The sequence below is a fragment of the Maylandia zebra genome, linkage group LG6, assembly GCF_041146795.1.
Source record: "Maylandia zebra isolate NMK-2024a linkage group LG6, Mzebra_GT3a, whole genome shotgun sequence".
Taxonomy (NCBI): domain Eukaryota; kingdom Metazoa; phylum Chordata; class Actinopteri; order Cichliformes; family Cichlidae; genus Maylandia; species Maylandia zebra.
This window is the reverse complement of record NC_135172.1, coordinates 35,639,747-35,699,756: the sequence shown is the minus strand read 5'-3', so window position 1 is coordinate 35,699,756 and position 60,010 is coordinate 35,639,747. Positions and strand designations below refer to the sequence as shown.

The following is a 60,010-nucleotide window of genomic DNA, read 5'->3' as shown; positions in this document are numbered from 1 at the left end:
CCAGCAGAGTGCAGTAAATATATCAAATACTCTGAAAGAACCATTAATTTTTCCTGGTTTCTTTTTTTTTAATCATTCATATTTCTTGCAGGTGACATGAATTCTGTCCCCTACAATTCAATGTTTCTTTCATCAGTTAGCACTTCGGCAATGCGACCAACGTCACAGATCCTCAACGATGTGTGAAAACAGTCAAGAGGAATCACTGATATAGTAGGAAACCAATCTTTATTTAAAAAAGAAACATAAATATACCAACAGAGGTTAGAGGTGAAGGAAAGAAAGAAGACCTTTCAGGTAAAGAAATTGCATAATTCAGATCAACTTTCAAAAATATAAGTTCAACTGTTCTGAAAGAAGAAAAGTGAGTTCAAGAGCGCATACGCATGAGACTATTCTCACTAAAGACCTTGTGTGTGCCAGAGACACAACAGCCATGATGACATTACAGCTCATTTTGTTTCATTAATAAACAGTTTTTCTTCTAAATGATAACAGCTCACGTCAAACACATTCAGGTCATTTGTTAAAATAATGGAGACGTGAGTAACAGTAGTGAGTGTTAGTATTGGCTCTCATCAAAAACAAAAATAAAAAGCTTTCCGTCACTTCAAAGCATCCTCAGCCAGCAAGTAAGTACATAAAAATACTCAAATTCAATCTTGAACATGTAGAGAATGAATTTAATACTCGCGCAACGAGCACTGATCGGAAAAGAAAAGGCTAATGCTCTAATTCAAGAGTACAGTAAGATTCACCAAACTCAAAACGGCTCAGCATCACCATCACTAATGTCGTGAAGGACAAACTGCTAAACAGATGATTCAGAAAATGTGATTAGACACCAGAGGACTGAAATACTTTGTTTTACTACCATAATCAAAACTTTTAAGTGTCAGTTAACAGTCCAGCCAATACTGCTGATTGCACGTGAGGGACCAGTGCAATATGGGCACTTCTTCAAATCAGCACGAACATGAACAAGCACAAGGAGCAAAGTCTGGAGAGTTTTCAGGCCTGTCCTTAAGGTGCATCCAGCCTTTAAGTGTCTCTGCAGGATCCCCCGATCCAGTTCACAGGACACTGAAGATGAGAAATGATTTATGGAAAGAACCATCCAGGATTGTTATCGTTTCTGTTGCATGTGTTAAACTATATTTACACATCCGTGTTGAAGGGAGTGTGGGTGTTTCTCAGGAGATGGTGGAGAACTCTTTGAGCAGGACGTCCTGACTCAGCGTGTTCAGGGAGACGTTCTTCCTCACATTCAGGCTGATGGAGCGCACCTGGGGACACGCACATTTATTACAAGGCTTTATGTTTGTGTAAAACATCTCACTCCACTCACAACAACCTCTCTTCATCAGCTATGCCTCTGTGATTTCCTGCTGAGGTTTCAACACGTTAACGACAGCGACAAATTAATTTATGGCACTGACAATAAATACATCATCCATTCATTTTCTTCCACTTATCCAATTCAGGGCTGCGTGAGGTTGGAGCCTATCCCAGCTACGATAGGGTGAGAGGCAGGCTACACCAGTCTAACACACTTATGTACTGTGCAATTTAGATTCACCAATTAACCTAACCCCACTAACTATCTTCAATAATTGGGAGGATTTTGGTACCACTCCATGGAAGGTGTGTTCTGACCACCTGCATTTGCCAGATATTTTCACACAGACCTCAACTGCTGCACAAAACAGGCATAAACTTTTCTTTCCACCCAAGTCTAACATGGAGGATTATCAGAACTGCAGTCCTCTGAAGGCTTCGCAGTTTCCAATCCCAGAAGCGGTGCACTGGGCGAGGTGAAGCAGGAGCTGTAGTATGTTTGTTTTCCCTTTAGCATGCACAAGCTGTGCACCGTGAATCTGATCAGCAAGGTAGCACTAACAATGTTAAATTATACTGCAACATCCTGAGGAATCTGAGGGACGACATTCAGTGCACGCAGATCGCTTAGCCTCCTTTTGGTATTTCCCCAAAATGAAATTAGATCCAGTGTGTGTGTCGCAGAGGCTTGCAAGAGCACAGAATGAGGCATTCACAGAGCAATATAATAACTGTACTGGAAGTGGTCAAAAGGTACGCAAGAAGATACCTTGAAGAGGAGATTGGCCCTGTTTACATCAGGCAAGATGCTTAATTTTTTGATGGGAGTCCTGAAACTTTATAATTGCCTCTTGTCTAAAAAACAGAAATTAAAACCTCACTAATAGTGCGCTGAGCAATCACCCTCTACCTTCTAGCTGTTGTGTCAATGTGCACCTTTTCTGCTACTTCTGCCTCGTGTCTTGTACTTTCTCCATTAATTTTATAATGAAACAAGCTGGCAAGTAATGGTCTTCCTTAAAAAAAACACAGTAAAATCTGAGAAAATGTTTCTAACACTCCTGAGAGACAGATTTTTGATCATTCTGAGTGAAACGCTGCTTGAGTCAAACATTAGACTGGATGCACTTGAGAAAGAGTTCAAATGGAGTGTATAAAACCCTGAACACTCAAAACAAACCACCCTCCCTCTCTCTTACCAGCTCCTTGAAGAAAGCAGCCTCTTTGGGCTGCTCAGAGTATCTCTCAAACTGGTCCAGGCCATCCTGCAGTTTGAGGGTCAGTGTGTCATAGTTGGACCGTACCACCTCCAACACCTTACAAAAAGATCAGACAAACACAAAATGAAATTAAGTCTCATGTGATTCTCTCAACTGGTTTTTGCATTGTACAGCGAACACTGGGAATGGTTACAGAGCAGTCAAAAATTAATTAGTGTTAAATACTTTATTCCCACACTTTTATTTATGAGGGATCAAGTAGTGTTTCAGAGTTGCAACGTAACATTTGGTTCCTCTCCGACTTTTTCCAGCGATAATGTGCCTCACTGTAATGAACCGTTTCACGTGTCATTTAGAAAAATGAGGTTTTATTGACGGATTTCACTTAATTTAAGTTTTATTTCTTCTGTCCCACTTTCTCAGTGCTGTCCGCGCCTTCAGTTGGGACTCTAACAGGCTTATTCAACTGCAGCTGCTTAATTACTTTGTTGTTGAGCGGACTGTTAAGACTCACGGATTAAAAGCATTTTCACAATGAAAGTTTCAGGCTACGAATAATGCAGAATCGTCACTAGTGTGTATAAACTGTGGTTACGTATGCAGAGGAAAGAGTTGCCTCAGCTAATGTCCAGCTGAGATAAGAAGACTGGCTAAAATCAGAGGTAATTATACAGAGATTCTCCACACCTTTCAGCTGTGAAATAGCCACTAAGCAGACCTTTTTCATTTTTTTTTTATTAATGCTCCAGAAAGACTCCACACGGCATGAAAAATTCACAGCAAAGAACATGAGCTGCACTTTGTCATGCTTCTCAGAAAGGCTCCACAAACATGAACACTCATACATTAAACACCCATATGTTAACTTACATTTAGGTCTTATTTCATTTATACATAACATAATTCTCTTTTAGCCATGGCAGCTTATTTACTATCCAGCTGAATCAACATTTTTAGACTTATTAAAGGCTGAGACCTGAAGAGCGTTCTCTAATAAATCTACGACTCTGCTTGTGAATAAAAAGTGCTGTTGTTTTTACTTCAACCTCTGTTGGTACACTGATGAAAAATTCATACCCATATCTCTCTCTCGCTCCCTCCCTCTCCATCTCCCTCCTCTCTGTATGAAAAAGCGGTGGAAGGTTTGAATAGTCAACCAAACTAATGCAAAAAGAAAAAGTAAAGAAGAAAAAAACCAAAAGATATAACAAACTGTTCAGAAGCAAAAATGTTGATATAAAGTAAAGGAAAAAGGGGGAATTAAAGGAAAGTGTATGAGGTTGTTAGAAGGGGTTGTTGCTTGTGCAACTGTTTCAGTGTCTAAGCAGATACGATTGTGTGCACGCAGTTGTCACTGTCTTTATCTTGATGCATGGACTAAAAAGCAGGTTTTTAATGTGTTTTAACTCTAGTATTGTAGTCCAGTTTCGTACTTTGTGTGAGGAACAGAGCGTACAGCAGCTTGTTTCAATGCTGCGTGTCTCTGGAGGCCATCCGTCTTCTGGTGTCACTGTAGAGAGTGAAGTCGCTCCAGAGGGCTGGAGAGCAGGGGGTTTGTGTGTGTTGGTGTGTGTGTATGTGTGTTTAGGACAGTATGCCAAAAGACTGAGGGATCAAAATTCAAAGTTTCTTTCAGTTCACTGAAAAACAAAGAGCAAGGGACAGAAGCAGACAAGAGAAAAGTAAAGAGCTGACTCTATAGATGTCATGTGTTCCTGCTTTCTTTATCTCTGTTCTGCTGCATATATGTGAGTCACCGGCTGCATACAGCTACTGAAATGCTGCCCTGGCTGTGGCTGATCTTGTAATTTACAACCAGAGTAATTATTCAGCCGGCATAAACACACTAACCGAAATATTAATCCCAATAGTGACCATGTTCTTTCCTCCAGATTTGAGTTACAAATTGTAATTACTTTGTGCAGAGAAAGCACAATGGGCATTAATCTTAAAACATAAAAACACATAAAATTATATTAATGGCCTTTTATAATGTTTTAAACAGTATCCTGCAGAGGTCTGCACAATGTCGTTATGACAAAGCTGAGTCAGAAGGTTTGGACAGGTCTTGGCATCTTCAGCCTCTCACTGTCAGCGCGTGTTCATGTGTTCACACTGCTCTGCAGTTCATTCATTTACAACGCAGAAACGTGTTTTGGACAGCTGAGACGTGATGTGTTGTGCTTAAGCCAAGCCAGCCACATGTGTACAAAAGCAGTTAAAGCCTAAAATTAGGAGAAGACAAGTAAAAGGGGTTTTTTCCAGCGTTACTCTAAAGAAAATCATTTTTAAACATTTCCAGCTTTCCTCTATCTGTATCAATTTAACCGTAGTGGACAGCTGGAAATTGTCAGCTCTTAAAAACAATCAACTGACTTTTCAGGTCGACAGTCCACTACAGAGCTAACAAATACAGACAGACAACCAAACACAATCACATCCACACCTATGGTCAGCTGAGAATCACTGATCTGAAATGCCTATTTTATGGACTTTAAGAAAGGCAACCGTAGGGCTGTGTGATATGACCAAAATCTCATATCCCGATATAAGAATTCTATCGTCCGATAACGATATAAATCACAAAAATGTAACATTTTCTGTAAATTCTGTGAATCTCGGCCAGCTCGACTTGCGGGAAGTGTTTCCAGCTGCGCGTCATGTAGCTGGAGTCGAGTGTTTTAACCGATGCATGAAACTACACATTTTTAGACATAAGTTGTAACGGCCGCCGTTTTCTTTGTGAGTATTTATTACACGGCGTGCTGCGGGGAAAAGCCTGTTCTAACGCTTGAGTCTAAGGTTTATTTTTTAGCACCTGGCGGCTCCTTTTTACTTCTAATCCGCAAATAATCTGCTCTTTCACGTGATTCAGTTTATTTTGAAAAGTCTCAACAGGATCTTGAGCTTTATTTTGAAAGGTTTATGTGGAACATAAACAAGCGGACACGCGATGGTGTTACCGTCGTTGTTGCTAACGACAAAGCATAAAAACAGGTGCTTGTCCGTCTGTAGTGTGGTTATATTAAATATAAAAGAAAGAGAGAACTTTAAGAAATTAATATAGCCACTACAGTGACCATCAAAACGATGAAAAAATATTACCGTAAACAGTTTATTTTGCGACACCACGAAACAAACGATAGCGTAAAATGAAACGATAGTTTTTATATCGTTATCTCGTTATATCGAACAGCCCTAGGCAACCGCAGCTTCAACCCAATCTTTGCTGTTCAACCCTTGCATCTAACGAAAAGGCTGTTAATACCAAAGGTGAAAAATAACATAAAACCAGCCGCAGCTCATTGACACCTGAGTTACCTTCTGGCTTTCCTCTTTGTTGTGAATAAATCTAGTAGATAAAAGCAGAGAGGTAATTGGAGAGAATAATGACCAAATCCATCAATTCTTATCAAGTACAAAAAAAACCAAAGTTTTTTTCCTGCTGTTTTCCATCGCGAAAGACTTCACACGAGTCTTAAATGGAACTTATAGAGCTCATATCAGTTCAGCCTCCTTCCAGTCCCGGCTCACGTATTTCCAAAAATTACTGTTTCAAAAGTCGCCCAGCGCTTCTGCTTAATGACTCGATCCACACTCTGTTTGTGTTTGCAAACTATGTGGAAAAATTGTCATTATTTCTACAAGAGCAGCTGCAGACACCAGAGAAATGGCAACATTTGCTGTATTTTATGTACAATAAAATCTCAAATGAGAATAACTCAAGCCTGCCTTTCAGTGTAATGTTTCCCTGAATCTGCCATGATGAGTCTGAAGCTCAGCGATGTGTGTGATAACAACTGCTTTTCTGTGCGTCTCATCACCATAACCAATGTTTGAGTCATTCATTTCTGCCACACTGCTGTAACTACGTCTTGATGAATAGGCTTTTTTCCCCCCAAAACAAAACTCAGTGAGCTTTTCCTCAAACACTTCAGCCTAGTTCATTGTTTACTGAGAAATTCAGAAGATTTTCTTCTGAAAGAACAAGAGTGACATGTCACTGGAGTTCAGCCCAAATGGCCCCGAGACGATATGGAAGTTCATTTTTATTCACATGCAACTTTTAGTCAGGCAAAGTGTTTACCTGCTCTTCTGACAGCTGAGATATGTGGTTCACTGCAGCGTATGACTCAATCTTGGGGTTGAAGTGGTTGATTATGGCCCTGGAAGAAAAACGCAAAAAACTTTTTAAATAAGAAATGGGAGATAAAGGGGATATCCATGCGCATGTATGTGTATGTTTGTTGAATGACTTAATAATTCAACTTCTGTCTCTAACTGTTTTATCCACCTAATACTTTGTTACAGTACATAACTGAGCTGCTCTATAGCAAGTTTCTTATCCTGCAGATTAACTCCAACTTCATCATCATGCACTGCAGCTGCTGATCTTAGCCCTTGTCTGAAGCCTTGGCGAGTTCTGTGTAGCGCCACATAAACCAGTTCTCCACCTGCTACAGCAGCTGTGAGCTTGAGTGCCAGGTGGAGATCCAGAGCTGAAGGACTAAAGAGGCAGGACTAGCACAGCAGGCAGCAATTATGAGCTACAATCAAACAAATATTCCACACTTGTTCCACTGTCTGGGACATGGGGAAAAATAAATTAGATGGTTTAATGTGGAAGAATCTTTCTAAACTAATAGTACAAAAAGTTGAAACAGAGTCGTGACCCAAAACAAAGAAACAGTGCCAGTCTAAATGTACTATGACACTGGCCACACTGCAACCCGTCCGATGTTGTCCCAGATTAAAAATGACCAATGCAAAAGAGGTTCAAAGATGGGAGAAAACAAAATGTTTTGGATGATTTAAGAGGTAACTCCTGCCACAGTCTATCTGAGTTATGTCAAGAAAAGCATGTTTGTGTGATGCATCCTCCAGATTTTATCAAGGGCAGCTCAGAATGGAAATACATAGCAGAGGAAGAACAGCTGTGCCTCTTGGCCCCAGTTCAATAGATATAATCGGCATATAGGCTACAAGGATCAAACCTGATATCCTTGACAAGTTGTCTGAAATCTGCTGAAAGCAAGGATGTCCAAATACATTTGGCTATGATATGTGGAACAACATCTTATTTAGGTTCAAATAATAATTGATAATTAAATTATATTAAAGGTTTAAATATCTGAAATTTGTATTTTTTGACAAAACGTGTCTGTTAACAGAAAAGTCACCTCTGATACATGTCACTGTCTCCTTTATATTGTTTGGATACACCAGGGAATCAAATCTAAATTCAGAGGCAATCTTCTCCATCATTAGCATTTATTTCCGAGAAATAAACTGCTTTAAAGCTCAAGTATGAGTTGATGCACTAAGCACAGCTGAGAGATTGAATGGCTTATTTTGTACTGGCTTTGGCTGCGTCATATATCAAACAGATTATAGTGACAAACATGCAGAGGATTCTCGGCAGTGGTAATTCTGCTGTCATTTATGTATGGGAAGCCAGCCTATAGTGGAAAAAACAAACTGAGTAAAATGGGTTTGGTCCTTTCATTTAAGTTCATTATAAGACCATCTTCTGTGAATCTTTAGAATTCTGTCTTCGTGTATTTATTCATCCATTCTTTCAACATTTACTCCTGTTATACTCCCAGCCTTCACTTCAGCTCTTCTGATTGCCTTTTTACACAGGGATGCTGTTCTATCAGGAGCCCACTGCATTTGCTAAATCCTCTAGGACTATCCTGTTCATACGGCTGCCCTCTGGGGCCTTCGAGCCAGGGTGACCTCAGAGGATCATCTCCCCAGAGAAGATGGAGGAGGAAAGGGAGATTACAGGGAAAAGATTTGAGGAAGAGACCAAGTACAATATCTGTGTGAGGTTGGGGTGAAGGAGATAAAAGCTTAAAAATTTATAAAATAGAGGGGCCTAGGGGACTAAAAAAAGTCAGATGGTAGAGAACCCAAATTACGGCTCTGAAGACTTCGCTCACTTTCAGCTCCCTTCAATCCAGTATGACTCATTTCTCCTTCTTAGGATACAGAAATCAGAGTAAAGAGTGTGAGTGCGGGTGTGTGGCTGTGTGATTACCGAACATTGACAAGGGCATGTGTGACTTTACTGGCTGCCTCCTTCCACTGGCCTGTGTTAGTTGAAACTCTCAAAACTGGAAAGCAGAATGACAGAAATACACAAAAATCCTTTTTAGGATTAAGGCTGTATAAAGATGGCTGTGCGTATTAAATAGTTCAGGAATGCTTTAAAAGAAATAAATTAAAAACTCAAGCATGAGGTTACATACCCATGCAGTAGAGGTTGTCGAAGACCTGATGCATTCGTACGATTTCGTAGTACAGCTCGTCGTAGCTGTTGGAGGTGGGCAGGAATGTGTCGCCGTAAGTTATGAACATGTTGAACAGGTTTACTACCTGGATAAAGTGACACACACTAGGATTAGCTGAGCATTACATTTATAGAAAGTACCCAACAAGAGAAAAATAAACCAAAAAGAGGATTTATAAAGGGAAATTACATTTACACCACATCCGTTTGGTGCTTTTAATCTCCTTGGACAAACATAAAATTTGTTTAGATTCGTGGTTGAAGCGCCACTACTAGAATCTGTCTTCTTACTAACTCTCACACATACAGCATCTCTATTAAACCAATCCTCACTGTGGTTTGTGGTCTGGTCCTGTGCCTCCATGTGTTTTTTTTTAACAGTGTATGATTCTCACCAGCAAGGCCAGATGAAAGATGTTGTGCTTGGCCAGCAGTGTGGTCTCATTTGACAGCAGGAACTTCAGCAGGTTGATGAGAGCTAATGCAGAGGGAGACATGCTTGCATTAATGAAATACAGAGGAGTGTTGCTAATCGTCTAGCAGCACAGGCATATGGCAGCAGACTGCTTTCCTTAGTGTGCAGCTTTATTAAGGTAGATAATGGAATCACAGGAGGGGGGGTCTTTCAACACCAAATCTAGCCTCTTCACGGGCTTTTATTGAGGCAAACAATCCCACGAGAAGAACCAAAATGTGCACGCACAAAAAAAGCTCCAACACGAGTTGGCACAGCAACATGCTAAAAGAAGACAAACAATCGAATTCATTTTTCTCTCCAGTGTCATTTCATGGTACGCTATTATCTCCACCAGGAAAAGAGAGTCGGGGTTATTCAGGGAATTAAGCTGATTATTGGTCTGATTAGAGGAATCTGTATTCTAATGAGACACAGCGCGATGAGGCCATTACAAGCTGAAATGTTATCCTATTGTTTGTTGACCAGGCTGAAAACAAGGCCACGAGGATGGATTGTGCTTTCTTTAGAGACTCATTATCTGGTTTCAGTGATGCAGTACATTTACAAAACAACACTTTAGAAGAAAATTGTGTTTGTTTTGCAAAAGCAGGAACTATTTGCTCAGCTCGTGAGGTGATATATATTTAGCAAATCAAACATTTTAAATTAGTCATATGTTGTCTCTCAGGTCATTTAAACCTAGGTTAAAAGTAACCTGTTGAGCATTTACTTATTTTCTGGTATATACATCAACAGTCATGTGAAAAAGAACTTTTCACAGGACTCTAAGTAAATACACCCAATGATTCAATAGCTTGTAAACCCACCTTAAGCTGCAATAACTTCAAATTTAACTTCAAATTCATTTTCAGTTTGACTTTATCCATCTCTCAAATCACTGTGGAGCAATTTTGTTGTAGATTTGCTCCTTGCTTGAGATCATTGTCCCGTTTCATGAACCAAAATGTTTAACTGTTGGGCAGAAGTCCCTACATTTGACTCTAGAGTATGAATACTGTTTTATACAAAGGAGTTTATGGTTACTCAACAACCGCAAGGTGCCCAGGTCCTGTCCCTGCAAAACAAACCAATATCATCATCCCTCCACCACCATGCTGACAGTTGGTATGAGGTATTTGTGCTGACATGCTGTGGTGTTGCGAATTACGACCAAACATCCCCACTTTAATCTGTTCTCTCCAAAGAACATTGTTCCAGAAGTCTTAAAATCTTTGTTCAGATCCAACAGACGCCACGTCACCATTTCTCCTGGCAATCCCTCTGAATAATCCATATTTGCACAGTTTTTTCCAGCTGCACTGTCATGAACATTAACATGCTACATGCTGAGGCGTGTAGAGTCTCAGATGATCTTGGGTTAAATCTACTTGAACGTTCATTCGTGGAAAGACTGCGGTATTGTGTTAACACACCTGAATGCGCCATGCAAGCAAATACCTCAAACTTCTGCTGTTATAGAGGTGGTCATGCTTGCAAATGATCAACAATCAAGTGCATTTGATTAGCAGCACCTGGGTGCTACTTACCTTCTAAACTCTAAAAGCAGTAAGGGTGTACTTATCTACTATCTAAAACGTATCTACTTATTTCTGTGAAAAGGTCATAAATTGGAAATTGTTCTTCAGAGCTTTGAGGGACTGTGCTTTGAGCTAAATGGTATTATCAGCTCACTAATTCACAAAAACTGGGATGAAAATGGAAAAGCTGAGATTGACTCTAAAATACAAGGACACTGGGATTTAAATTATGAGATAACCTGTGATATATAAAAAAACAGCAGGCATTTCATTAAATTCACCTTATTTCACCCTGAGAAATAAATCCTATCTGAATGGGGCTTTTTTTCTGATAAACAGTACATAAGCGAGAAGATGAGGTATCATTACCTGACCAAAGCTCTCTCCAGGTGTAGTGTAATCTGATTCTACATTTCTTTTGGTAACAAAGGAGTTTGTGGATGATCTGCACACAGCGCCTGCACAGGAAATAAGACAAGAAACTCTGATTGAATCGATTTGATGATGGATGAGTCATAATGATATATGTGTAATTTAATGTGTTCTCACAGGTATAAATCCATGGGGAAATCCTTCATCATGTGAGTAACAATAAACTCCACCATCAGATCTGCACAAAAGATAACTATTAAAATGCATGACCTTTGATTGCATAATAATGAGGTTTAAAACTCAGAAGTTAGGCCTTACAGCTAACAGGTATCATTGCTGATTTGAATCCATAGTAAACAAGTGTTAAAACACTCTTCTTACCTAGAACAGCGCACACCAGCGGCCGTGACGGGATGTTCTTGTCCACTGCTTTTTTCCTGTGCCTCATAGGCTGAAAAATATAGAAATAGAAAAATATGTTAATATGCACAGATACTCTGTAATTTTAATAATTACAACTGTACAAGACAAGCCTACTTTGCAGTTTTGGAAACAGTTTTTACAGCTGTATGTTATTTATTGTTAAGTGACACAGAACAGATAATCAGCAGACACTAAATAACAGTCACAGTCAGAAACTGACAGCATCTGCACGGGTATGTAATCCTTCAAAGTACAACTTTTAAGAGAGTAACTTTATTTGCAACTCTATTCCTTCCATCTTAGTGTCGGAGTTCAGTCACTGCCTATCTCATGTTTTGCCAGATATCTCACTGGCCAGGTTGCTTTTGTGCTATATGTCAATTTCATTTAGCTGTTTTCACAAAGAGGATTTGTGGGAGGTACTCCAATTCTACTGTTTTGAACTGTCAGCAGTCCTCCTTCTGGTCTGGAGATCAGTGAGCAAGAGGGCCACACTAACCAGAATCTGTAGCAGTGGGCAATTTTTCCATGCACTGCTATTCTGAGCTCACAGAGGCTGCAGAGAAGAACAAGGTCTACAGCCGCCAGCTGAAGTCCAAAATGATGGAGTCTGAGTTTAGCTACAGAACGAGATTCACTCAAGAGCTGATTATATGTTTCAGTTGACAAAACTAAAACAGTTGATACCTCCAACCAACTGCAGACACCATATACCACACCCAGTGTCCACACTTGAAATGCTCCTATCTTTCTATCTAACTATCTTTGATGCACAAGAGGAAGCAATCAGATGGAGTAATATCAGGCGAGGGAAGACAAGTAGGGAGTTAAAAATATCTTAGTAGGGGGAAACGAACCAGCGCACATTTTTAAAGCGTACAATTCACTGTGCCACTGTGTAACATTTAGATTCATCTGTGCTGCAAGATGTTATAATAGAACATGCAGTAAAAAGTCTGATCCTAGGGAATGAATTCAGTTTTCAACCCCCGGGAACAATCAAAAGAGTGATGATCACGGCCTGGGTCACCATCCTGACCTGATGTGTCCCCTTAGAGTGAAACATCTTCCACTGACAGTGCAGGTTTATTACATTAACACTGGGCTATTCACAGAGACCATACAAATGACAAATGTCCACACCTGTCTAACGCAGATCCCAGTGTTGACCGTGCACTGTCACACAAAATCCTGACTCAGGAAAGTTACTTCTCACACCTGTTCATGGAAATGACCATGATGTACGCTAATCACGCATAACAGAAACAGGCTGGACTTTCGGATCGCACCTTGTAATTACTTCTATCCTCACTGAGTGTCACTCACACGGCCATGAACTCACCATTCGATGGAGACTGACTCTGAAGTTCATATTGTCATCATGAAGAAAGGCATCAGCATACTGGTCCTATCGTACAGGGAAGGATTAAAAACAAAGATGGTCAGGTTGATGGAGAATGTGGTCGGTGGCATTTGTTGCAGGACGGTAGGTTCTCATACCTCGGCTATGCAGGTGAGAATAATCAGGCACAGTCTGGCGCTGTTGAGTCGGTGCTCATCTTTGAAAACAATAACAGATAAAAGGACTAAACATAAACAACCCACAACATGATGACAGCTATAACAGTTTAATAATTTGGGGGGGCACTTTAGGACAAAGATGAAATTAAAATTACCAGAATGAATGATTATAAGAAGGTAGAGTAGCAGAGACCAAGAGAAAGAGGATTTAAATCTTTTTGTTACCTTTTGTATCCTGCATTACAATGGAAGCATACTTGAGGAAGGTGATGAGAAGGTTGCTGGTCTGCAGGTTGGGATCCAGAGGCAGTTCTGGGTTGCTCATCACTATAATGCAAATGTAGAAATGACAGTACAGATAAACATCATCACTAGGGTAAAAAAAAAAAAAAAAAAAACACACACAGTCAAACTAATTTCCTTGTTTTCAGATTTACTCTGAATCCAGAAAACAAAAGAGTTGCAAAAAAGAAATTTTGAAGTTAGTCCCAGTCTTTAAATTATGACTCTCCATGAAACCTGAGCCCATCTTAAAGCCACCATTAACAACAGCATGACACTGAAACAACAGCTGTCTTGATGCATGCTCAATCATCCAGGTAAGTTAATCCCAAAAGGTTGATTCTGTTCATCTGGACGTAGCTGTTTGACCTCACAGCCCAACTGTTCATTCAGTGGGTTGGTTTCAGTCATTGTGCAAATGTACTGTTTATATGGTATGGGAATCCTGCAGTCAGCTGAGACTGAAGAAATCACTTGGATGAGTGACAAAACGTTTCTCCCACTGAAATTGCTACGTCCAGATGAACAGACTCAGCCTTTTGGGATAAAACAGCAGCTAACTTGTTTGGGTAAACGGAGTGTTCATTCACGCACAAAAAGTAATGTGTTTTTGCCATTACTGTAGCTACTGTATTTAACTGTGCAGTCTAGACAAGCATTTTCATCCATTTAAAAATCTCTGCTCTCTGAAACATACAGCTTGACTCATGGTTAAATGATGAGCTGGTCATGTCCCTCCACCCCACAAAACCCTCCTGTGTTTCCTTCTTCCTCAGCACACAGCAGGCATACCACCAAAAAAAACAAAAAGATTTCACACCATCTATCGTGTGAGGCTCGACTGTAGAAGGAAATGCATATTCCTGACATGTGATTACAAGGCACATGTATGTTCCACACAAAAGACCTCAGGGCTGACGCTCTCTCAACTTTTCATGATGCACACTGCATGTGAAACTCTCATTTGTATTTGAAGCTGGAGGTTAATATTTTATATAGAAAATGGCTCTTGGGTTTGAAGTTATCCAGAGATAGAAACATGTACCTTTAACAGTTACAGCACATGTGTATGCCAAATGAGCTGCTTTTCAATGTGCCAGCATCAACATACACCATCCACAAAAGCTGAAGTGGGAGCTATGAACTCCTTTTCAAAGTGAGATTAGTAAGCAGCTGAAGTAGCATTAATAATTCACTTATTAAGGTGTAATAAATCGAGTGTGTATTAGGAACTCAATTCTATCAGGTAAAGAGCACAAACTGTATTTTTTATTTCTGCCTCTTTGCTTTTGAGTGTTTAAAAGCAAACGTGAACAAAAGCTGCCAGATTCAAAGGGAGTGTTTAAAAATGCATATTAAAAGTTACGATTAAATGGACGCAAAGAAGCAGAGACCATTAACGCTCCACAGCTTTAGAGACCTTTGCAGTGCTCTCGGCCTATTCAGGTGCTTTGAAGGGTCATTTTTTGTTATATCAAAGAAGACAAGGTTACAGTTTTTTAGGTTAAAAAACCGAATCCTGTAACTGAGTCTATTCAATCAATTTTCAACCTCCAGACAATGCCTTTAAAACGGTCTGTTGACTGACTACTGCGGTCAACAAATATTCTTTCTAGAAACTTTAAAATGTGCTCCCAAACAGTGATATAAAGCCAGTGAGAGTTGCCCTCCGAAACCAATGATTAATGCCCCTGACATCATGTAAGCTTTTCTGGGTCTACACGTGTCTGAATCAAAATATTAAGTGTACGGCTTACTGTCAAGGGAGGGCGGCGTTGTGCCAAGTGGCGTCGTAGGGGTGGTTGGAGTAGTGGTGGTAGGTGTGGCGGCAATGTCGATCTCGGGATGGCTCTGTGGAAAGACATGACACACATAAAAACACCTCATTAACAGTGATTAACCTTGCCTAGAGTCTCATAATGTAAAGAAAAGCTGAGTCAGTGAGAAAACAAGAAGAGTAGTAGAGACAGATTACGTTTAGGAGAGTGAAACATCTACAGAACGATGCACTAATCATTCACCTAATCTCTTCATTTACCCTGAAATATGCAAATAAGCACAACACTGCAAAAAAGCAACACATTTGTGAGCTGGTCCTGAGGCTGCCATCTTATCCTTATTTAGGTCGTTAGCTCAAACGCTTTACTCTTATCAAGTCATTTATACTAAAAGAGCAAAACACATTAAATTGCAAGCAACTCCAATCTTTTCACTTCCGAAGCCTTTATATATGACAAATGCATGTAATTAACTCCCATAGTTAGTATTTTCTCTCTATAGTCTTTTTTTTTCTCTCTTCTGTTTCACTCACAACACATGGCTGTCCTTCCCCGGGCCTGGTTCTTTCAAAGGTCTCCTCATGATAAGACAGTTTTTCCTGTGCCCACTTATACATAAAAAGTGATGCCTGTTTCCGCTTCTACTCTTAACCACTGGTCTGCGCATCGGTCGTTATTGGCAAATCATCTCACAGATACCATGTGTAGCAGAAGATTTAAGATTAAAAAGATTTCAACCTCGAGAGGAGGTAAATGATAAGGTTTGCTAAAGATTAAATCATAAAACTCAAAGTTTTCTGAATTCTCATTGCAGTCTGAGAACCTCAGGAACTTTTGGACCTGAGGACCTTTGCTTAGCGTGAGGACCACCTGTAATATCTCTTTAAATTAAATCATAAATGAAGACAAGGTAGTTTCTTACCAACTTTCTGTGAGTTACAGTGCAGGCCAAAAGGCATCAACACACAAAATTACAGAAAAACTAAGGGGTGGAATAACTTTTACTTGACCTCTAACATCCAAAGGCTGTGAGCATAGAAGAACACAAAAAAGTGTTGTATGTTACCTGTGCCAAGACAGTGATGAAGTTGCGGTTGAGATGCACAGCCTCATAGAGTGCCAGCAGAATCGCCTCATTTGTCCTTGAAATGAAAGTTAAGTTAGAGAGAACACTTTTTTTATTGGATAAATATCCAAATTTTACAAAATAGTGGACTGAGCGTTCCAGCCTTTGATCCAGTCAAGCTCAAGGAACAACTGGAAAAGCACTCTGCTGCTCAAAGTTTCTTAACAACGGCTTCACGCATCAGCAGGTCACTTTTTTAATTTTCTGTGTCATTAACTACTGCACAATGTTTGAACAGAATAATAAATCATTTCCCAAATTCCCTCGTAATGCATTGTCCATTTTTATGTTGATAGAAATTGGGACATTAGTCATGTAAAACAACAGTGAGTATACTGATTATGAACACAAGTATTTGACTGCAGTTTTAAACATATTAAGTTAGTTGGCCTGAGCCAAACTGTCTGTACTAAACAATGCAACAGTTTTTATCTTCTACTTTCTTCAAAAACATCATACCATATAAAAGTTATATTGTCTACTGCTATATATTTTTCCCCGTCAGTCTAGACTAAATAACTCACAGTGAAAAAGTGATTATATACCAAGCCAAGAAGTCCAATAAACTTCCTACAACATCTGCTGTAAAGCTGTAGTGAGGAATAGACCAGAAGAAGCGTACAAATGATTTATAAACCCACAAGCACAGCAAGAAATGCAATGCAAGAAATCTGAAACAAAACTTTTCCTTCAGTTCAGCATTAACTCAAAACTCAAACTAAATAGTAAAGTAAAAAAGGTGTAAGAAAAACCCCGACCCCTAACCCTAACGGAGAGATCAGAGAACCTCCTGAAGGAGGACAAAGCATCAGGCCTTGGTGGTAAACTAGCAAGACTGAAGTGACTGAGAGAATTATACAGCAGCTGACTATATATATCAGACTGATCTCAACACTCAGTTTCACAATGTTTTTCTACTTTTAGATCGGTATGATGTCACAGAGAGCGTGTATACCTACTATGGACATCTTAAGCACACATCTATGTCTGCGAGCCCAGAAGCCCCACCCACCTGTTGTAAAAATGTTCTGTTTGCAAGGGGCATCCAATGAGAACGAAGATGGCTTGGAATGGAACTTATTTCAGAGACAGCATTAACTGAAATGCTAAACTAAAGTCCAGTATAATACAAAGACTTTAAGTCTTGCAAGGTTCTAATATGGAACTGAAAATGAGCAACAAAGCAAGAGCAAACATCTGTATGCAATGATGGGCGTAGCTGCGGGAAGTTTATTGTTTTTTTTGTTGATGAGTGAGTATAGGGGTGGGATTTAATAAGTTTTCTTCGTCCCACTCCTTTTTCAGGCAATTTTTGTTTTTTGTTTTGTGCATTTTATGTTCAATATAGGTATTTGTTGTGCCTGAAAATGAACAAATAAATGAATGAATGAATGAATGAATGAATGAATGAATGAATGAATGAAACAAATCGTCTAATCTGATGACACAAGCACTATTTCAGAGGAGCACTCGGTCTACTCATCACCTGAAAAATGGATGCAAATGGAGCAAAAGCAAAATTATAGTACCTTTGTCTAAGTGGTTTAGACAAAGGCCACAATCAAATGCTCCTGTGTTATTATGGCTTACTGGATGTGGACTGATGGGCAAAAATAGTGATTTAATTCCATGCAAGTCCATGCATCTAAATGATGAAATAACATGGCGAGATATCTAAAATTCTACCAGATAAATCTTGTTTTTATTAATGAAACTGAGGTTCTGACAAATGGACTTAAAGATATTAAAAACTATATGTAACACATTGTAAATATAACAGTAAATACTGGGTTAAACTTATTAATATCTGAGTGTCTTCCTTCTGTTTATAGTATTTCAGCCAACCTGTTCATTCGTACTCTAATTCTGTCCTGTTACTTTTAACTTGAGTATAAAGAACAATGAATCTGTCTGATGTAGGAAGTGAAACAGCTTTGCACTTACTGTACGGAGAGCTTCTCATCAGCATCTGCTATAAACATGCTGCCCACCATACTAGTGAGGGTAGAGAAGAAGCCACCCTGGTTCTCCTCCTCTTTGTCTTTGTACTGCCTAAAAAGAGAAAAAGACCAGATGGACAGAAAGTAGAAAGAACAAAAAAAGAGGAGTGAATGACAAATTAATGAAAGGCAGGTAAGCCACAAAAGAGAGCAATAAAAACAGCCATGCCTAACCTAACACACATTTACCTAACACCTCCTTTTGCTCTCTGCAGTTTATTATCTACGGGCAATCAGTTTATACACAAAAACAATGAAGTGCATTGAGCCACCATCCATCATTTTGATGTGTCTGTCTATGCACGCAGACAAACAAGACCTCCTTCACACACAGCATTTTAATATCTGAACCTTTCCTCATCCAAAAAACATTACAGACTCCCAAAGAAAGCTGTCAGATATAAATAACTAAAGCTATGAAGGCCTGTTTTCTTTTAAGGAGAATAGAAATAGAACATTTGCAGGATACATCAAACTAAACTGATGGTACCAACACTCTCAGCACACTATGTACTGCATCATTAAAAACACCTTTTTGACAGATGGAAGTTTTAAATCGCACCTGTTATATTCTGTCAGAGCTTGGTGGACAACCATACCCATTCCCTGGAAAAGAAAAACATTCAAGGTGTCAGTGAAAGCTTTGATTATCTGTCTGATGTAAAGACCACCTACATCAGGCTGGCTATTTATTATTCTGCAATTACAACAGCTAGTGACAGCATACTTACATCTAGTGTTGGTTCATCATCCACAATGGAGAGCTTTACAATGTATGGATTCACAGACTATAACAGAAAAGGAAAAGTAAATACTTTATTATTAAAGACCATGAAAGACCATTCTTTATTTATTATAACTTACTAACTCAAGAGCCTCCTACCCAGTATATACACTAACAACCTGCAACATTTAACTGGTCAGGCTAAGCAATGCAATGTTCAGAAATGCAAATAAAAATACATCATCCTTTTTGAAGGTTATTTTTCTTTCTAGAGGGTGAAAATATGGCGTCAAGAAGGGCTTTGGTACAAAAAATAATGTTTTTAAACTCTATACCAAGTGCAGAAAATGGATGCTGGAATATTATTCTTTTTGTCCCCGATGCACCCAAGATGGCATCCCAGTAAGACTACAAATAGAAACAGTCAGCCGGTAAAGTCACCCTGATGATGCATGAAGACACTGTTTTACCCCTCATCCACATTGGCTTAACTAATTAGAGTGTGGCACCATTAATATTCTGGAAACATGATTTAAAACGCCCGAGTTATTTTCTTCCTCTTAGTTATTTTTACCTATTATTCTCTACTGTTGCGGTGTTTAGAGACTAATAATTGCCTTTAACATATCTTCTCATTTTTAGACTTTACAGCAGAAGATACATATCAGTTTCCAGAAGGAGATTCGTCGGAGAACAGGAGGTTGATCTTTGCTTTTGGATACACAACCCGGTTCAGTCTCACATGGGTCTTATACTGGAGTTCATGACTATTGTAGAAAAAGCTTTATATGAAGAAACGCTAGCACAGTCAAAAGTCAGCATATGCACATCAAACAGACCTCATATTTTCTATAGTTCACCAGGAGAGCCAGAAGCACCACAGCATCATAACCATGCTGCCCTCTGCTGGATGCATCTGACAGAATCTGAGCAGGAAACAAACAGAGAGCAAAGATGAATAGACCAGAGCTGAGAGACAATTTCAAAATATAACTGAAAATCACAGAATTATATTTTCTATTCAAATGATTTACCTGAAGAATGGCTTCAAAGATGCTATTGATCATCACATATTCTAGTATAGTGTTCTGGCTAATATTGTCTGTTACCTGTAACACAATATTTCAACAGCTGTAACATTTTGTGTAACAGCAGAACAAGCATATCAAATGATAATTATCATACATGCTCCATCTCACCGTCACCAAACACAGCAACAGTTTGAGGCAAAGGCTCTTGAGACTCTCTGAGCTGTCTCCACAGAGAAGGCTGTCCAGTCTCTCCATCAGGTCCTGCAGGAGACACAAACAAAAGGAAGTGTATGAATGAGTAAAAAAAAAGCAACAACTCAACCCATCTTTCCCTTTACATCTTTATTTACTAATCGACTTCACTCAATTTCATTTCTATTTCTATTTCTATTTTCTATTTCTTTCTATTTTGGTTTAGAGTCTAACATACCTTCATCCTTTGCTCAGCCTTATCAAACCCCATGAGCATGTTGATAATATCAAACCCGGACGCCGACTTGTTCTTCTGGTGGACCCCTCGGAAAAGTGCACAGAGAGTCTGGAAGTAAAGGAGGACACATGGGCTGCTTAACACATGTTTCATGAATCGGCACGTCTGTAAAGCACCCCACATCATTTTGCATTGGTAATTTTTAAATGTTATGCAGATTTTCGAAGATTTACAGCAAGGGGAGATGCCTCAAAGGTGTGGAACATCAGGTAAATATGTACTATATATTTGAGTTTTGATAGACAGAAGTCATACTACACGGTAATGACTCTGCTGTGTTGTGACAGATCTATGGGCTTTTTGAGTGTGCTGTTTGGATTTTGGATTTTTTTTCCATGCTTGATGGTGTTTATGGTGAACTCTGCTATTGCTCCCTTTTCTGTTTAACCCAGCTTTTCAACCAATCAGCATTCAACTGCTACATAATGTCAGTGCCACCAGGCTACACTGTGTTGTTTTTTGAAGGGCACTGCAGGTGGGTACTTCTGCATTGGTTGCATACTTAAACTTCACTCTGAATAGAAAAAGACCTAAAAAGCAATACTGAAGCAGGTCCATAAATCCTGCATGAGACAACAACAGTCATGGGATGATATTGTCGCTGTTACTGCATCAAGGAGAAAAATAGTTTTAGTATGTTTCATTATTTAACAGGGTTAAGCTTTAATACTGTAGTTATTATAAACTGCAATCATAACACCTCTATGCATATCAACACACTCATTATAGAATGCCATTAACCTAAATATTTTTTATTTTTTAAAAACCACAACACACATTTCCACATTTTTGTGAAATGATATTATAAAATAAAAATATGGAGTCAAGCTAACATAATTTATCAGTCAAAAGAAGCTAACAGCCTGATCAACATACTTAGATTGCTCCTAATGTGATGATTATATACACAATGTGCACGCAGTTGAAAATCCAGGTGACAGTTACCTGCAGGGCATTGACCACTTTGATCTGGTGCTCCTCTCCCAGAGCCTGAACGCAGTGGTGAAACAGAGAGTTGATGTTGTCTTGAATGCGCTGGACGTCCTCCCCATCCACACTCTCCAACTTTGACTCCAGGTACTCTAGGTTCACCTGCGGGTAAAAAAGATAAAAGTGTTGAGTGAAAGGCAAGGAGAATTAAACGTTAAGGGTGCATAAGTCATATAAAAGATTCACTTCAAAATCTCAGACTACTCTCCTGTTAAAAAAGCAATAGCCTAACCATTCATAGTAGAGAAGTATCACAATAAATGCAAATTATACTGCCTGGCAATCTTCAAAAGTCCTTATCTCTGCAGTATTTGGTTGCAGTGTATTTGATTTGAGCATCAGTACTTCCTCTTTTCTAAAGTATGCATTCTTTAAACTATGTGCATCACATCACTGCTGCAGCTTCACATAACCACAGAGTGCACTGTGAGAGATTTCCTGTTATGCAGCACACTTCTTTCTCCTTACCTTCATAAGAAACAGCTCATCCCAGAAACGAGGGTTATTTTTTGCTGGGTCTTCTTTCTAAATCAAGCAGAAATGACATTGTTAGCACTTGAACATAATGCATTTCTCAAAACTCTCAACATCGACATTGTTTGACTTTCTATGATACTCACTGCAAAAATCTCATCATACATGAGGACCACCTTCTCTTTCAAGGGCTTTTTAGAGGATGACGTCCTCCTCAGCAGCCCTGCCTTCTTCTCCACCTGAGACATGATTAAGTCTGAGAAGATAACCACAGTTAAAAGACATATATATTTAATGCGTATTTGTCTTCTTTTTTCAGCTGCTCCCTTTAGAGCAGATTATCTGCTTCCATCTCTCTGTATTCCTAGCTTTTTCCTTCGTCAAACCAACTCTTTGCATGTCCTCCTTCACTACATCCACGAATTGTCCCTGTGTTCTTCCTTTTTCCCCACCTGGTAGGTCCATAATCAGCATCCTTTGTACAATGTATCCAGCCAGCACTCTCCCTTTACCAGTCATAGTTCCAACATTTAAATTCCTCACCTCCACACTCCTGTCATTCCTTCTTTCTCGCTGTACTGAATATGCCTTCCCCCCTCTCCAGCACACAGTTTTTACCTGTACCCTGCTGGTCAACAGCACCAGAGGTAGTTCTTGTTAACCCAGACTCCCCGACCAATCCAATATGGAAATCTCATCCTTCAAAATCTGTATGTTTGATTTGGTAAAGGATTTTATGCCAGATGTCCTCTGTGACCAAACTTAGGACTGGCCCTAGGAGTGCACTGGCTTGTGGAGCCACAATCGTCAATTGATTATTATAAAAACAAGGCTATTAATATTCTGTATTGTTTGAATAAAAGAAACAGATAATAGTCTGACCTGTTTTTCAAGATTTCGTGCCTTTGTCCCACACCCTTTTTATAATGAACAGGTTATGAATGTAAGTATACAGTTTTTATTTAAGAAGTTATTTTCCCATAATCAGACCGAGTAATACGTTTAAAATGAACGTGCATTATCAGTTTGCATTGCCAACATCTTATGGGCTTGCATCAATTGATTATCTGAGTATCATATATCATATTGACATTTGCTCACACTGATCAGTATTAAGCCAACTGGACGTTGAAGTACTAGCTTGTCAGCTAACATTAGCTTGCTAACCACTGCCACCTAACTTGGTGGGATCAAGCAGTAAACAACAAACGGCAACACATCATGTAGCATGCACTGTTGTCCAGCAGACATCCGAAAAGCACTTTAGCGGTTAGGTCATTAAATGTTAATCTAATAAAATGCCCAGATTCCTCCCAGCTGAAGCTAACGCTACGTAGCTTAATATTTGTCACACAAAGATATTAACAACGATTTGGCTGTCAGCTGATATCTGAAAGGGATTATTAGCAACGTTACTGTGTTGTTTAGATTGGTGGCTGTCGTCTGTTCTTACCTCTATTAAAGTTTTAAAACCTATGCTGCTATTGCAGTTCATGAATTCTTGTAACAACAGTATCTGCTAGCATACAGTCAGTATCTGCTAGCATACGGCTGTCGACACTCCTGCTTATCTGCAGGGTCCTAGCGCTACACTTATTGCAACATGTTTACGCCATAGGGCAGCTTTTCCGGGCAAAGGAGACACAGTGAACATTTTGACAATTTAACAGTGCTGACACTGTCAAACACTGATACTACAGAACGTGTCTGTATGAATGAATGAGGAAAATATAGACACCAGACATATGGATGCTGATATTCACGCAAATGCATGAGCTCATATATTTGTCCTTTTCTATTTTTACTTTTGAAACTTTTACCCCTGAGTGACAAAGAGAATGATTAAAATTAAATATTTACTATCTGTGTACAAACTGTCCTACCCGTTAACTCATTATAATTTAATATAAGACTGGGACTCTGGAGAATAACTCATTGTAAAATGGGAATAACTGAGAGGGTCACATCTCTGCAAGATTATCAACCCACCGGATCCGATTCAAAAATATGCAGCAGAAAGGACAGATGTTTAGCAATTACGAAAAAAACTGGAGCATGTTGTGGTTCACAGAAAAGGTTTTGTTGCACATATAAGTGAAGCACAATCAAGTCAAATAGCAGTACAGACCTATTTCACTGGAGATTCATTCAGATAATACCGTCTTTATTTGTGAGGACATTGCTGGCCACGTTCGGATGGTGGCTCCCAGATACAGGCCTACTTAGATATGACTGGTTTATTCCTGTCGACATGGTAGACAGCTAAAAGTCAATTTTTTGCTTGTGTTTTGTTTTGTTTCATTTTTGAAGTGGTGACAATGTTAATTAAACAAAGAGTCTAAACGTTATTTTTATATTTTCTGTAGTTATAGCCAGTGCACCTTTACTACACAGCCCCTTCTAGGTGATGTTGATCCCACATCAACCTGGGAAAACAACTATTTGCTTTAATATATCACACAATTTTAGCCAAAGATTCTAAATTACAAAACAAATAAAGTGTTAAAATGATTACAGTACTTTTTATGATGCGACAGATTTGTGTATTCTATTAACACTTAGATGTTTGTGACGATTTATTAAATTCTGTTAAAACTGTGTTTATAAAGACGTTGAGTGAGGTAATAATACACTTCCAGAAAACAGCAAAGCTCATACGTGAAATGGTCACCTGACCTCTTTTCTGGCAGTCATGTTGCTTTTAAACAAGGCAGGAAAAGCAGCAAAACTACATAATCAAACACCCTTTTTTCAGACGATGAAAAGATCATTTTATAAGTCTGTTCCAGTTAATATCAAATTAGTGATAGGAAATTTTAGGTCCATAGAAAATTGAAAGTTTCACTAAGCATTTAAGAGTATCAATGTGTCCAAGCCCCTGATGAGTAAATGTAAAAAATAATTGACACAGCAAATAAATGTTTAAGAGTTTTCTGGCATATTTTCACATATCTCAAAGGTTCAGAGAGAAGAGCATACAGTCTGAAGGGTTAAGGCTTGTCTTAAAGTATGTAACTTTATTGTTTGCCCAGCTCATTTCAGCTTGTGGCCTTCATTACAGTCCAACTATTAAGCTCTTCTTTATACCACAAAGATTGCTTGCGGTAGCAGAAATAAACATTTACCCACCTCTGACTGTAATTTATTTTCAGTACATTAAAATCCTGGAGCTTAATTTCACATCTTAGTTTTATTTCTGTAAAAGTTACAGTCTTTTAATGGCTTTTCAGCAGCAGTTTTCTGTCATATTTATGTGACTGCTTCCTATGGAGTTGTGTGGAAATTATGCAGTGAGTTGAGATGAATGAACTCCCTTTTAACTACTTCATACTGCACGTTCATTTTGTCTGTATCTGTGAATTAGAGCAAGTGCTTTGCCGTCTTTATGGTAGACCTGTTTCTCAGGACCAAGATAATATATTTCCCAATGGTTTTGGCTGTAGTTCAAAACAGTAGTTAATGCGTCCATATTTTGACCTCATGCGTTTTTGGTAAATTAACTTTTACAATCAAGGGGTAATATTTCTGGTAAGGAGTACATGGACCACCTCAATTTCCAAAATAAATTAGACAAGCTCTGCTTTTACTGCGTCATTAGACAGAGAAGGAGACGAAGGAAGAGAGTGGAAGAAAATCAGAACCTAATGAGAAAGGAGTAGAGGAGAGAAACTGGGTTTATAGAGTGTGAGAGAACATTAAGAAGGTTTTAACTTTGCAGGTGCTCATTGCTTGAAACTCTTTGTTAAGGTTAAAATTGATGATGAAACAGAAAGGAAAGTTAAACACTACCGCAGTCATTTCTGTCTGCCAGCTACTTGATGCCAGCACAGCTCAATAGTTCTGTTGTAACACATCAGCAGACATAAAGACCTTTGAAAGAGAGTTTCACTAGATTTCACGTTTTAAATGAAGCTGTGGGCAGCGTCAGACAGCTAATAATGCAAAAATACTATGATATATTTCAAGATAATCCAATAACACAACAATATTGTAACAATGTAGTTAATAAAGAACAAGTACAGAATTCATCTGGAACAGTTTGATGCATCATTCAAAAGTACTTCCCTAATAACTGTTAAAGAGGGGTCTAAAATGTTCTGTACATCAGAATGGTATAAGATCCAAATATAAATGCTTGCATGGTTGTTTGCCAGCTTTAAGTCATAGTCAGAATCATGTAAGTGGAGCATTTACACACCTGAGTCACTATTTATACACTGGGTTCAAACTGCTGAATAATCACAATGAGCTCTATCAACAATCAAGAGGGAACTTGATAAAGAATCAATAATCAATAATATCTTTTCATTATCGACCAATACGTCATAGACAGTGAGTATGTAATAGAAAATAACTAATTACTAGAGATCAAAGTGAGAGACACTACATTAGTGAATCTTTAGTTAATGATTAGTTCATAATTATCCTGCCATAGAGCACAATGATTCATTTTATTCATGAGTCATTTATAATTAAGCCTGTTGCAAACAATGAGCCTCGCAAAAGACTAACTACTCGTTATTACTAATTTCTTTAACATATGTTATTCTTTCTATCATGAGTGTCTGTCAGACTTGTTTCACTTCATCCACATGTCAATTTGATTTCATGTGGGCTACGCTAGTAAAACCATTCCATAATTATGGGATAAAAACACCTCACACCCCATTGTCTTAAAACTTTTCAGGCAGCAGAGGGCATTATTTCTTTTTTAATTGTTTTCTATTATTATATAGACAAGTCTGAGATGTCTCAAAAAAATAAGTGCAGTTTGAAAAATAATATTTTAGTTTTTAAATTAAGTAAATTAATGCACATTTGATGTGCATTAAAAGAATACAGTAGAAAGGCGCAAAACTTTCACATGTAGAGTTTCTGTAAATAAACCAAACTAGTATTTTTTAATACAGCAGCCCATTTTACACTTTGCAAAGCCAAACACCAGGCCAGCTCAAATGATAGCCTTTATAGCTGTGAAGGTACCATGTGGCACAATAAGAGGAATAAATACCTGTTTAAAAATAATGATGGTAGGTAGGCAGGGTGTATGTAAATGTCTGAAGGATGTTGGTAACCCACAGTGAGCCTCTTGATTTCACTTCTGTAAATACAAGTGGAAACAATTTGGAAAAAAACAAAGCTTTTTGGTACTGAATGGGTGAAGAAGGCACATTATTGATGTTGATTTGGGGGGTTTTGTTACATAAACAAAGGACTGATGATGAAACCTGAATGACAGAACTGTTGGTTGCCACTCTGAACAGATATGAAATCTGTCTCACCAATAAGGGCAACATCTCTGGTTCCTTGGTGTCAGAAGCCTACTGGTTCTCTCTTCTCCCCATCAATGTTATTGTAGATGTGTGTTTCAGGGCACATGTAGACTTGATTGACAGCCATTAACCACCCGGTAGGGCAGAATACCTGCAGGCTTTGGACACCCAGAAGGACAGCTTCAAGCCTGTGAGACAGACAAATTCACACTGGCTCCTAGAACAGGAGCTGCGCTCTAAAGGGTCTGTTTCAGAAAAAACAGAGGGATGTACTATAATTCATAAACTACCGAGGAGACAGGCAGGAGAGCAACAAAAATATTTGTCATCAACACTTTCTGTTTTTCACCCCGGGCATCTATGGCTACTGTATGAAGGTAGAGAGGACGGGTTCATGATTGTTGTATGCAGAAAACTCAAAACCATTGCTTTTGTTTGTTTTGTTTTTGAGATGTTTCACTAATGCAAAATAATCTTCTGAAGATTTGGAGGGTTTTTAACATTGACAACTACAAAAAAAAATTTGCTACCGTTCCTAAATTATTTTTTTATTCTTGCGCCACAAAAGTAAACAGCATACTAAACATGTAGAGAGGCTGTTAAAGGCAGTTTACATGAAGGAAACCCAGAGTATCAACACCTCCTATGTGGAATTCAAGAAGGTGCATTTTTATGGACTTCCAGAGAGGACATACTCCAGGTTCTAGGTAATTTAACATAAAGTTACATAACGTGATATACCAGAGAACCTACCCAATAAAGTGTCCAGTTAGCGCCTCTAGTTCTTTAAAATAGTAATCTTGCACAAAAGGGCATTGTTGTTGTTGTTTTTCCAGTGCATTTTTTTTTTTACAGCAATCTAATGCCGCTTAGTCTTCGAGTTGTGATCGAAAGCGGAAAATATGAAACATATTGCTGTAACTGCACTTTTTCCTAAACCAGGCAGTTGATCATGTGTTTGATGAGTCATTTTCTTATGCTTTTTAGCTTATATGGTCTCACTTGTCTTGAGATGAAAGCAGATCAGTCTATGTAACACACAAAGTAAAGTGTGTAAGTTTTATCCAAAAATAAGCTTTCAATAAACAGTAACCAGATATGCAACAGGGTTTAAGCTGTTTTGTGTTTGCGAAATATTCACTACATAATGTTGTTTAAAATTATGTAAGCCAAAAGGACACAACATGCAACTAAAAAACAGTGTTGGCTTAAATAAGCTTTGAGTGTAAAATTTAGTACAATCAACTACAAAGAAGCTTTTTAAAGTGAAAATGTATCTTTTTATTGGTACCATACATTAATTATCAAGGGCAGAAACTAACCAAATCAAAAAAATATATATCAAACAATGATTTTCCTACAGGGTCTGGAGAAGGTACAAGTCACCATTCAAACTCAGTCATAACTGCTGCTGGATTCAACAGTAACAAAATGGAAATGTACAAAACAATGACAGAGCTTCAGCTGTTCATTTATTAGACTTTACAGACTCAGCATTGCTACCAAATATGCAGACTGAACTCAATGTGAGGCTGGTTTAAGAAGATGTGTATGATTCTGGTTATGAATACAAATAAAGACAATTTAGACAGAAAACTTCTTAAAACAAAAAATCTGTTTAGCCAGTGACGAAACATGAAAGTCACCGGATAACTAAAGTTCAGCGAGCACATTCACTTGACATCAAGTTGTAATACACAAAATTGTGAATGTTAAGTGAAAAAAAAATCACTTTCTGTATAGATGAATACATGACTGAATTTCTGAATAAATTAAAGAAAATAAACAGTAAAACCATCTCTCTATGGTGGCATTGTACCCCCAGGGGGAGTTGTAATTTACATTTTTAAAAAAGAGGGAGGAGGAAAGAGAGCAGGTGGGAAGGTAGAGGGGACGGGTTCATGAATTTTCTCCTTTTTCCTATTTTTGTTTCTTTACATTAGATTGGGATGGCTTTAGGTAAATCTAAGTAAGAATACATTTTATTACAGTCAGACAGAACTTTGCTACTACCTTAAATATACAAGCACAAATACACAAAAATTCAAATCTCAAAAGGAAAAAAAAAAAAAAAAAAAAAAGGAACAAAAAGACAAAATAAAAACATCCACACTAAAGTATTTCTCTTTTATAAACATAAAAGATAAAAACAATATATTTTAGAGGGGGAAGGGATAAAAGTCCTGTGTTGCTCCTTGGTCTGTAGCTTTTTCAGTATTGGTAGAAAATAAAAAAGTAACAATTGAAATGAAGGCGTTTAATACAAATTAAAAAACATTCTAGGGAAATATATACTGTATAAAAACTCTTAAAATGTGTAACTGTGTGTGTGTGTGTGTAAGACTGTGCATGTGTGTGTGTTGTCAATGTTCTGTTTGAAAGACTGCATTCACTGTAGTCTAATCAGAGATATTTGGGCACTAGGGGGACTCAAAATCCTTCGATCATTATGTGTGGTTGTGTGTGTGTGTGCGCGCACGCGTCTGTGTGTTTGATGTTTCCCTAGTGCCACATTTCACCTCTCTTATTAGTGTGTTCATTTCAAATGGTTTTACATACCGATTCTAAATCCTGGTCCATCTGCTTCAGCAAAGCCACCATTAAACTCACGCTGCTGCTTTTCTCTTCTCAAAACTTTCACAAACACACACTCGCACGCATGCAAGCGCACACCCACACACACACACACTCTATTAACAAACGTTATGGGCGACCCGCACATCAGCAGAGCAGACCAGAATCCAGAGGCATGTTTAGCGTAGGAGTGGACGAGTCGTCCCTAAGCGACTCGCCACCATCTTGAAGCCCGACTGCCACCTTCCCCTCCACCCCACCTGTTCCTACATGTGAACTTCAGTATGGATACTTTAGCGTGCACAGTTCTCCCCTGGACTAAATCATCACTCGTGCTACCCGGTTGCCATCCAAAACTGAAAATTGGCAAGAGCAGATGGGACTTTTTGTCTATGAAATGACGAAAAGGGAGCGAGAGGTGGGACACAGTGCCTAATTATCAGGAAGTCACCGCAATAATCGAAGTTGTGAAACTTCCTCCAGCTCGGCAAAACAGTCCGAGCCCCCTCGGGCTACCTGTGCTTGAATCTGAGCGCTACAGTGGTGTTTGGATTGGAGAGCAGATGATGGACTGTTACTGTTGCAGTCATGGCTATTGAGGTGGGGTGGGGGCCTAGGAGTGACAGGGAGGGGTTAGGTTGAGGATGCGGGGCTCTGGGCTCTACTGTGATGCCTGTGAGGTGGGGTTGTCGCTCTTGCTCTCCTGGCTGGAAGGAGCCTTGTTGTTCCAAGGCGAGTTGGAGCCCAGCGCCGGAGAGTTGTTGAAGCTGTCCTCGTCATCTATGCCATTGGCAGCGTCGAACTGTGTGTTCTCCAGCCGTGTGATCAGACGCTCATCCTCGTCGCCGAACTCCCCTCCCATCAGAGTGGGCTCTCCCACCACCATCACATCCTACGGAGTTACAAAACAGCACAACAATCAGACCACATGAATATCTTAGAACAGATGGCATACGATTTTATATCACACAAGCGATGCATTTAGTGCCTCTGAATCCCCCCCTGTAAAGCCACCTCTCATTTGCACCTGCTGTAGTTTTGGCAGGAACTTTGACCAACCAGCTGTTAATAATAAAGATGTATTTACTGTTAAAACACTTGCTCTGACCTGATTACAGTCAAGCAACATCTAAAATGTTAATTCCAAAAGTAATGGCTATAGACTAATGACAACAACTGAATTTAAAGAAAATTAATACATTTTCTACCATGAAAATGAAAGTATGGAACTCACCCAAAAGTCATAGCACAGTGCTTTTATTTTCCTGGGTTGCTATTAGTAACTTTTCCCGGCTATATTAAAAATGCATTAAATGGCACAAGTTTATCTTACAGTTAAACAAAACAAGAATGAACCCTGATGAGGTGTTTGCAAAAACATGAGAGGGTTTAAAAGTGACATTTGTACTTCTACTAGCTCAGTCAGTAACAAGATGTTTCAACTGTGTTTTAGTTAGGGTTAGGATTACAGAATCTGAGTCAGTCCTCATATTTTTGTACACAGAATGACTTTGGTTTATTGAGTCCCGCTTTTTTGTTGCCACGATTATCTGAACTCTCCTTAGCAAATCCATGGAGCAGTTTATCAAAGAGCAAAATGATAATGTCTGCTCAAATGATAGACACTAGATGGCACCAGAGCACTCACCGGAACTTGGCTGGACAGTGGGAAGCCACTACCAGGACTCTTCTTTTTGTTGTTGTTGTTATTGTTAGTTCCTCCTCCTCCACTGATGGTGCTGCCGCCTGACATCCTACGCTTCCGCCGTTTGTTAGGGGCTTGTCTTGATGGCTCAGCTACAGATAAGGAATAAAGAGAGAAAGTTATACATCCAGTTACCACATATCAACGTGTCTGCGTGTCCTATCTAATCATGCGGTTCACCTACCAGGTGGTGCCACCATCCTCTGCCATTTCTGGAACAGACAGGTCTTGAGGCAGTCTCTGGGGCTGAGGCTGTAGGTCTTGTGTCTGGACATCAGCTCCTGCATGGGCTCCAAAATCACACACAGCTAGAGGAAGGAACAGAGGAGATGCCACAGGTTAGTGATTACCCATTTTTCAAGGTAATTAGAGATGCTCCGCTTGATTTATTACCAGCATTATCAGCTGGTGTTCAGCATTATTGGCATCACTGGTTGACTTGAAAGTTTGAGATCAGACAATGCGATGGGATAAAACATCAAGCAAAACAATTTGTTATCACTTCGCGGCAACGTTAGAGTGGCTTAATCACTACAGAGGCATCTAAAGCTCATGTTCCAATCAATTTTCACATGGATGTGAGGTGGTGCTGCGTGCTGTGTTTAAAATGAGAGGCACGCCAGATGCAGAAAAACAAACAGCCTGCTAGTATCCAACTGGGCCTGTTTGTCAAGCATACAAGAACATTTAAAGCATTACTGTTCTGCAAGGGGATGTCACCAATAACTAAAGAGGCAGTATTTTTCTCATGTCTCACACACAAAATTTAATAAACAGCTGTGATTATTTGCACAGTCGGGTAGAGGATGAAGAGCCTTTTTTTAAAAGCAAATGGGGAAATAGCTGTTGAATGAAATGTAAATTATGCAGACATAGATGCTGGTAAAATGTTGCCAAGATGATGACTTATAATATCCCCTTAAAGTTTTAAAGGTTCCTGTCAACAAGCAGCAGCTTCACGCTTGTAAAACAAGAGATTCAAACAAAGCACTGCTCTCCAGAGACACTACTAGTCAAAAACGCTCTACATACAGGGTCAGTTTTTAGTAATAAACCATTTCAACCATTCTTGTATCTTTACTGTACATGAACACAATGTGCTTATGTTGGTTGTCACCCCACAGGATCTGTAAAGCATCCAAAAATAAAGTCTCCAGTTTGTACACACCTTGACTACAAACTATATATTCATTTATAAACCAGAAGGTAATCATTCAAAGTGCTTTAAAAGCAGGAACTGCTCTGAACAGTCTTCTCACTCTACTCAGTGATGTTGTATATAACATATGCTGCTGTTTGGCAGGTTACTCAATGTCCCTAATTAACTGTTTAACATCCTGTAAAGTTTTCAGAGATGGAAATGTTTTCTTACGAAATTACATCTGGACCACGATCAAGACACAAGGAAAGAACATTTTTCCAAATCCAAATGTTGCACATGTACTGTACTCACTCGGAGGTAGTTGAGGGTGGAGTTCGACAGGCCACATCTTGTTATGTTTTTGGACAGCTGGTCCAGCATCTGAGAGTCTTGGGCCTGGAACATATGGAAAGGAGATTAGAAATCTAGCAAACAGCGTGTGCCGGTGTGGGTTCCTACTTCCTCTGCATTCACTCACATGCATGGCCAGTATACTACGAGGAATGAGTTCACGGTGTTGTCGGATACTGAAGTGCCACGTCTTTATCCTCATCATGTCGTCAAACATGAACTCCAGGTACAAGCGCCCTTCTACACACACCTGCAGAAGATCAGAGAACTGGAGTTAGTACACAACCGAAGAGAGACGAATAGAATCTATGCAGGAGTGGGTACATGTTTACACATTTAAAGATTAGTGTTTTTTGCAGCAGGGAATTCATTAAGAAATTTTTCGAAAATACTTTTTTAAATAATTCTTGTTATACAGAATATCAGATTCTCACTACACGAGTAGAACAAATCCCTACGTTGTCTGCAGAAAAGGACAATGATATGAGCCAAGTTCATGATCAACAAAGCTGCATGTTGCCTTCCATTTTTGGGACAGTAATTATACTCAAAATAAGAGTGGAGAGAGGTGGAAAGAGAAGGTCACATCTATCATCAATGCAATGTCAACCAAGTTAATAATCACTTGCGGAGAGCCTGGGACAGAGATTCTGTGCACGACAGAATGCACGAAACACTCATAAAATCTGATTAAAACGGCAACTAACCACGTCCTTAATGCTGTGGTAGCATGCAGGTAACTCGAGGAGACGACCAGTTTTTGATCTGCACAATCGGTTTTATTATTTTTTATTTTATTTCTAAACTTATGTATCTGTATGTTAATAAGAGGAAATATTCCTGATACGTTTATTTCAGGGACACGGCTCTAAACCCAGATGCTCCAATCTGCTGTTTGTAATGGACAGCCAATCAGATGAAAAGTGCCTTAAAGTGAGAGAAGCTAAATTTACATCTTATTGAGTATTAGGGCCAAATTAAGAAAAGAAACATGTTGATCACTTTGAGAATAAAGTTGAAATTTCGAGATTAAAGATGAGAAATAGTCAAAATGTGGCGATTACAGTTATTGTTTCAAGACAGATTTCTATACCCTTTCCAAAATGCCTTATTTAGATGAGTTGGTGAAACAAATTGATCAACTGTCTTGTGATACAGCATACATCCACTTTATTGGATGAGGGTGGAACTATTGATATCCTTGCATCTGTCCACTGCCAGCCATTACATTTTGTGCAAATCCACTCTTCCGAGTGTTTTTATTTTTCCTTCTGCAGCTGCAGCTTCCTGCACCACCTTTTTGACATCTACGTGCTAAAAGAGAAATTGTTTCCTTCCTTTTTACTAAAGTTAATTATGAAGATTCCACCGACTCCATTTTTCTTGAAACAACTTTAATCTCCATATTTCAACTTTTGTCTCGAAATAGAATTACTCTGATGGACATAGACAGAAATTTCATCTTTAAATATCAGTTTTTAGAAGTACCAGCTGTATTTGTCCCCAATACCTCATTGTCCCCATCCCCTGCACATACACACCTGTGTGAACATGGGTTTTCCATTCTGTGTGACCATAGTGCACTGATCACAGTCGAGGGAGACAAAGTTATTGTGGAAGGACTCCTTGGGATGTTTCAGTACATAGTAGAGCTCAGTGGCACCGCCCTCAAATATACTCCGGAAGTACCTCGGGATTAACGTCCGGCCAATTGCTGTAAGAAGAAATCGGAATCTGAAAAACCTGATTCTGAAAATCTGAATCTGATTTGTGTCATTCAAACAGCTCCCTACTGTAACGTTTGGGTCCATCTTCCAGACAGAAAGTAATGGTCAGCATGGCATCGTCCTCAAAGAACTCTGTAGTAAATGCATCCCACCACAGGTTGTCACACTCCTACGTTGTAGAGAGGAGAAAGTTATCCATTAAACACCTTTTTGGGGGCGTTTAGCGTCAATGTATGTGGCTGTGTATGCACACAAACCTCTGTCCAGTTCTGTAGTCGTTTGTTGAGCTCATATATTCTGTAGTCTGTCTGGTTGCCATATGGTGTGTGCCTCCTGGAAGAAACAAATTGAAAAGAACACAAAAGCTGACAGTCATCAAAATGCAGTAGGGTTACAGCTCTCATAGACTCTTTAGATTTAGCAGGGTTTAACCCAGTTGAGGTTTACAGTCTTACTGCAAGATCTCTAGGCAATTAAGAGAAGGGGAAAAAAATCTCACAATCTTATCTGTATTTGTATTACTACGGTTTTTAAACCTGCCTGGAATAATGGGAAACAATGTAGTCTTACCCTATTCCTGGCTCCAGGTATGTGGGAGGGTACATTGGAGTGGGGCTGTAGAGAAACAGGAGACAGAGACATTATTACATTCAGCTATAGTGCTAATATGCTCTCCTCAAGGAGCTAGTCTGCCTTTACAACCCCGGGACATGAGCCAAACATGGCAAAAATTGGATGAGACGGTAAATATCAATTCTCAAATGCACAGACACAATCAACAACTGCAGCCGATTCATTTATTTATTTATTGCAAAATGACAACGGGTGGAAAAACAACCAAAATTTAAAAAAACAACGATATTCTCCAACTTTACTGAGCTACACAATTTAATGCAATTTTTTGGCTGTAAATTTTCACCTCATACAGCAGTTAACAGTTTAAACATTGCTCACAGTAGTTCAGCAGGTAATTGCCTTTATAATTCGTGGCGTAAACGATGAATGAATAACATTTTTCTACTCTGGATTACAGCAGTACTGATGCAAATGTTCACTCAATGACAGAAGATCAGCGGGCCCCCCTTTACTTAAATACAAGGAATAAACCTTCATATATTAAAGGTGTTTTACCAGTGCGTGGTAATATTGTACAACGTATGCAACACTTTGAAAAACGGCTTATATTTAGGATCTGATACTGGAAGGTAGCATCACTCAGTTATTACATTATTATGCCAATAGATGATCTCAAGGCTTGATGCTTTTTTAAAGCATAATGCATTCAATTATTAATTGAGGTTTGCATGTTCTCCCAATCCCTGTGTGCGTTCTCTCTGAGTACTCCGGCTTCCTCCCAGAGACCAAAGACACGAATGTTACAGTAATTGGCGAGACTAAATTGGCCATAGATGGGGACGTGAGTGTGTCATCTCTCTGTGTTGCTATGTGATTGACCATTTCAGCTGGGATAGGCTGTGCCCCCTCGCCCGTAAGTACCATAAGTAACTAATAAAAATGGATGGATTAAATAAATATTGAACTAAAATTTCCCAGGAAAATTCACGCTTCACGCCAGCTTCAGCTAATATAACACACTCTTGCAACACTGATGTGCTCACAGTCACACCTACTGCATGTGCTCATCTCTCTACACACTTTGAAATGAATGTGCAAGCATTGAGTGGCTACACTGATCCCTCACAAAACGTGGGAAAACAGACTGAGGAGGATTTCTATCTGTTGGTTTGATTTTAAATTAAAGGCTTAAAGTAATTATGCAAAGATACAAGATTTCCTTCGCCGTGTTTGTAGAGCGGAGCTGAGACAGCTAAAGTGAGGATAATGCTACTTAAGTCGATAACTTGTAAGGTTATTGTAAACGCACTGCAAAAACTTTGCGACAACAGTTTGAATGCACAGAAGCATTTGAAAAACATTTGACAGCTAACAGAAAACATACTTTAAAAACAACACAGTTGGCCCCATAAGCAGTCAGCTAGACTAATTTTTGGCAAGCTTTACAAACACAGCACAGAAATTAAACTCACCCCACGTCTCTGTCCAGCATGGTGCCGGGGTGGAAAGGGGGGAAAGTGCTACCGTTGGGGGGCTCCTTGGGGGAGTACAGCTTGAACGACTTGGAGGAACAGCCTGGAATAGAAGTGACGTATATATTTGTAATATACATTATTATATTTAACTTATGGCAGATGAAAACTTGTAACCTGACGGAGAACATGACGTGTGTATAGTAAGCATGCCAAATTTAGGCACAAAAGATAAAGATAAAAAATTTATTAACTGAAAAAAAAGTAAACTTTTCAATATTGATAAAGCTGAGGTTATGGAAAAAAAACCAACAAAACCAAAGATGATGATGTTGAACAGGGCTGTACGAATCTGTAATACTGAGATTGAAAAGATGCAAAGGCCCACGATACGGCATCAGATCTTGCCTTACCTACTTGAAGCATGCTAGTATGGTAAAGTTGTCAGGTTTAAAGATTATCTGGCTAAAAACTGAAGCGGCGATACATAAATACATAGTTTCTTTTTTGGTCCATGATCCAATCATGATTGAATAACTGGACCTGTGCTAAAAATTGTTTTTTTTGAAAACCAAAGTAAAAAGTGGAGAACTGTTACACCTCTGATGCCTAATCAGCCTGAAATAACCAGTATGGTCCAGTTTTAACTGCACTCATTCCATGGTCTTCCCTGAATGGCTCATTTTTGGGGCATTAAAATATAAAACAACACAATGGAAGAAGCCTCATGCAGCACTACCATAGAAACTGGTGCCTTACCATGAAGTACTAAACAGTAAGTCAGAAGGAACCCCAAACACAAGAGAAAACATACTGATGACACTGACACACACACATAAAGATCCAGTCCCTGTTCTACTCTAATTGCCTGGCTCTCTTATAAAGGCCATCCAGGCGTGGCGGCCTCTGGGTCACGACCTCTGCGTCACCATGGTGAAGCCCCACCTCCTTCATATCTCTCTGTGGTGTCTCTGCATATTAAACATATTTATGTCACTGTATGTCTGAAGGAAAGATATAACCAAAGAGGGGGACTTGTCTCAGAGGAAAGTTTGTTATGAAATGAGAACACAGTGACGTAAGATGTATAGTAAACAGTTAAACCAGTAAAAAGTACTAGTAACACTTCATAACACATATCTGCAGACACACTGTGGTGAGGTGGGCAGACAGAGGCTGCCTAACCTTTAAAGTCACACACATTAGGATGTTGTTCCTATAAATCACTAATCTATGCATCCTTATGAAATCCATTCTAGTGAAAGGAGGAATTGCATTCAAATATGTTGTGAATAACAGCAGCGATCACAGCTTTTACAGACCCAGAGGTAAATTAATAAAAAAGTTTTCCGTAAAGAGTATAGAGCCATAAAACATTTCCATCTTTCTAAAAAGTTAAAAAGAAAAGGCAATAAAACACTCATCTATTTGAAACCCTGGCTTCAAATCGAGTTAAAAACAAGCTGTTTACTATGTGCAACACTATGCTATGGGCTGGATGCACCACCAGAAGACAGATAAATAAATAAATAATCGATTCTTTGTGTGTCCATTAGTTGTTGAGAGCTCCATTAGCTCCTCTCCTCTCCCGTTAGCGGTTAATGACAGGCAGTCACAATCACATCAGCTGGACTCCACTTCCTCCACTGGGAATCGTGTTCCTCTCTTTTACAAGCACACAGTACACAATGTCGACAGAAACATACACATTAAACATACACACATCTGCTTGTGGACAGAAACTTTTAGAGCAGATCATCTGTCAAACTGGCACGGATGCCAAAAAACACTCAACTATTGACTTTTCTTCATGCTCAGCCGCCAAAAATCCACCCAACATCACGTCTCCTCTAAATGGGGATATAACCTGTCGTGGTTGTGCACTCCTGCCACTCAAGACTGCCACCATGATTGGTACAAGGGACAAGTATCCAAACGGAATTTGTGAGCCGGATAAACCTGAACCACATTGTTAAACTTTGAACGTAAAGTGACACCTGTTTAGGTTATTTCGGCATCTATGCTTCATAAATATAACTGCTAAAGAAGATTGGATGTAGAGTTGCTACAAAGGCAATTAGAATGGCACCAAGCTAGCATATAGTTGCTAGCTAGGCTAAATTTTTTACGGGACTCGAGCGAGCTTAACAACAAAACGCCAAACAATAATAATCTGAAAAGCAATACATTTATGTGAACAAACAAGACACAATACATAATCCCGATCCCCTCAACCACAGCGACGGTGACTGTGTACAACACTGCCTCGTAGGCCTGCAAGGTAGGCTAACGTCAGCTAGCCTGAAAACTGTTTGTAACCAGTTAGCTGGTTTTAGCCTTCCTGCTAACGCCTTAGCGTTAAATCCCTTCGCAACGAAAAAACACTCAAAAAGAGGAGCAATTACACCGGCGGCAGTTCCTACACCAACTGTAAACGTTAAAAAAGCTAAACGTTAGAGTCGAGTAGTGTGTTTGGAGGAAAGGCGACCCTTTACCTGCAAAGAAGTCCTATCAGAAAATTGATGTTTACAGATCCGTGCTGATAGACCGTGTGTACGCTCCGTGCGTAAAAACGGATAGGCCCGCTGGACGGCGGTTGGCTGGACGCAACGTACCCACACAATACGTCCCTTTGAATTGGATCAATAAAAAAATCTCCTCCAAACGGAATAAGGCCTAAATTGCGGGAGTCGGTCGGTTATGTTTTGTCCCGCATGAGGCCTTGTCAGTGGGCTGAAGCCTGCTGTGGGTTTACATATGGACCCCGATGAGCCCTTTGTTCACGGGAGGACATGAACAATAGCTGTAGGCCCTCCTCCTCCTCTCCCTCTGCAATGCATTTGCTCCTCTCTCCTCTGCCCAGCACCGCCAGCCGCCCTCTCCCACTTCTGCTCCTCCTCCCCCCACTAATGCACAACTGCACATAAAGGTTGTCTGGTAAGCATTTTTCCCTTCCTCCTCCCTGCATCCCATATCCCTTCCTTGTAACTGACACAGATGAGAATTGTCCTAATGCAACTCAGTGGAGATGAGCGTGGAGACAAAGATCATGCTGACTGCAAAGTGGCTGTCATGTTTACCTAATTAGTGAACATAGGCTTGCTGCAATCAGCTTGAGCTGAGGCAGTGACAACCAAGACCCTGGGCCCAAGCAGGATGCAAACGTGATGCACATAGATATTACTGCCAGAGATCAGTAATATCTTCCCCACTCGCTGTCTGAGGAGGGTGCACAGTATCCTGCGGGACCAACATCACCCTGCGCGCCACCTTTTCCATCTGCTGCCCTCAGGGAGAAGGTACAGGTCTATACAGGCCAGAACATCCAGACTGGCCAACAGCCTGTATCCACAGGCTGTGAGGCTCCTGAACTCTCTGCCCCCCTCTCACGGACAATAACCATATCCAACTTCTTAATAGCAATGAACTGGTCTGCATTGGTGCATCATATCTTTATTCTCTTCCCCCTCCTGCCCCCCCCCCTCTTTCTTAAATAGATAACTATCATATCTGATATCATATCTCACAGTACAATAATATTGAATGGGTTGCATTGTTGTATTTTGTCATGTTTCTCAGGTCTTTGTCTGAATTTCTACGAACATTATTGCTAAGGATTGTCTTATTGCATTGGAGTCACACTGGGTTAAATATGTACACTTGGGTTTTAAGGGGTATTTATTATTTTCTTCTTTTTTTTTTTTTTTTTTTGGGTTGTATGGAAGCCCCAAACGCAATTTCATTGTTCTTGACAATGACAATAAATAAATAAATACTAAATACTAATACATTTGCAGTGGCGCAGTCCCATTGGTCAAAAGTACACCAAGATCTTATAAATTTACACTTAAAGACAGCAGAATAAGTTTGTCAGTTAATTCTGCCTTTCAGTTTGTATGCTGAACTGCCCAAGGTGGACGAGTAAATCCCCTAACATCAGGAATCTCTATACCCTCTTTTCCTCTCTGAGTCTGCGCGCACACACACAGATCCACGCACACACACAAAGCACTAAGCCAAAAGGAGAATCCCACAGGCTTCTAAATCTGCTTAAATCGCCTCAAATAATAATCAGATATTCAGATCACAGCCAGCAGAGATCTCACCCATATGTCCAAAGTTGTGATATAAAAAGAACAAGCAGTATTAGGACAGCAATTTTTCCATATTTATGCAAGCGTCATATCTAACACGCAAACTATTTGATCTACAGCATCTAACCCCAAAGGACAGAAAAGACAGATTATCCCATATCGAGGATGTAAAGTAGTTTCCTTTCACCCACTAAAGAACTTTCCCTTCCTGCTGCACTCTTTAGGTTGTTACAGCCACCAGCACGAACACGGTTCTCATTAATACACCACCCATGCACACTGGGAGTGAAAACAATGTTTCATAAATGATTTATTCATAAATTAAGCCGCTGTTGCGAGCTGCTCAGTAAACAGGTCTTCACAGAGGGAGTGAGACTAAACACTGGTGCTGATCAGTAATATGACATTATTGCAACATTATAATAACATTTATCATCAGCGTCGTTATTATTATTATTATTATCATCATCATTATTAATATTACATTCATCTTCACCTTTTAACTGCACTATAGATAACACATATAAATGACTGGAAATATATACACCAAAGCGGACATGAGTAGAAATGTGATTTTTTTTTAAGTTTCTTTTTACACATTTTGGTATGCAGAACAATTTAAACTTCAAGCATCAGTTAAACAAGTTATTTCAGTGGGTTATGACTTGCTGCCTTTGTCTGATATTTAAAATCCCATTTGTTGTTCTGATGGTGTAATATTTTATCCTGAACCAGACTTGCACTGGGGTGTATTTGCAGTGGTATGCAGTTTGTGTGCCCGTATACATGTTGCTCCATGATTCTTTATTACATTGTACACATGATATAAATACATGATAGTTTTAATGCAATAATCTAATTCTCAGTTACTTATAAGTCATTTAAATGTGTGCAGTAGATATAAGTAAAGATGCAATTTTTGCACATTTTTTAAAACATTATTCTCACATTTTCATCCAGATTTCTTTTTACTATTATTACTATGTTATATTTTTTAATTCATGCCGGCATTTTGATACACTGAATCTAGGTGTAATACATTTTATTGTATTTTTATTTTTATGCTTTTTTCCATTTATACATTTAAAATACTTTTGTATGTTTTTCAAGTGATGGATCTGTTTGTTGGACATCTATCCCACCGGGATCTGCTGATCTTATATGCCCAAAATGAAGACAGCAACTCAAATATGAACCTCTTTGTAGACTCTGATGTATGAAATCCAGAGTATGGTGAAGTGCACTGTCTCCCAGAGCCAGGCATGTAGAGAGGATAAGCCTCTATAAGGCCTGTCTCTCACCCGACCAGCAACAAAGATGCCCGGGCTGACTTTATGTATATTGGTTTGACCATGGTAAGCCTGTGACATGAGCTCTTCACAGCTCACGAGGCTGCTGTCAGTCCTTTGGCAGCATCTTTGTGTGTCTAGTACCAGGGGGAGGTGTAGTCTGTTGTAGCTAAGAGTGTCTGTTGTGGGTGACTTATGTGGATTTGCCTATCTTACATTGGCTGGCCCCTGTCACTATGGCAACATGAGCAATCATTGCTGACACAACCAGAGAGAGAGGCTAAGAAACATCCATGGAAATGGACACACAAGGGTTAATCCTGTGTGTGTGTGTGTCTCCCCAAGCTCACCCATTGAAATGGTACATGACGGGGTTAATCCCCAGTGCATGTGTGTGTGGTGGGGTGTTGGAGAGGAGGTGGGGGTGGGAGGTGTGTCAGGATAAGGCTTGAAGGGCTTACACACACCATCTCCTTTGCTCTCAGGCATAGGGACAGCCTTATCTTCAACCAGCACCCCAACCAGTGAGGCACACGGGTACACTCACACAGATCTGCCCAACCCTCGCTTCGTCAGCTTGCCTCATTTTCCTGCAGTTAAACATTCACACCTAAAGCCATAAAGCCATGTATAATAAGTGCTCAAAGCGGACACACATGGTGTTTTCACTAAGCCTACACTTTAAACCCACAAGTGCAACCTGTTTAAATTGACCTTTGTTAAAGTCAATAAAAAGAGAGTAAGAGACTGAACTTGTACAGCATTTTGGTATAAATATGCTGTACTAGTTCTTGCTTTTAAATAAAAGACAAATCAGAAATTCTTCTTTTCGACCGTTTTATTTGACCTCAGAGGTTTTTGTTACCTCGTCAGCTGTGAGAAAGGCAAAAAGGAAAAGGTCAGCAAGACAGACTTACCTCCTTCAGACTCTAGCTGTTCTGACATCGCCATTTTGTCACCTACAAATGCACTTTCACGGCTACACACTGATCTAACTCAGAGCCTGAGTCTGTGTTTTCATGCCTCTCCCACTCTCTGATATCTTCCATGTCCAGACTGTCAGGCTCAGGGGCACGAGGAGGGGGAAGGAGGATGCCTACAGTCTGTGTGTGTGTGTGTGTGTGTGTGTGTCTGCCTCGCATGTGCATGTGTGTGCGTGCATGCTATCGTGCACATGTGCAAATGTGTGCAATGTGCCACTTCCACTTACTAGTCCACAGGAAACTCAACTGCACATGCATCTGCCAGAGTTCTGATAAGAACCATTCCCGCCAGCCTCCCTTCAGCACAATCCTAAGCACTGATCTCAGGACAGTTTTGTGTCGGTTTGACTGCAGAAAAAGCCCTGACCGAGCTGATCCCAGCTCAAAGATGAGTTCCAACTGGAGAATGAGTGACATCAGTTAAGTGCTGTTTTTTCCGTTTTTTCCCCAAACAGGAATGAAAACAGAACCACTCCTCTTTTCATAGATAGCATTCACTGCATTTCTTTCCCAAAGCTAAAAGCATGCCTACTGTTTCTCGACTTTTCCCACTTCACAATATTAAATAAGTACTTTAGACACATCAGTGGCACACACTGTCCACACGGAGGCTAGCTACATGTCTCTGGGGCTCGTTTCACTGGTGTCTGCCTGCCAGATTTGATACATTTGGCAGCTCAGGCCTCTTTACTCCTTTATTGGATCAGATGGGGGGGGGACAGAGATCTCTCTGTCTGATTCAGCTCTGATAAAAGATCCAAAAGACAAGCTGCCACTTTTTGGAGGAATGAGCTCTAACAGTGGCCAGCTTTAGATCAAAGAGACTGTGAGCCAGAAGAGCTGCAGACACTTAACTGACGCAGAACTTCAGCTGTAGTTATTTTAATGGACTCAAGGTTTAGGGTTAAAGCAAAATGTCTTATCTCAACAGAGAAACGTACAACAGAAGAAAGTAGCATTCACATTAATTAGCAGCATGGTGGCTCACAGCAAGAGGATTTCTTTGTGGAGTTCAAATGATCTCCCTCAGCCTGGGAAGGTTTTCTCTAGTTACTTCTGCCACTGAACAGCATCCCATCTGGGCCCAGGACACACTCACAAAAGAGATTCCTAATCTCAAGAGTTGTACTTAGTTATTACATGAGGGCAAAGTACTAGGTTGGACCCCCTTTTCCCTTCAGAACTGCTTCAATTCTTTATGGCACAGATTCAACAAGGTGCTGGAAACATTCCTCTGAGATTTTGGTCCGTATTGATATGATAACACATTTGCTGCACGTCCATAATGTGAATCTTCTGTTGCACCACATCCCAAAAGTGCTCTGTTGGATTTCGATTCTATGACTGTGGAGCACATTAGAGTACAGTGAACTCATTGTTATGATCAAGAAACCACTATAAGATGATTTGACTTTGTGACATGGGATGATATCCTACTGGGAGCAGCGATCAGAAGATGGGTAGACTGTGGTCATAAAGGGATGGAGATGGTAGGCTGTGGCATTTAAACAATGCTCAGCTGCTAGTAAGGGGGACAAAGTGTGCCAAGAAAATATGTCCCACATATTACACCACCAGTAGCAGTCTGAATTGTTGGTAAAAGGCAGGGTGGATCCATGCTTTCATGTTGTTTGTTGAGGCAATGTTTTTCCAATCTTGTATTGTCCAATTTTGGTCAACTTGTCCAAATCAAAGCCTCAGATTTCCTATTCTCATCTGACAGGAATAGGTTTTCTGCTGCTGTAGCTCACCTGCTTCAAAGTTTGGCGTGTTGTGCATTCAGTGATACTCTTTGTCATTCTTTGGTTGTGATAAGCAACTATTTGAGTTACTGTTGCATTCATATCAGCTTGAACCCTTCTGTCCATTCTCCTAATATTTATCAGGGCAGAGAACTGCTGCTCACTGAATGTTTTAATGTTTGGAGGATTTTTTAACATCAGTTCAAGATAATACAAACATCAGGTTCTGCTTCTATATCACCTGGTCAAAGATGTGCACAGGTAGCCTCACTCTAGAATTTTAATCACAAAACAGCTTTACTATATCTTGTTGGGTGTTTTTGTAATCTTTCTTTACATGAACAACCACTGGAATCAAAAGTTAGAAATAACTGTCTAAAGTAATTTTGACTTATCTATTTAAATCACAGGAGACCCCAAAAACAGGGTGTGTGTACGTGCGTGTACAGAAAAGCAATATAGGTAATAACAATCAGGGATAGAAGTTGAAACCCCTTACATTTAAGAACCAGTATCAAATGGTCTTATTTATAAGAATTTTATCCCTCCAACCTCATGTAATACTAATACTGCTGAGTTTGTCAGCTAGTCTGTGCAAAACAGTGATATTAAACTAATTTCAGTGGCGCTTAAGTCCCAACTGGGTCTTATTTTTCTCCCTCTGTGTTCAGATTTAGATAATAAAAAGGATATTGTAAAGCTCAAAGCTTGAGTAAGCTTATTTTATCCATTCAGAAAATTATTTTATTAAAAAAAAAATGTATAATAGGATTAATATTAATAAATTATTAATTTCTCCCTCTATTAAATCATAGATAATGTTAACGTCCCCTGTCCAAAATAATGAAGCTTAACACAGGGACTATTGATATTTTGTTCGGAAAAATAAATAGTTTTTAAATACTATAAGTAATTTTTTTTAGTGAGGACTTTTACTTTGAAAGGACTTGACTGCTTTTACTTAAACGATCTGAATCTCTTGCACCCTACAGCTCAACTGTCAGACGGGAAATTGTTATTGATGCGTCTCATTTGCAAGAGAAAACAAAAGTGCGACAATGAAAACAAGCGACACTGAATATAAATGGATCTGCTGTTGCTCAGCAGAGATCCATCACTCATTCATCTGCTTTACAGTCAGGAGAAATCACTGTGGAAAATTCGGACTGACCTACAATCTGCAGCTTGTCCTTTGATAGCAGCGCCCTCTCGTGGCCACAATGAGCCAGTGTCTTTGTTTTCATGCTGCCCTACAGTTTTTTTTTTCTCACTCACTGGGTGAATTCCCTACTCAGGATCTTTTTGGCAGGCAAACACAGACACACTGCAACCTGGGAAGTTCAGCGGCAAGTGCGTCACATGTTATAACAGGCCAAGAGGTGAAGGGATTAAATCAGGAAAAGGCTCAGCTGTGAGGCAGTTTGGCATTGAAATATATTATATGAGTGTGTTACTTTAAGTGTCAAAAGAATCATGCATGTGCTGTAGTAACTTAATGATCTATATTATTATCCATCATCTTCACTGTTGGACTCCCCCCCCCCCCCCCCCAACACCGCCACCCCCTTTTCTCCCTGGCATTTTGCAGGTAGCTTAGATTTAAGTGTGTGTGTGACAGATGTGCACGAGAGTGTGTGTGGCGGTGGCTGGTGTCAGCTGGCAGCTGTGTGAGTGGAGATGACAGTGCCCTGATGCTGCGTTCTCTGTTCTCTGGGAGCCATTTTGTCTGTCTCTGATCTCAGAGTCAGGTCTGCCCCCCCCACCCCACACACCCTCAGCCAATCACGTCACCGCTCAGCCTTGCAGAAAACATAGAAACACAGTCTGATCTCTCTCTCTCACTCTGTCTCACCCACTCCATCTCCCTCCCTCTCCTACAGTGTTCATCTCCTACTTGCTTCTCTTTTCTTGGCTCTTCTGCACTCTGCCCCCCCCATCACCTCTTCTCCCTCCTTTCTCCTGCTTCCTCCTCCTCCTCCTCTTCCTCCCTTAATCCACATCTTTCCTCGGTGTCTGCTCACTCCCTCTCTCTTCCCCTCTGTCACACCCTCCTCCTCCTCTTCAGGCTCTCTTGTTGTGCAACCCGTTTTTAAACAGCTCAGCCTTTGTGCGTTTTTGTCTGTTGCCATTTCAGCCAGAGCTGCAGTCTTTACTCATTTTCCTCCAATCAGGGACACCATGTGACTCTCTGCATGAGAGGGCACAGTCCCTTCCCCCTTCTCTCTCTCTCTCTCTCTCTGTCGCTCTCTCCTTCTCTTTCCCTTTCCCCGTCTCCCTCCTTACTCCTCCCCACCGCTTCCCCCACTCTAGCCAGCCAGCCAGCCAACATACGCTAGCAATCAGAGGAGTCAAAGAAAAAGAGGGAGTGAGGGGAGGGTGAGAGGGGAAAGAAGGATGAAGGTATATACACAGTGCAGACTGAAACTGTGTGGGAGAGGGGAGACAGGGGAGGTATGGGGGGGAGATGTCACAGAGGTGAGGGGGGCACAGAGTAGTGTGGATTTTACTGTAAGGTCAGTGTAGAATAGTATGAAGTCATCTAATTGATGTCCAAGCAGAAAACACAATAACCATTGAGTAAAGTTATTCCCTCACACACTTCGTCCCACTGTTTATGTCATCCACATGTCAGGACACATGCTGTGTGTGTGCATCCAGACGCGCGCGCACACACACACACACACACACACACACACACACACACACACACACACACACACACACACACACACACACTCACGTACAAACTGTGAGCCCACACAAGAAGGGGGAGGATCCTTGTGCGTTGAACACGGCTCAGGAATGTAAACAACAGAGAACAAGACGAAAGCAACCGAAAGGCAGAAATTATATAGTTTCACATTTTACATGCTGTTGTATTTAGTCAGCTTTCTCAGAGTCTCTGATCGTGTTTTAATTATATAAAGAGGGTGGCAACTTAAGCGTGTAAATTAACTAGCGTCACTTTAGGGTCAAGCTTTGGGTTCATTTGAAGTTGACTTGAATGAATGGAAGTGATTGTTCCGTTTTAGGAGGCAGTGTTTACATTGGTTTTCAGTTACCTCATGTTGTGTATACATGTGTATCTGTGTGAGTGACTGAAGCTGTATTAATCACACGTATTCTTTAAGGTCACCAGATGTGCATGAGAAAGTAAGATTGCACAGTTGTGTTGTCTTTTTAAAGTTTGGGTTTTGCTAAATATGTGTCGACATCTATGAAGCCAGGAGCTGAAAAGTGAAAGATGTCACCAGACAAGAAGCTACTTTGTCAATAATATTTTTTTTTAAGTGAGAAAAAAAAAGAAAAATGAGGAGAAAATGAAAAAGAGAATACAAAAGAAAACAGAAAAAAAAGCCAAAAGCAAAAAGGGGAACACCAGAGAGAACAATATGAGAGCAAAAGTGGAGCGCAGAAGAGTGCAGTCATACGTCTTTTTGGAAATTTCCATGACCACGTTGATTAAGTATGCAATCTGACCACAAGATAGCTAAGGCCCGGTTCTAAACAAATGCTCTCGCCTCTGCTGTGCAGGCTTGTTTAACGGCTGAGGTGGCAGCGTTTGCCTTTGTAACACGGAGCGCTGCGCAGAGATTGAAAACACATGATTGAACACACACACACACACACAGGCGAAAACTCTGATGCACCATATTCCCTGTACCATTGTGCGCTCCAGACAAATTGTTATCTGGTGCGTCTAGAGAGTTTGCCCTTGCTGATACCAAATCTGTCTGCCAACATGTTTCTATACTATCCAGCTTTCTGATCCGTCATCCTCGGTCGTGTCTCTTCCTATTCATCTGTCTACAAGCTGCAACTGTACAAGCCAAGACGAGCTGACATTGTCTCTCAGTTTGCTTCTCCGAAACTTTCCGCCTTTAAAATAATCTGCAATGCTAAAGAGTTTCCAGACCGCAAAACATGGGACCAGTTAGTGCTCCATCTCTCTAATGACTAAAGTCGAGACTGGCACCAGGGAAATACGATACTCGATGAGTGGTTGGCTAAATTTCTTTATCCACATCCCGGCTGTTTGAGGGTTGACCACTGTGGCCGCTGTGGCCTGGTAGGCAGGAGAAGAGAGGAGGCCACGTCAGGGTTATGCAGCACCCTACACGCACATAAATACACACAGCAGCTCACAACTTTATCACACTTCCTTCCTCCTCTCCTGCTGCTGAGAATTATACAGCAGCAGATTCTGAGAGCATCTATCATGATTATGAATACATTCGCAGCTATAGGATTATATTTCATGTCCTACACATCCTATCAGGAGTGCTACATAAATCGCTGTAACACTTAATAATATATTGCCTGAGGCTGAGCAGTGCAGGGTTTATTTCTAGACCTTTATTTCTCTTGTTCTTTCCACCTCTGCCTGATTAAAGTCAATAAAGCCAGAAGAATTATCTGTTTGCTGTCAGGCGTCCCACACCTAAACACAACTGTTTGGGGACTGCGGGGAGTTCCTCAGAAGTCGCACGCCTCTCAATATGGTGGCCTAATATGACGGATATTACTCCCTCCAGGTCGCTCTCCGTGGCGCTGTTCCCAGAAGCCCTGTAGCCGATACTCAACTTCAACCAATTTTAATAAAATGGTGACATACAACAGTCGGACTGCGGGGCTGTTTTGTTATCATGGCGCAAAATGAAAACGGCCTATGAAGCTACGACTGTGGCGATATGACTGACACTTCTTCAACCCCAAAGACAGATATTTAACATGAATGAAGAAGCCTCAGATGTCACAGAAAACAGCAGCGAACAGAGAGAGGTGCAAGTAATTGTGTTAGAGTAAGATCAGCGTCTGCCCTTCTCCCACTCGACCGTGCACTTGCTGACCTCGTTTTGTGAACTTAAAGAGAACTTCTAGGTAAAAAGCTCCCTAACAAGGCTATTATACATCCATGCTTTGGTTAAGGAACAAGACTTGAATCTTTAAAAATCACGTCCCACAGATGTAGCAGGGCACTTTCTTCCCCACTTTGATATCAGTGATAAAAACTGCTTCTGTACCTGCAAGAGGAGCATCCCCTCATCTCCCTCTTCACATATCCTAAACAGCATACTCCTGTGTGAGCTACGAAACATCAAGCATTCATTAATAACTCTTCTGTGAAAAGAGGAGCAAAATCAATCATGCAAGCCTTTGATTCATGCCACTGATCTTTGCCCTTTAAATGTCACACTTTGATCCCTTTTTTCCCTCCTCTCTTCTTTTCCACTACCTCCGCTGTCAGATTTCCACTTTGGATGAGAGAGTAACTTATAAAGGACTCTGTTGTTAACCTGGGCCATTAGTCAGAAAGCATCAGCATCATTAGCAACAGCAGAAACAGCAAGAACAACAACTGGTGGAGGAAGAGGAAGAAGTTGCATTAGTGGCGCCACTGCAACAACTTCATGCACAGATGTGCGCGCCGCAAGCAAATATCTTCAGCGTTTCATCTTGAAACTAAAAGAGTACGATGATAAGAAGAATGCATGTTTGCTGCATATGTCCTAGTATTTTCTTTGCACTTCATCAGCCATCGCAGAGGGTGACCTCCCATGAGCCTTTGCAAACAGAGCCCTAGGGCCTCGGGGCACCTCTTTCCCCATCTCTCTGCCCCAGTTGGTCACGCCACAGCAGCCGCTGCACTCACCAACCAAAATACAACAACAACAACCAGAAAAAGTCAGCGGCTGGCAACAGCAGCAGAGGCAGCAGCGGCAGGGCTGTCGTTAAAGACAACCATCACCACGGCAGCTACTTACCGGGACACGCGCAGCCGCCCACGGACATCTTCTCACATGTCTGGTGTGAATCCGATCAGAATGATGGTGGTGGTGGCTCTGTTATCCCTGCTCTCTTCCTCTCCTTTTCTCTCTCCTCGTTCTCACCAGTCACTGCTGCCGCCACTGAGGCTGCTCACATGAGCGTCTGTTATCCCCACGGTTCACACACACAGACACATACACACACATATACACACCGCCAGGGAGCAGAGAGAGAGAGAAGAGGGAGTGAGTGAGTGAGGGAGGGAGGGAGTGAGTGAGTGACGGCGAGGGAGGAAAAGAGAAAAGAGAGAAAGAGGGGAAGAAAAGGTAAAAAAAAAAGAGCACACACAAACACACACACACACACACACAAAGGATCAGATTCTCTCAGTTGTAGCTGTACACTGAATCACACTGCGAGTGTGTGTCCAAGTGTGTAAGTGAGTGCGTGTTGTCGAGTGAGGAGAATACTGCTCTGCCCTCACCCTCATCAGCCCTGCAAATTACAGCTCAGGTGGGAGGAGAGAGGGAGTAAGAGAGAAAGAGAGAGGGAGGGAATGAGCAGCTGAGTGCTAGAGAGAGAGAGAGCGAGAGAGTGTGTGTGTGTGTGCGAATGTGTGTGTGAGCGAGCAAGCGAGTAAGCTAGGGCGAGAGAGAGAGTGGACTGTCAAAGTGACCTGAGAGGCAGATTTGAGAGAATAACAACCATGTGATGTGGGTCCCTTTTTTCCCTCCTTTAAATATGTAGAGACTGTTTTTTCCCCTTTTTTTTTACTGCTGCTGCTACAATGACACACACACACACACACACACACACACACACACACACACACACACACACACACACACACAAACAGACACACGTGAGCACACACACGTAGAGAAGTGAAGCTTTAAATGATCCTCAGGAAATCTGGCTCTGTGTGTGTGTGTGTGTGTGTGTGTGTGTGTGTGTGTGTGTGTGTGTGTGTGTGTGTGTGTGTGTGTGTGTGTGTGCACGCTGCAGCTGTCTGAGTGGCTTGTTACCATCCGGACAAGGTCTGCTACGGGCAGGGGGAGGGAAACGGGTGAGGAAAAAGGGAGGAGGATGCAACTAACATGCCTCCTCTCTCTCGCCCTCTCTCTCGCCTCCCTTTCTCACCCATCCGCTCTCTCGCTCCGTTAGTCTTCCTGTCTGCAGTATGTCACACAGTGTTGCTCTCTCGCTTCACTCATCTTCCTGTCTACTCGGCCATTTATCTCTCCTGCCCTTCCCTCCCCCCTCGCTGTCTCTCTCTCTCGGTCCTTATTACTCTTTCTTCCATTCTACCTTTCCCTCCCACTGCCTCCATCTCGCCCTAATCTTCCCTCCATCACTATGTCATTTCTCTTTCTCGGTCAGATGCTCAAGTTTGTGTCAGGAGGAGAGAGTAGTTAGGCCCACATTAAAAGCGACATGACACCTGACTGCTTAAGGACACATCAGGTACTATCCTACTCTTATTGCCAAAATAAATAAATAAATAAAAGACAGGACTCTGACAGCGAGTTGTTGCGATTAACAAGTATTTTTTCCTCTCTGCCAAAGAACTATTAAGCTACATCACTGAGCCATGTAGTTATACATGAGCTCTGCAGTTTATCCTGAGTGCACTTCCCTGCTACTCCAAAGTACTCAGTTTGTAACTAAATGCGTATTAATCCACAGCTGACAATAGTTCCCAACAAATGCATGTCTGCTTTTGATCAAAGCCCCAGAACCCAGTAATTTGAGGAAAATCACATTACCTCTTTTTTGTAAGTTTAGATAGATATTATACTTAAATGATTTAACTTGGAACAAATTGGCTTTGTGGCTGAGTGCCACCGACATGGATGGTTGTGGTCTTTTCCTGGCATTTGATATCTTGTAAACTTGTGGTCCCTAACCAGGGTGCTATTTCAATGCTGAAAAGGTGCCAAAAACTCCAGTTCCTTGTATGACCACTTGAGGCTGGCTCCTGAATCAGGTCTGATCCCACAGACTTGCATGTTCAGCCCTTCGGCACAAATAAGTTTGCAGCCTGGCACATAAAATATTATTAGTGGCAGGTCTGCTTTGATGTAGATGCAAACATAGGCCGCTACAGATAATGGAGGTCTGCTACACTTCACCTCAGCTAATCTAAGTCACTGAAATGGACTTCTCAAGTGTGGGTGTTGCCACCTTTTGGAGCACTTTAAGGCAAATGCAATTATAAGACAAATTAATTGTACTAACAGGATGTCCAAGAAATCTGTGCTCGGGTTTGACATGTGAACTTCTGTCACTGTATTTATAAGTTACTTACCACTAATTAGCAGTTAGCTGTTTTTATGCAGCTTATTAGTTCATAACTTAAGACTTGCAAGTTGGAAGCTTAGGAGCTTAGAAGCTTATATGCAAATTAACCATTTGCTTCCACACTAAGTCACCCAGCTCTGGTTGCTACTGTAGAATTTAGTTACCCAAATTTATCTTTATTTCCATATTCATAATTTTTTGCAGTTATTTTCTCGTAAAATACTGGTAAAATCTTTCTTGTTCACCTTAGAAATAAAATAAACACCTACTCACCAATCAGCTACACTGCTAAACCAATTATAATATGGTGCTGCAAAAGCAGCTCTGCCCATCAGAATATGTGGAGTTTTCCTGTGATGTCTGACACCTGGCAGCAACTTTGGGTGCTGGGTTGGTCTTGTTCTGGTGCATCCCAAAGATGCTCATTTGGATCGGGATCTGGGCCGGTTTGACGGTCGGATCAAAACATAGGGGCTCTTTATTGTGTCCTTTATTGTGAGGGCAAGGTCTCTGAGTAGAACACTGCATCGTAACAAGACAATCAATGTTGTTCACTTCACCTGTCAGTGCTTTTAATGGTTGTGGCTGAGCAGTATATAAATTGTGCTTATTCAGGGATTTTAGCCATTAGAAAGGTCATGACCCCCACTGACATCCTAAGACTGAATACAACACATTCTGCACATACGCACATTCCTGAGATGTCTAATTATAAACAAGAGCGTGCCGTTTCCCTCCAGAATGACATCACAGAGTTTTTGTTAAATCTGGTTCTCTTTTTACATGCAACACAAGTCTGCGTAGATTGCCTCCCCCACATATTCCTACTTGCCTTTTTTAAGACACTTGCTCTTTGTCCCCCCTCCCTCTCTTCCTCACCCTCTGTCTCATTAGGCAGCATCTCATTTTGAGGAGGAGAGCGTTAAGCCAATCAGAGAGGGGAAGAAAGAGCAGAGGAAGGAGGGAGAAGGAGAGAGGGAAAGACGGCGAGGTTGCAGAAGGAAGAGGGCAGAGATGGAGTGAGTGAGAGAGGTGGTGAGAGAGAATGAGAGAGAGAGACACGAAGGAAAAGAGAGGGAGATGGATGGAGGGAGAGCGGGAAAGAGGGAGGGTGAAAGAATAAATAGCTCTGGCGCACTCGTCCCCCATTACCCCGGGAGGGCACTGTCGCCATGGCAATGTGGCAGAAAAAGGATAGCACAAGCATGATGAGCTTCTACACACGCAATTTTATAAATGAAAACTGTGATTCACACATGTATCTGCCCACATTAACAGTTTCATGGAGACATATTTGACAAGTTCATACTTTCAAATGGGTGTGGGCAGAAAGCACGGCGTCTTAAACTCTACAACAATCATTTATACACAGGCATGCACACGCATTAACAATTTGCCAGTTTGCAGATAGTCAAAGCCTGCATAACAGAGAAATAACCGAGACAAAGGAAGCCGTGGAGGGAGATTACAGCATAAAAGACAGGCAGTCAACACAAAACAAGAAGGTGAAGAAAAGGCACCGGAGAAGAAAATAATAAAGGAGAACAAGAAAGCAGTTTTTTAAATGCCTAATCAAGTATCACCGTTGCCTGCTGTGTTGCCTTACAATAGACTTTATTGGATTATGATGCGCATTTCCTTTAACTTGTTTTTTTCTTCTTACCCCCTTTTTTCTCACTAATCTATAAAACACTTCAGTAAACCCAGCATTAACTGATTATTTTGGCTCCACTTGGGGAAAGACAAATACAATATTGACAAATTATCACTTCAATTACTTGTTATAGCTAATGCATCAGCAAGCAGTTGCCAATTTATGCACCCAGAAGATGCAAAGCAGCACTAATGCTCATTTGAAATGTTTTTTTTGTCCACCTGATGAATGCTAGCTTAATATTTACTCATTTTTTGCTCCTCCGTGATGCCAGACAGCTCTTGAGGGAAGTTTGTCTACGCGGTCAACATTTTGCTGACTCTGTGTGTGGTGCACAGCAGGTAGCATACAGCAGGTATATCAGGAATTCCCAAGCTGACACCAGAACAGGAACAAAACTGATGAAGTTGCCAGAAATGCTCCTGTGATGGTGATTTTCACAGCCCCACGACTGAAATAACAGGTTGTTAATCTTCATCCCCTCATAAATCCAACATACAGATTTATGGTTTCATACTCTCCCACATCAGCACTATACTTAGGTTTATTTCTGTTTCACTCTCTGGATTTACATAAAAACTTTAGGTTTGTTTAGTGAAGTTCTAAATAATTCTATGCACAATTGGTTTAGACTTGTACTGCTCTGCTTGTATATATGTTGAGTTCTTCCTCAATAAGTCAGCTTATTAACTGACCTACTTAACAGGCCCACTTGTACTTGTGCACTCAAAGGCCTTCATACAGCAAGTCTCATTCACCCATTTGTGCAAGCGCTTTTTTTCTATAGAAGTGCTTTTTATCTAGCATTCACACATATTCACACTCTGATGAAAGCAGTATCTTGCCCAAGGATATTTCGGCACGCAGACTGGAGCAGCCAGGAATCGAGCTTAGTTCCTATTAGAAGATAACCTGGACTACCTCCTCAGCTACAGCCACCCCTAAACAAAAAACTAAAATTGCCCGTTCTTTTTCAAATATAGATTAAAGAGTGTGTTACAGCAACAGTTTCTTATTTGTGTCGACAGTGTCGCATTACTTAAAAAGTATTAAAAATGTTATTGGAATAAGTTTAACAGTAGCTGAAGTCAGTATGCTGCTAACATACTCGTGTAAAGCTGATGCAATGTTTGCCATCTTAGAAAATGCTCTAGTAGATTTTGACTTGTTCTGCTTTACCTCACAGGATATAGCCCATCAAACATTAATATACCAAGTCCTACTGAACCTCTGTCATGTCTCTGCGACCCTCTGTGACCTGGATTAAACACGTCACACGCTTAGGTGCTGCCAGGTTTGACTATAATCAGTATGTGCGCAGCAGCAAAGACAAAAGTTCATTTCCCAGGTCATTAGTCATGCCTGTTAGAAACAAGCCTGTTGCAATACTTTAATAATGTAGGAACCAGCAAATTAGCAGCTACAGAAGCACTGCTGAAAAATTTTGCTCTAGAGAGTAAAACAAATCACCTAAAGTCAGTAGACTGAAGTTAAAAATGGCTTTAGTGCCACTCTCATGCCTTTGTAGCTGCATAGTTATCTGTTAAAGTTGTTTGGAAGGCAAATGTGGTGGTTAATTAGCTCAAGAAATCTTGTGTGCATCCAGCCTGAGGGCAAAGCAGAGAATGAAAGAGGCTGTTCTGAGCGAGCCAGCCGTCTGTAAACTCTTATGTAAGGCAGAAACTGCATCCTGTTTCTCTCAGCTACATTATTGATGTAGGTTTCTGTTACCATGCCGAGTGTGTTTGTATGCATACGTGCACGGAAACATGTGCACTTGTAAGTCACTATCTCTCGGATACCTCTGGATAGTCTCACCTCTGCTGATCTGCAGAAAGGGTGGTCTCCCCCAGCTGAGGTCTTGTCACTCTCCCTCCTCCCCTTTCCACCTCTCCGCATGCTCTCCTGTTCTTTCTTCACCTCCTTTCGTCTTCTGTATTAATGTAAGTCCCCTTGCACCACCTCCCCCTCCTTCTCTTTCTCTCTCAGGCCTTCATTTCTCACTAACAGATGTTCTCTGAACCATGTGGGAGGGCATTCCTCCACTCTGCTTTGAAAGCAAAGAAAAAAGAAGACTTACTTGAAGCAAAGAAAAAAAAAATCAAACGAGGACGAAAGCAACAGAGCTCCCCAACTCAGCAGTCTCCAAAGTAATGCCTGTGTGTCCTGCTTTTCCCCCATAGAGAAGGTGTCAAGTTAAAGATCAGAGTGCTTTTGCCTTTTTATAACACACTGCTCCCAGTGTTACACAATATTTGAAAGGTCACATAAGAGACACGTAAAACATTGCATGACCGAGCAGCCAAGACGACTGGAAGTCATATAGACAAACACACACACACAGAGAAATGCAGCAAGTGTGAGTTAGAGTGATAAAGGAAAGCTTATACCCGACTCCTTAGACCTCACAGGTTCTTTAAAAATTCAAACATGCCAAAAGAGCACCGTGGGAGTCTTCCTGCAGGTCAAGAGTGAGGAAAAGATGAGAAGTACAGGACAGATGAGGCATGAAAGAAAAGCAGGAGAGCTTTTCTTCCCACCAAGAATGAAAGTGAAGGCTGGCACTTAAAAGAACTTAGTGAGTGAATTTTATATTTTCCTTATTTTTAAGGAATAAGTTTAAAAAAGTATAAAAAATGAAGAAGAAAAAGGATAAAAGTGGGGGCATGTGGTGTGTGGAGAGTGGGTTAAATGTGGGTGTTCGTGATTGTGGGGACATATACTGGCAGGGTGGCTGTGCGCTGGATGCGGCAGTAAGGTGACCCACTTACACAGAACTGCCTCTCCTGACACACACACACACACACACAAACACTTGCCTCTGCACACTCCTGAACACACTCACACTGGAGACTGGAGGATGCTTTGGCCCCATTTCAGGCAGTAATGTGTTTCAAGAGTTGTGGAAGATGAGGTGGGAGGTCGTCGGTGTGTGGCAGCTGAAGAGACCTGAAGCAACAGAACAGAAGAAGACAGGGGATTAAACTATATAAAGCAACAAAAAGAGTGGGAAACAGGCGACAAGCTGAGCAGACTGCAAGGTAGACATGACGTACAGTATAGGTACATATCGGGCAGACTTGTAAATGAGCAGGGTATGTGTGGTACCCTGTTAAAAGTGTATATCAGAGAGTACATTTTTCCTCCCTGCTAATCTGGTGCAGCCATTGACTCCACCATGACATTCAGCAGAAAGGTCAGCTCCTTCCTGGTATGCACAAGATAACAGGACAGACACATCCACAGTCCTCCACAGGAAAAAAAAGACAAGATAATACGAGATAGCACAAACAGAAAGGTGAACAACCTTGACATTTATTATGCAAATGCCTATGGCAATTTAAATAGCTTTAACTGTAGGTGGCTGGTATGGAGTTGAGAATGAACTGATTCACAACTTCTGATATCCAATAGAAAACAAAAGAATGAGTGGAACGTAATGGCAGGTGTACAATATCACCATCTAGTGGAGAAAATACATTGCAGCAGTGGAATATTTCCACCTCCATGACCCAAAAATAGGAACATGAGATATTTCTCCCTGAAATATATTTAAATAGCCAGGACCTAAATTATGTCAGTCATATAAAAGTGTAAAATTAATGCTATGAAATTAATCTGTCTGACTTTCATTATGCTGAGTATTCAATTCAGCTGATTTCAGTTTAATTCTGTTTTATTGATTTAGCATCAGATCACCAACTAAAGTAATCTCAAGGTGCTTTTTATTGCAAGTAAAGCTTCTCTTATATCAGAGGGGCAATCAGGTGATCCCCTATGAGCAAGCAGGAACAGACCTCCAGCAGAACCAAGCTCAGGGAGGAGCATCTACATGCAACTTGTGGTTGTTGTTGTTGATTGACAAGAATAAGAGGTGAGAAAAAACAAGAGCACAGAGAGACCACAAACAATAAACACATTGGGGAGTGAAAAGTACATTATGGGAAATCCTCCAGCAGTCTGAGTCTATAGCAGCATAGTTAAAAATGGTTTACAGTCACCAGATTGAGCCCTAAATATAAGCTTTATTAAAAGAAAAAGACAGCTGAAGCCCCATTTTGAAAGTAGTGAGGGTGTCTGTTTCCTGCAGCCAAACTGGGAGCCGGTTCCACGAACAGGAGTCTGATAGCTGAAACCTGCCTCCCACTCTATTTTTGGAAATTCTGGAAAATACAAGCAAGCCTGTAGTCTGGGAGAGAGGTGCTCTATTGGGATAATATATTAGAAGAATTAGCACCACACTCTCAAGGAAATACAGCTTGACAACTTGTGCACAATTTTTAAAAAAGGATCTGATGTGTGCACAACAACTTTGACCTTCAGCTGCATATCTCTCCTCTGGCTTGTACAGAAACGAATAATTAGGCAGTTTATCTTAAAACCACTGGTCTCCTTTACGTAAAATATCCAGTCAGTTATGAAAAGCTCATAGTGTGCTTCGTCGCATAGGTTTTATGAGTTAGTTCAGCACTTGGGTGGGTGGGCGGTTAGCTTCTTCTCACCTGGTGGAGATCTAACATTTACATTTACAAAAGACCTTTGTGTTAAATCCTGCACTTAGTGCTAACCAGGTGAATAAAGTGAATAAAAAAGTGAATAAAGATCTCTATTTTTAAAGCTTATTATTTATTAGGTAATAAGAGTCCAGGTCTCTTTATTTCATTTCCTCTTCCCAGCTTATTCACATGCAATGAGGCAAATGGCTAGCAGAGTCAGACAGATCAGGGAGTTCCTTAATAAACTAAAAATATAATATAGCCACACCTGAACAGAGTCTGAAGCTTCGTGTATTTGCCATCACATGCAGGTGAAGACTCACACAAAATGGGGAGACATTATAACTACTGACGGCCACCCTCATCTGGTTATGGTGCAGACAGAGGCAACAAACAGACAAAACCAAGCAAACTCTTCAGCTCCTGCAGAAATGATTGAGCGATGATTGGCTCAACTTCATAATCAAATAGAAACAAAGTGTAACAGTAAACAGAAAAGGAAACAAGAGGAAAGCACATAGTTGATGTACTGAATATGCAAATGTAATCAACCACAGCTGAAAATACTGATTTGAGCAGTTGTATTTATTACTCAGATGTATAATAACAATTTCTCATATATGACTTAACATGATGTGGAGCTGCACAAGATGAAGAGGAAAGAAACGAAACAAAGCATCAATCACACCGAACTGTATGAGTAACAAGCAATAAATACAATCAATCAAACTCATTTAAAGCTTTCTGTGGCCTCGAGTCCACGTGAAGACTAAACTGGAAAAACTGGACCTCACAAAGGTCCCA

At 40.5% G+C, this 60,010-nt stretch overlaps 2 protein-coding genes across 6 annotated transcripts; both read right to left on the bottom strand.

The window, feature by feature from the left end:
- Nucleotides 1–211: 211 nt before the first annotated feature.
- On the bottom strand, nucleotides 212–23,664 carry armh3 (armadillo like helical domain containing 3). 2 transcript variants are annotated; one of them, XM_004538982.5, is made up of 26 exons: nucleotides 23,513–23,664; nucleotides 22,206–22,315; nucleotides 22,054–22,110; nucleotides 21,541–21,687; nucleotides 20,536–20,643; nucleotides 20,274–20,366; nucleotides 20,109–20,183; nucleotides 19,914–20,000; nucleotides 19,082–19,138; nucleotides 18,913–18,956; nucleotides 18,295–18,402; nucleotides 16,291–16,366; nucleotides 15,204–15,297; nucleotides 13,390–13,491; nucleotides 13,144–13,202; nucleotides 12,986–13,051; nucleotides 11,602–11,671; nucleotides 11,398–11,458; nucleotides 11,218–11,306; nucleotides 9,249–9,331; nucleotides 8,813–8,939; nucleotides 8,602–8,677; nucleotides 6,646–6,724; nucleotides 2,538–2,654; nucleotides 1,163–1,286; nucleotides 212–1,083 (listed from the first exon to the last, which is right to left on the bottom strand). In XM_004538982.5, exons 2-25 carry the CDS (start codon nucleotides 22,305–22,307, stop codon nucleotides 1,194–1,196), a joined length of 2,070 nt encoding a protein of 689 aa, XP_004539039.1. In that variant the 5' UTR covers nucleotides 22,308–22,315; nucleotides 23,513–23,664; the 3' UTR covers nucleotides 212–1,083; nucleotides 1,163–1,193. The 2 variants fall into 2 exon arrangements, with proteins under 2 accessions (XP_004539039.1, XP_004539038.1); XM_004538981.5 differs by having other exon boundaries at nucleotides 212–1,286.
- A 4,925-nt stretch (nucleotides 23,665–28,589) lies between these two features.
- Nucleotides 28,590–56,842, bottom strand: ldb1b (LIM-domain binding 1b). 4 transcript variants are annotated; one of them, XM_004538985.6, is made up of 12 exons: nucleotides 56,529–56,842; nucleotides 50,752–50,917; nucleotides 36,879–36,981; nucleotides 35,401–35,445; nucleotides 35,088–35,163; nucleotides 34,897–34,999; nucleotides 34,645–34,817; nucleotides 33,231–33,353; nucleotides 33,065–33,148; nucleotides 31,796–31,919; nucleotides 31,555–31,703; nucleotides 28,590–30,798 (listed from the first exon to the last, which is right to left on the bottom strand). In XM_004538985.6, the coding sequence occupies exons 2-12, from the start codon at nucleotides 50,777–50,779 to the stop codon at nucleotides 30,568–30,570; spliced, it is 1,239 nt and encodes a 412-aa protein (XP_004539042.1). In that variant the 5' UTR covers nucleotides 50,780–50,917; nucleotides 56,529–56,842; the 3' UTR covers nucleotides 28,590–30,567. The 4 variants fall into 4 exon arrangements, with proteins under 4 accessions (XP_004539042.1, XP_004539043.1, XP_004539041.1 ...); XM_004538986.5 differs by lacking the exon at nucleotides 56,529–56,842 and having other exon boundaries at nucleotides 50,752–51,223; XM_004538984.5 differs by lacking the exons at nucleotides 50,752–50,917; nucleotides 56,529–56,842 and adding an exon at nucleotides 43,179–43,325.
- Nucleotides 56,843–60,010: the final 3,168 nt, after the last annotated feature.

Coding starts and splice junctions, on each gene's coding strand:
- armh3 (XM_004538981.5), bottom strand. CDS start 22,307: ATGTCTCAGGTGGAGAAGAAGGCAGGGCTGCTGAGGAGGACGTCATCC. Junction 20,001..20,108: donor TCTTTGAAGCCATTCTTCAG/GTAAATCATTTG, acceptor TTTCCTGCTCAG/ATTCTGTCAGATGCATCCAG. Junction 1,287..2,537: donor CTGCTTTCTTCAAGGAGCTG/GTAAGAGAGAGG, acceptor GCGTGTCCCCAG/GTGCGCTCCATCAGCCTGAA.
- ldb1b (XM_004538984.5), bottom strand. CDS start 43,212: ATGGCGATGTCAGAACAGCTAGAGTCTGAAGGAG. Junction 36,982..43,178: donor ACAGCTAGAGTCTGAAGGAG/GTAAGTCTGTCT, acceptor CTTCTATTCCAG/GCTGTTCCTCCAAGTCGTTC. Junction 33,354..34,644: donor GAAAACCCATGTTCACACAG/GTGTGTATGTGC, acceptor GATCTTCTGCAG/GTGTGTGTAGAAGGGCGCTT.